The following is a 72,089-nucleotide window of genomic DNA, read 5'->3' as shown; positions in this document are numbered from 1 at the left end:
CCGCACCCAGCCCGGGCGCAGCAAGGGGACAAGGGACAGCCACGCTGCAGAGTGGATGGTGTCTGGACCCCCCAGGCCTGCCGACCACCAGCCCCAGAGCCTGCTTGTGGCAAGGGATTCCCCGCCTCCAGCCAGGTGGATGCCCCCTGGCCCACCACCACGGGGGACCCTCATTGGGACCTAACCTGGGCTGGACTACCTAGGGCCTCCCAGTCCTGTCCAGACAGGGTACATCCAGGCCAACCGGGCCCCCCCGACCCCGTGCTCCGAGCCCAGTACGCAGGCCCGCCCCAGACAAGTCCTTCCCTGTTGTGAGTGGTTGTTCCGGAGCTCAGCAAGTGGACAGGGCAGCTCAGGGCACCCAGGACGGGGCACGCGGAGGATTCCTTGTTGACAAGGACCAGGGAGCAAGACCTGACTAGGGTGTCGTCAGGTAACCTCGCCACGCACTCGTTTGTTCAGTCACTCCCCCGTCTCACCAACTCCTACCCACGGAGGGCCCCCTCTGTCACGAGGCCTGTGTAGACGGGATGCCCCGGGGGGCTCAGCCGTTGGGCTCCCAGTGCCTTGGATGACCCTCGCCCGTCGGCCGTTCCCTGCAGACTCAGTCTACCCTGGAGGGTAAAGTCCCCCGCCCCCCGTTTACAACTGCATGTTGCTGCTTCCGGGGGTGACATCCCATGGAGTGAGTGGGAAGGAAAGTTTGGGGCCTTGGCCAGCTGGCGCCGCACCCGGGAATCTGCTCGGGAAGGGTCCCCGGCTTTCGCTGGCTTCCCGGGCTAGTGGCGCGGGGTGGGGGTGGGGGGCCATGGGGGCAGCCGCCTCAGCCCCCCTTGGCCTCCCCGCTTTAGCCTGGGCTGCTCCGAGGGGCCGGCGACCCTGGAAGGGCCCCTGGGTCACCCCCCATCCTACCCGAGGCTGGTGTCCTGACTGCCGGGGCTCGGAGCTGCGGAGCTGCAGGCCCCTGCAGGGCCCCACAGGGGAGCTTCCTCCTCCTCCCACCCGTGGGCTCTTCCTCTCTGCGGGTGTTCTGGGACCCACACGGCACCCACACGGCACCCACAGGGCACCCAGACTTCCCTACCGACACAGGGGCGGCAGCTGAGGCTCCCGGGGCTGTGCTCGCCTGAGCAGAGGGCTACACCTAGTTCAGGGACCTGAGTCGTGTCCCTTGGTCGGCGGGCAAGCACACGCGTTCAGCTGTGCGTGTGTGTTTCCCTCGCCTTCTCTGGGCGTCCTGACGGCCCCCAGCTGCTGCCGTCTCCGCGGTGACCTCAGGTGTCTGTCCCGCCTTTCCTGCTCCCTTCTTCACCCCAACACACAGAGTACATGCACACATGCACATGCACACACGTGTACATGCATGCACACACATGCACATACAATTCACATGCACGCACACATGTACACACATACACCTGGGGACACATACATGCACACATATACATGCACACACATAAATGCACACATGCACACACACGCATATGCACACATACACCTGGGGACGCACATGCACATGCATACACATAAATGCACATGTGCACACACATGCACACATACATGCACACGTGCACACACGTACATACACATGCTTGCACCTGCACACACGTATCCCTTCTGCAGCTTCCTCCCCTCGTCCAGCTCAAGTGTCAGCTCAGTTTTCCCTTCCCTCTCGGGTGCCCGGTCCTCTGTGGGTGCCCTGCGCTTACACCCTGGTGCCTCTCAGTCCCCAAGGACTGCATTTGCTCACGTCTGAGCCTTGGGGCTGAGTGTGACCCGTGCTGAGTGTCACCCAGGGCTGCCGTGTGACCAGTGCTTACCCTGGGAACGAGTGAGCGAGTGGTGAGCCAGCCCGTGAGTGCAGACTCTGACTGGAAGTGACTGGCTTGGCCTAGGACCAGGTAAGGGCTGTGGCTTGCCCTGGGAGCCCTGAGCCTTGCACCCTGCTGTGGGGGCGGTGGGGAGGGGCTTCTCACCCTGGGGTGCCAGTGCTGGGGACTCAGCTGACAGGGAAGCTCTGCAGACAGATAAGCCTCTTAGACCTGGGCCATCTGTCGCCTCCAGCCTCAGCCCTGGCTCACGCGGGCAGCCCCGGGGGAGGGTGGGGAAGGCAGGGACACACCAGCCAAGCCAGGCCCTTTGTGGGGACGTCACATCCACTTGTGAGCTGGGTCCTGGGCTCTGCATTTTGCAGGAAAGGGAACCGCCTTGCCCAGGTCACAGGGAAGATCCTGGGCGGGACTGGAATGGGAGCCCTGGCTGTGGGACCAGGCCCCTTGCTATTGTTAGTGGCCCTTCCCAAGGTTAGACTTGGCTGGGATGAAGGGGTGGCCTGCAGGACGCACTCCAGGGCCCGGCTCTCCTAGGGGAAAGCCGCGGCTCACACCCAGTCCTGACTTTCTCAAACGAGGACGTGCCTCGCATTTTGGTTGTTTACTCATTCGCTGTCTGTGAGCTTGAATGTTCTTTCTGGCGCACTGACACGGGGGAAGTTCGGAAGGGGTTCCCTCCGGGGCCCTCGGGTATGGGACGCCTAGAGGCTTTGTGCATCTTGGGACAACGGAGCCTCTGCAGACTCGGTTGCTGCTCTTGGGGGCCCATCACCTTGCACCCCAGCAGCCCCAGAAGTGTCTGGATTTGTAGCTGCCCCAAGTCACAGGGGAATCTTGACCGTGAGCCCTGTCAGGGCCGGGTGGGGACTGAAGCCGGGTGGGCTGAACCTGAACAACCCTGAAGGTGGGTGGCGAGATTGGGGCCTGGCATCTGGAATTGCAGACCTTTCTCAGGGCCCTTCCTGTCCAAGGTGAACCACCCCCCCAACATTCCAGCTCACCACCATGAAGGCAGAAAAGGGCAGTGAAACCCATTGGTGCCAGTGACAGAAGGGTCTTTCCTCTCTGACCTTTACATCTCTGAGGCCAGCACGAACCCGGGGAGGCGAACTTACTGGTTCAAGACCACACGGCAAGACAGGCATTCCAGAGTTTGGACCTTTGTATTCATGTCATGGTTTCCAGAAAATTCTGGTTCAGGCTTTTCTAAAAGGCAGTAAGGGCACAGTCCGGGATGGCGGGCAAGACACGGTGCATCTTTAAGAGAAGAGGCTCGTGGTTCACCGGCAGAAGCTTCCACGGGCCAACGCTCTTGACGTCGTTGCTATCGGGCCCAGGTTCGAGAGGTGCATCCTGGAAGACGCGAGGCCTCTGGGCGCCTCGGCCACTGGGCGTGAGCGGCTGGGCTGTGTGCGTGCAGCCGTGTGGGGGGGGGGCCTTAGACTTGCGGGAGAGCCCCCGGCACCACCCACTTGTGGGGCTCCGGCTTGAACTTACACGGTCTGCAGATCCTGATGGGGCGCCCTAGGAAGGAGAGAAGGTGCAGGCCAGGCAAGAGCCAGGGACACGGGCAGACGGCGGGCCCGGAGACGAGAGAACGCAGCTGAAGGTTCTAGGCGCGAAGGGCTTTTAAACGTCAAGGTGAGAATCCGAGCATATCGGCTTCCCGGAGGCCCAGAAGGGGCCTTTCATGGCAAACGGGACTGGCTCGGGGTATAGTCCCGTCAGGGAGAGATGGAGAGATGGGTCTTATCGGCAGAAGATGGAGAGAAGGGGCTAAGGTTCTTTTTTTTGGGGGGGGGGTGACTAAGGTTCTAAAGTGGCTCTGCCAAGAACGGAGTCCCCTGCAGCTGCTCCTCTGGCAGCACCTCGCAGGCATGGCGCATCTCAAAGCTATGCTTGCATCCTGACCCACCAGCCCGTTTATGGGAGGAACAGTCCACAAGAAAAACAAAAATAAAACAAAGAACCCTGCATGCATCAAACGGTTCTTCATAGTTTAGTTTTGAATACCGGAAAGAAATTTCTGGAAACTAGATGAATATTCCACGTTGGAGAAATAGCAGGTTAGTAATGGTACCTCACAGTGGGACGCGGCTAGCGGTGAGGAAACCCGGTGAGTATGAGGACAGGGTGCCCATAGGAAGAGAAGTGCGCGGGATGTAAGTGTTCATTTTAAACGTGAAAAAGTAAGATATAGGGGCGCCTGAGTGGCTCAGTGGTTTAGCGCCACCTTCAGCTCAGGGCGTGATCCTGGAGACCTGGGATCCAGTCCCACGTCGGGCTCCCTGCATGGAGCCTGTTTCTCCCTCTGCCCGTGTCTCTGCCTCTCTCTCTCTCTCTCTCTCTCTCTGTCTCTCATGAATAAATAAATAAAATATTTTTAAAAAAAGAAAAAGTAAGATACAATAGAAATAAAGCTGGGTACACCTGGTTGCATTAAAAAAAAACAAAAAACCAAAAGAGACACAAATGAGTGAAGAGTTGCTGAGTTGCTGTGATGAGATTATTCTTTTTTTTTTTTCTCCTTCTGTTTCCAGATTATTACTATATGCAAGGTGGTGTGAAGGTTGAGAATGCAAATCTGGAGCCTGAGTGTTTGGATTCAGAGCTCAGGCCCTACCCTTTACGTACTAGTTGGGTGGCCCTCGACAAGTGCCACAACCTCTCTGTGCCTGGGCTCTTCACCTGTGCAAGTGGGTAGAGTAATAGTATCTAACTCTCAAAATTGTTGTGAGTTAGTCAGAGTAAGTACCATAACTGCTGTATATATAACCACTGGCTACAAAAAAATAAATGTCCTTATCATAATGTATTCATAGCCCCACACCTTAATCTTAAATCAGTGCTAATATTGGTGTGGCTTTGGGCTTTTTTTTTTTTTAAGATTTTATTTATTTATTCATGAGAGACACAGAGAGAGAGGCAGAGACACAGGCAGAAGGAGAAGCAGGCTCCATGCAGGGAGCCCAATGTGGGATTTGATCCCGGGGCTCCAGGATCACACCCTGGGCTGAAGGCGCCAAACTGCTGAGCCACCCGGGCTGCCCCTGGCTTTGTGTTTTTTTCTCCCTATTTGCAAGTGCTTTCGTTTTCCAAATGTCATTGTCACAGTAATTTACAGTGTAAAGTAGTCTTTCATATTGATATCGTCCTGTGAGGATTTTGCACAGAGTCTGATGGAGGATGACGATTTCCTGAATACTGCTCCCCCGCCCCCCTCCGGTCCCCAGGGCTCCCTTCTCTGGCTCTCACCATAAATATGGTGTTTGACTTATTGCAAATAAGGTGGCAATTCTCCACCCTCTTTTGTAGCGTGACCTTGTGGCTTCTCCCACCAAGGTATGGGGTCTGTTCCTCTGCTCCTTCCATCTGGGCTGCCCTGGTGGCTTGCTTTGGCCAACTGAAGGCAGCAGAGATAACAGTGGGCCAGTTCGGAGGACTCGAGGGGCCTTGGGTGCTTCCACTCCTAGGAGGAACCCTGCAGCTCCTGCCAACAAGCATGGGCTCGCGTGTTGGAGGATGAGAGACCACGTGGAAGAGGGTCCAGGCGCCCGACTGAGACCGCCCCAGACCTTCGGGCCGCTAACCCCCAAACATGTGAGGGAGCCCAGCCAAGGTGAGCACAATGGCGCAGCCTACCCTTGGAAGAATGAAGGAGTGCGGATAATAGTCGAGGAACTGCTCAGCTGACCCTCAGATTCATGGCAAATAAGAAATACATGTTATTTTGAGCCACTAGAGTTGGGAGTGTTTTTGTTTCTTTTTAAGATTTTATTTGAGGGCAGCCCAGGGAGCTCAGCGGTTTAGCGCCTGCCTCTGGCCCAGGGCGTGATCCTGGGTCCTGGGATCGAGTCCCACGTCAGACTCCCTGCATGGAGCCTGCTTCTCCCTCTGCCTGTGTCTCTGCCTCTCTGTGTGTGTGTGTCTCTCATGAATTAATAAATAAAATCTTAAAAAAAAAAGATTTTATTTGAGAGAGAGAGGGCGACAGAGGGAGCATGAGCAAGGGGCAGAGGGAGAAGCAGAGTCCCCACCAAGTGTGCCCGCGTCCCTGCCTCTCTCTGTGTCTCTCATGAATAAATAAAATCTTTAAAAAATGTTTTTAAAATACCGCCGTGAGGTGCTGCTGTTCAGATCGATATAAACTTTTTACAACCTTTGGAAAAGTTTGTTTGTTTTAGTAAATTGGTAAATTCAGCCTATTGGCCCTTCATTCAGCCTGTTGCTCTCTGGTGCTGGTTCGGGTTGCCCCGCGGGCCTAGCCCTGCGCTTATGGGTAAAGCGAGGCCCAGGGAGGCCACTCTCCACGCGGGCACATGCGTGTGGCAGCAGCTGGCAGCTTGGGGATGTCCTCTGGGCACCCTTGGCCATTGTCTCTTTGGACAGGCAGGTGCACAGACACGCGCCAATGTTGGGGAACCTGAGTCCGGAGGCTGAGGTGCCCCCGCCGGGCGCACCGGGCCCCGCAGCGGCTGACACACGGCCCTGGGTGAGCCCTGGGTGAGCCCCAGGTGAGGCTGCCGGGTGCTGCTAGAAGGAGGCCTGGGCAAGAAGGCAGGGGCTCCGGCTCCCCCGGGGGACACCTCTGGCCTCCTGCTCCAAGCGCCCCGGGCGGGGTTCCCGCCGGCTCGGTGGGTGGCAAGAGCGGGGTGACTTATAGGGCACCCGGCTGAGAGCTGACCTTACAGGCACAGCCTCACCGGCCCCTTCCATAGCCCGCCAATGGGACTCCAGGGTCACAGCCCTGCACAGGTGAGGGGACAGCTCAGCGGGGCTGGGGACCTGCTTAGGGTGCAGCTAGCAGGGGTGCGGCAGGGACTGCAAGCCAGGGGACAAGTGTAAGGTCCTGGACGTGTGCGTGTCTTTGTGAGCCCCCACGGAGAACCTGCCCTCTGTGGAGGGGGCAGCGTGTGGTGGTGGAGAGAGAGGCGGGCACACCTGGGCTCCTGGCTCGGCCTCAGAGTCTTTCTGAGCCTCAGTTTCCCAATCTGTAAAAATGGTGACAATGCGTCCCTGGGTGCTTCCAAGGATCTACATGAGATCACGTAAGAAGGACCCAATAAAAAGGTTTGTTTTGCCCTTTTTGTTCAGAGTCATTGGCAAGTTTCTGCAATGGAGTCACAGTCTGTGCGAACAGGAGACCCAGAGGCAACACAGAAGCCATGCGCCCAGAGGAGGCTGAAGTGTTGAGTGACTAACAGAACAGCTGTTAGCTGGTGGTGTTTCCTGGGAACTGTGTGTGTGCGCACGTGCATGCGTGTGCATGAATGTGCACGTGTGTGTATGTGCAATGTGTGTGCGTGTGAATGTGAATGTGCAGGCGTGCGTGTGCGTGTGTGTGCGTGCAGCCCTCACCTCTTCTTACTGCCCGTGGGTGAGTCCATGCAGGGGTGGGTCTGGAGCCGGAAGCCTCTCTCTTCCCGGGTTTGGCCTCACTGGTCCGTCCTCCAGGCTCCTTGGGGAGCAGAGCTGCCCCCGGTCCTGCTCCCTCCTCTCCAGACTGGGGTGTGGGGTGTGTGAGCGCTGCTGGGGTTGGCAAGGAGGGACTGTCAGCTTCTCCAAGGAAGCGGCCTGAGGCTCCTCTGCTGTCCCTGCCCAGCCAGGCTCCCTCTGGGTCACGACCCCTGGGGTCAGCTCCCTGGGGCTGGTCGTGGGCTGCAGGGTCTGTGTCCTTAGCAGCAGGCCTGCGGCTCCAGGCTGTGCAGCTTCCCTGCCCCCCCACACACACCCCAGGTCCTGCCCCAGCGCCACCCCCCCCAGGCCCGTGGACCTCTGCGCTAACTCAGCAGGCAGCAGTGGCCCCCGGGCTGGGCCGGTGCCGGGGACTGGGTGCCTGCCCCAGGGCCTGTGTCCCTCACACCGGGGCCCAGCCTGTGGGTGGGTGTGCTCGCTCCTCCAGGCCTCCCCCAGGCACGGAGTCCAGCTGAGCACCTGCGGCCTGGCCCCCGGGACCACCACCACCCCAGGCTGTGCCCCGCCCCCCCAGGCTGCCCTGCCTGGGCAGCAGCTCCCGTGAGCACCGCCTTCCGTGGCTCCCCTTCCCCTTCTGCCTGCCGCTCCCCCTGCCCTACCCCTCCTCTCCGCATCCCTCCCTCCTGCTCCCTGCCTCTGTCCGATGCCTCCCACGGGACAGTGGGGGGTGGGGGTGGGGGGGTGTCCTGGTACCATTTTCAAACTGCATTCTGTTCTTTCTCTTTACAGGACGCATTTAGTCCAAAATGATTACTTCTTTGACTCTTTTTGGGGGTGGGTTCTGTTTCCCCCATTAAACCAGAAGTTCCACGAGCCCCAGACCACACTGCTGCGGCCCCTGCACGCGGGGCACCCACAGTGGGGTGGGGCCTGACCCACCTGTCCCACCTGTCCCATCCCCCGGAGCCTCCTCCCACCACGGGGTGCGGGGCTTACCTGTCTGGGTCGTCAGGACCGGCCTGGGAGCTCGGGTGCAGCAGAACCTGCCACTCCAGGGCTTGCCAACATGCTGGGACGGCCTCCTCCCTGAGGGTGGGCACAGAGGGCCGAGACCCCCCTCAGCGTGCGGGCGGCCCCCATGGGCCGGGTCTGCGAAGGAGCCACTTGAGGCTCAAGATGCAGGGGTCCTGGGGCTATTTATTCGAGGAAACTCAGGACGGGCCGGGGGATCGGAGGGCCTGGGGAAAGGGTGGGCTCGGGGGTGATTTTTTTTTTTTTTTTTTTTTTTTTGGCAGAAATGACAAAAGTCAGTGCGGACAGATGCTGTCTTCCTCACATTCCCGTCTCCAAAAATCAGCACTGTCAGAGTGTCTACGCCTGCAGAGCCCATACCCTCCCTCTGGCAATCCAGCCTCAGAAAATAATCTTAAACACAAAGACAGGCCTCATACACACATAGGCTTTCACCACACACTTCACATGGTGCCAAGCTGTGAGCCCCCTACATGTCCAAGCATGAGATGCATCATAGCACATTTCCCTGATGGCAAGTCATACCTAAAAATATGACTTAAATGACACAACTTTGGGGCCTGTGCCAGGGACACTCCTAGGTGGATGGGAGACTCTACAGGGGGAGTTATTTATCCTCAATGAGTTGTCATAAGGTAGCAGTGGCCGCCTCTCCCCTACCCTCAAGTTAGAGGTCTAAGGAATTGCATTGCCTCGCGCTGCGGGGACAAGGAATCCGAATCACTGTTTTCCATAGGACACGTAGCGATGCTCACGGCAGTAACTGCAGAAAACAAATACTCCCTGTAGCCCTAGTGCTCGGAGAGGATCGCTGCTGACCTTGTGCTCTCAGGACAATCGTGATCATAAGTATTTTTGGTGATTATAATAATATGATGATAAAAAAAAAAGGCAGCCCGGGTGGCTCAGCGGTTTAGCGCCATCTTCAGCCCAGGGCATGATGCTGGAGTCCCGGGATCGAGTCCCACGTCGGGCTCCCCGCATGGAGCCTGCTTCTCCCTCTGCCTGTGTCTCTATCTCTCTCTCTATATCTCTCACGAATAAATAAATAAAATCTTTTTTAAAAAAGAGAAAGTGTGTGATTATCTTGATCACATTCATTAAAATTTTTTTTAAAAATTCAAACATTAAAAAAGAGATAATGACCATGACCATATAGAGATCTATCAATCTCAAAAAAAAGAAAAGCTTGCCTGCAACATTAAAACGACATAAAGCGTTGGACATGGTTATCCTCGAGTCAGGAGGGTCAGGGGTATTTTTTGCACCGTCTATGTCTGTGCCCCCAACTCCAGCACATGTCAAAATCACCGTCAGAAAGATGATACAGGTGAGCAGTGTCTAGAGGGTTCGGCAAGAGAAGCAGCTCAAAATGCAACTTGGACCAAGAAGGGCAGGAGAGCGGAGCGGTGCCCGGCACAGAGGCGCGAGGCCTCGCCGTTGCCAAGCATGACCCGGCCCTCACATGCACCCGTCTGCAGCACACGCCTGCCAGGCACGAGCCTCGGGGGTGTTCAGGCTCACACGGTTCACTCACTCGCTCGCCCATTCATTCATTCAGTGCAGATTTACTGTCCTGCAAGCACTGAGGGAAGAGGGCAGCTCCCACGCCTGCAGCGGGGCAGGATTGAGGGGTATGGACCCCCCCTTGCCAGGAGGCCATGGGCTCGCATCGCCCCTACATCACTCGTGCACGTCGGGGGGCAGGGGAGCTGGGGCTGTGGATGCCCCTGTGCGGCGCTGCCCCTGTGCACGGAGGTGCCTGCGACCTGTCTCCCCAGGCCCGGGCCCACCCGCCCGCGGGGTTCGGGGGGGTCGGGGTGCGGCCGGGCCTCTGACATTTCCTGCTCCCAGCCTGCCCAGGCCCCGCTCAGGAGCCAGCGCCCTGGGGAGCAGCCCTACCTTCCACGGCGAAGGTGGAGAAGCAGAGGATGATGATGCAGAGCAGCCTGGAGACGACCAGCAGCCTCATGGTGGGGCGACCCGGGGACCCCGCTGTGTGAGTGCAACCTGGGCCACCGCCCGCATTTATGGGGCGCCGCGGTGAGGTGTTTCCCAGTGGGCAGGGCACAGCATGGCATTCTCATAAAGGGTAGGGTCAGCCGCTCCCAGGAGGAAGCAGCAGAGCCGCTGTTGGAGGTGAGGGTACTCGGGGAGCCCGGCCCCGGCAGCTGGAAAACTCCAGGGAAGAGCCACTCCCGCTGTTGAACGTTAACTTTTAGTGTCAGTAATAGTCCCCCAAGCGCAGGTGGCTCCCAAGGTGCAGCAGGGAGGCCCCCCTGCCCCCGGCCGGGGCCACGCTGGGGGTGTGGGGACTGGAGCCGCATGGCTTGGCCTGCGGTCCCGCCTGGGCACCCCACAGCCCGGACCCCAAGCCCGCCGTCGGGAGGGCTTCCCGGGGATGTGGGCTTCCCGGAAAGGAGGATGCCTGTGCCAGGCCATGTGCGCCCTGCCCGGCGTTAGGGATGCAGCTGTTAGGGCCGCGGCTGGGCCTGTAGGGACATTTAGGCTGAAACAGAAAGGCACAGCCCGAGCGCAGGTGTGGAGGAAGGGGACACCTTAGGGGGCGGGCACAGGGGTGAGTCTGTTTGTCCTCCTGGTAGCATGTCTGTGCGTCCTTCTAACGACCTAATGGCCATCTGGTCTCTGGCCTAGAAGGACGCCTGGAAAGACGTCGGCATCTGGTTCGGTGCCCGGGATCTTGCGGGTTTCTGGCAGCCAGGTCACACGCTGCCTGCTGAGGGGGCCTGCCCCGGGGGCACCTCCCTGGCGCTCCTCTCTTGCCAGAGATCGGAGTTGCTCTTTAAAGATTTTATGTATTCTTGAAAAAATTAACAGAAAGATTAACACTAGTTGATAGCGTGAGATAAAAATTGAAGCGCTGATGTAGCATGAATAGAATTGTATAACGTTCATAAATTTATTTTTTCTATTTCCTTTTCCCCTTCTTCTGGCCCTTTGTAAATTTTAAAAAATTATTTATTCACGAGAGACACAGAGAGAGGCAGAGACCCAAGCAGAGGGAGAAGCAGGCTCCCTGCAGGGAGCCCAATGCGGGACTCGATCCCAGGACCCTGGGGTCACGGCCTGAGCCGAAGGCGGATGCTCAGCCACTGAGCCCTCCAGGTGCCCCCCGAGATACAGTTTAAACCACATGCTCGGAGAGCTTGGTGAGCAAATCAGTGGTAGGGGATGCTCCTTGAAAGTCACCTTCTGTACATTTACAGAAACTACAAAGAGTCCACTAGGAAACTGGTTGGGCCACTGGGCTTAAGGGCGAGTCATGGGTTGGTCACCTGGCCAGCTGCCACCTGGTTCCCTCCCAGCCACGCTGCGAAGCCTGCCAGCTGTGCTGAGCCGCGGCACCGGGCGGGGGAGGCGTGGGAAGCCCTGGGGCCCACTGGGTGCCCAGGAGGGATCGGGCAGCCACCTGCCGGCAGGAGGCCTGGGACCCGTGGGCCTGCGTTGCCTTCGCCAGGCCCCGCTGTTCCCCTTAGCTTGCAGGGCACGGATCTACAAACTGCCCCATTTCCTGAAGACGGTCCTTGAGATGAGCGTCGCCCCCTAGGGCCGCAGCAAGCACCATCGCCACCACTTTATTTCTCTGCGGGGTCCCTCGGGTGCTGCTGACCTGTCGTAGCAGGTCCTTTGCAGCGGCTGGTTCATGGTTTGCTTTGGGCGAAGGATCACCCAGGGAGACGGGAGTCACTGGCCTGCGGGTTAGGGCACCTTGCTTGCAGGTTAGGGCGGCTTGCTTGCAGGTTAGGGCACCTTGCCCCTGGCCTGGGGCTCACGGGTGCAGAAGCCCACTGTCGGGGAGCGGAGGGAGCGGCCTGGGCCCACCGGCTTGGGAAGGGTCCCCAGGACCCCGCTGCTCAACTGTGGAGCCACAAACGACACCATGTCGTCAGCGGCTTTCTTCTCGGCACATCTGCTCCTTGTCGGCTCCCACAGCTACGGGCCGGCGGGTGTTCCCGGGACCATGTTTCATTAAACGGGGAGAAGGGAGCCGGGTGTCGGGATTGCACCCCACTTTTTAAGCGCTTAGGAGAACTTGCTGAATTTAACACAGGGTGTGAAGTACCAGTTCCACCCCAAACTCCTGTTCCCTGGAGACAATCACTGTTCACAAAATTTCACCTTTTTTCTCTTTTTTCAACATTTCAAAGATAGCTATCCACTTCCTACTTTAAAAAAGGAAGAAACACCTTTGGCTCTTTGACATGTCACAAAGTCGGGAGAGGTGAAAATGAGAAGCATTTTTAACAGGAACACCTGTTAGTTTTCAGCGACTGCACTTTGGGTATAAAAATAAGAGGACTTGAGGCTCCGAATCATTTCTGAAGACGCGTCTTGAACGCTGGTGAGCCTTCCGGGGGAACTCCGGGCGCCCATGTGACACGCGGAGGGACTTACGAGGAAGGGAACAATTTTTGGGGGTCCAGCTTCCGACCGCTGGAGTCCCCACCTGCACGGGTGGGCCGCTTCGCGGTGTCCGCCTCCCTCTCGGCCTGGGTCGCGCTTTCCCCCAGAAGATGGCTTATGGACCTGCAGCGCATCACAGGACGCACCTTCCTTTATTTGCATTGTGGATTGTGATCCGTTTACAACTGGAGCCCGGACGCTGGGCGCCCCCCGCCCCCTGGCAGGTGCTGAAGGGTGACCTCACCACAAGGGAAGCGGGGGCTCCCTCTCCTCCTGGGGGGAAGCTCGTGCCTGGCCCCTGGGCCGCTCCTCTCCTGGCCTTGCCTCCCCGAGCCTCTCCCCTTAGGGTCCCCCACGAGGTCCCCCGACCTTCCTCGTGGCCGCCGGCTCCCTGGGTCTTGCCCGGCCGTCCCTTCCACCCCTGCCCTGGGTCACCGGTGGGGGGGTCCTGCTGGGCCCTCAGCTCCTCACGCTAGAGGCCTGAGCGACTAGGCCTGTGGCCACCCCGATGCCATCTGGTGGGAGCGCCCCCTTGGCTGCTTCCCGGCCGTTTGCCACCCGCGCTCACACCCCCCCCCCCCACCGGTCGCTTCAGCCTGGAGCTGGGGGTCTGGGGTCTGGGGGGGCCCAGGGCCCGGTCTGTAGGTTCCAGGTTCCGTCTCCTAGCTCCCTCACCCTCCGGCCACAGGATCCAGGGCTCTAACCGAGCGTTTTAGCCTGTGCTCGACTCCTCGTGTCTGCAGCCTGGCCTCTGGGAACGAGGAGCTGGAGCTGGAGGGGCCTTCCGACAGCGGGAAGGCCCTGCCCCCTGCACCGGAGCAGCCCGGGCTCCTGGGATCCAGGCCTGCCTGTGTGTGTCCGGGCCCCTCATGAATAAATAAAATCTTAAAAAAAAAAAAAAAACAGTAAATGATCAGGCGCCATTGCCAGGAGAGGGTGCACAGCTTTCCTCGCCTTTGTTCACAGCACCCTGTCTCCAAAACCTACCTCCCACTCGTGTTCACGGGTGTATGACGCTTCTTTAAGGCGGACAATGGTTGTCTTTCGCTGCCACAATTCAGGGCAAAAAAACCCTCCAAAACCCAGCACCCTGAAATGCAGGCCTCGGCGAGGAACAGCGGGCGCAGGAGGGTGCGGGCGGGGAGAGCTCGGAGCTGGGCGCCCCGCGGGGTGGCAGCAGGCTTCCTGGAGGACAGTGTGCCCTCCGTGCTGTCCCCGGGGAACTCCAGTCCTGACGTTGCGGCCACCGCGCGTCTGGGCTCCGGGGACTTTGAGGCCCTGCGGAGAGACGTGCCCGGGCTCTCAAGGGGAGAGACGTCCTGCTTTCTGGGTCTTTCCGCTACCTTCCTAAAACCTGAAAAGCTTGTTTTAGCGTTCCCATGTTCCCTCTCTCTGTATGTACTTTCCTTTAAAAAAAAAAAAATTGCTTGGGGGCAAAGATACAGAACAGCCCGTTTTCCTCCCAAACACCCATTTTTCCTGTTCCCCAGAATTCACGGCAAAGACCTTGCCATAGCTCCCGCTTCTCTGTACCTGGACTCTTGCACTTTGGATGCTGTCGCCTGCGAAACCCTGGAGGGTAAGGGAGGCGAAACCCTGGAGGGTAAGGGAGGCGGCTGGGGGGCTGCCCAAGTGGCCTCCCCGGGGACACCTGCTGCTTCCCCCCAACTCCTAGGGCAAAGCGTCCGCGTCCGGAGCGTTTTTGTAGTTCCCAGATCACACCTTCACGACTGCCTGGGGTCACAGCTGCTGGTTCTCACATTTTAACAACGGGGTGCCTAAGAGACGGCTCGACAGACACCTGTTGACCGGATCTCTTCAGCAGGACTTGTGTCTGGGCCCCTCCACCCCCCCAAGGGCTCCTGGCTTCAGCATTCACTGCGGCGACGGCAGCAGGGTCAGGGCCTTGGCTCGCCGTGGGATCCCCCTGGCGGCTGCACTCCATTCACCAGAAGCTACTTCACAGCTTTGGGGCCCCTTACTCCTGTCACATCAAACCACTGATCCTCCTGCTGGGAACCATTGTGCGCTGCCGGGAAGTCAGGGAAGTCAGGTTTGGCCTGCGAGATGCACACAGCTGGGTGCGGCTAGGTTTGCATGGTCTTCTGGGAAGAGTCCCTGTGAATCATCAGTAAAAGTTGCTACAATTATGGAAAGTTAATCCCTCAGGTACCTGTTCCTACAAATCAACTATTAGAAATGCAAAAACCAACCACTGGAAAATAACATTTTAAAAATTCTAAAATGTCACTGATTTTTAAGATAATTTAGTTTTGCAAAAAAAAAAAAAAAAAGCACCTCGTTTTAGTTATCTGGATAAATGGTAATCATGAAATTAAACACATTAAAATGAAAGACCAGTGAAATTAAACACACTTCAGAGATGAAATGTGAAAAATACAGCATCTTGGAACGGAGGTAACATGATAAGCAAATAAAATTAAGAAATCTAACACCTTTCCTATGAAATCGTGCCTCGAATCTCGTTTCACCAGGCTCTGTGCTGCTGTGTAAAACCAGGGCATCAGACCACCTCATGGATCGTTCGACGCGCCCTCGCCTGTGAGCAGGAGTCCGTTGTTTCCAGCCCCAGGTTGCTAGCCACGCTGGGCACATTTGGGGAGGACTCCACCTTGGTGAGTGCACGGACCGGAAAAAAATCCTTTGATCTGTAGCTCTAAGTGACCTCAGAAATGGAGAAAAGGAGTTTCTGGCACTATATATAAGCCAGCATATGCCGGAACGTTCCAGCATAACCAGCTGAGACATTCAATTGCACCACTTCCTCAGCCACGTGACCTTGTGCGAATACTGAACCTGTGGGCTTCAGCTCAGTCCTCGGCAGGACGGGGACTGCAAGCACCCAGCTCCAGGGGACATTACGACTCAAAGGACTCCATGCACAACATGCAAATAATCGAATCCTTAGCAATGACCAGGGCCTCTGGACCCCCCGCCGTACTGGGAAGACACAAACCTCAAGGCTTGTCCAGTTTCAAGAACCTCAACACGGACACACGCCCTCCGTCCAGATGAACAACTTCAGGCAACATGGTGCCTGCTACACTCATGTTTCCTGAGTGCTCACGACACTATTGTAAGCAAACCAAAAGGGACTTCATTTTTCGTGTGATTATTTTTTAAGTACATTTTCTGTTATTCTATAAAACTTCAGGTGATGTTTCAGAAAACCACAAGTAGGTATTTCTCTTTTTTGCCTGAAGTCTTATCAATGTGCCGGTCCTCACTCTTTCCCCGTGAGTGATGTGAAGAAAAAACCTCGGTGAGCTTAGGGACCAGTGATTTTCTCGTTTATCACTTTACATCTGGTTAAAATATTTTATTTTGTAAGCATTCACATTTTATATAACTCACTTTTTATACCAAAGTCTTCATTGTCTTTAGCAAAGTTAGGAAAAGTGATGTAATAAAATACCCAGTCATTTAAAAAAAAAAAAACCTATCTGGTTTTTCTAAATAAGCTGTTGCCTGATACCCATTGTTGAAACCCTGTTTTGTGTGATACCATCCAAACACAGGGATACAAAATGTGACTGAAGACAAGAGGACCTTTACAATCACATTAACACTGCAGAGAGACTAAAGTAGACGAGGGGATAAATGCAAGTTTGGCCCTTGGACTTTTCTTAGGACACCCCCCTCAGGCCCAGCAACAGCTGCTTAAACTTAGTGCTAAATGTCCACATTTCACCCCAATCCTGAGGTAGGTTCTCGTACCATCTTCATTTTATAGATAAGAAAATGGGCACAGAGAGGTTAAGTAGTTTGCCTGCCCAAGGACACACAGGCAATCAGTGGCAGAGGCAGGGCTCAAATAAAGGGCAGTCTGGCGACAAGCACCACGGCCATAATCACACGGTATTCTACACCCTAGGTGAGGAAGAGAATAAAGGAAACAAATCCTCTATTCATATAGTATACATGTGTTCAGCTGGAAAAATTACAGACCAATCACAGCAGGCTGGAACCTTTATTATTTCAGAAATGAGCATCCTATGTAACATGAGGTGGTTGGAATAGTGACTTCTGGATTACTGTAATAAATATTTGTCAAAAATACCAATCATTTCAATAATCATACACTTCATTCATTAAGAACTTCCAAAAATAACTCCTCTGTATCAAAAAACTTAACTTCACGAGAGTCAAGTAATAGTCTGTGCAAGAGAGAGAAGGGTGAGTCTAAAGGGGGGAACTCTTAACGAAGCACTTTGCCTATTACAGTTTTAACTGACATAATCATGAAGAAAGACTAGCTATGCCCCCCTTTTAAGTGCTTATTAGTCTGAGAGCAACACAAGAAACCAAGTCTTAGGGAGAAAAACTGTTTTCATAATCGTAAGTGTGAACCACTAACAGGCTTTACTGATAAAAGCCTCAAACCCTGTAGAGATGAGAAAGGTAAGCATGTATTAAACATTTCAATAAATATGCAAAAAAAAAAAAAAATTCAACAATTAGGAACACTGTGTTTTTGTATTTGAAAATCCAACAGTTTTCATGCTTTGAATGTCTTATCCTGAAAAGAGTTTTAAGGATATTTTGTTCTGTGTGGTTCAAAAATAAAACTTAAACACATTTAACACTTATCAGGAATTCTCCATACGATTAACATTCTGGACTGTCCTAGCAACGTCTCACAATGAGAAGTCCAAAAACAAACAAAACAAAACAAAACAAACAAAAAAAGTCACACCTGCGTTGTACAGATAGCACTGAAAAGGAAAGGAACATCGGGAAAATGAATCACTTATATCTGTTTAATGCTCAATGCTTTTGTTAAGTTCAAAAGACGAACATAAAAACATCAATGATTTGTTTGCTTCCAAATAGCCAGACCTCTCACACTGGCTCACCACCAATTACACAAGTGCTAAGTATTCAACGAAGGACTGCAGGTGACCCTTTGCTTTTCTCTGGTCCCTTTACCAAACCTCTACATCACTTGTGACATTACTTGTTAATATTTCTGCATTTCAAAAGATATGCAGCAAAACAAAGTTTGCTAATTTTCACTTAATCAAATAAATTTTAAAATAGAATAAATTTCTCACAACAAAAACCTTAGTTTTCACATTCATTGAAATATTTTAGAATTACTCAAACATGAGAACTAGAAATGTGTGTGCTTATTTGGAAGAGAACTAAATTTATTCTTCAGAAGAAAAAGCAGACCTGAAGCATCACATCTCCAGAACATCTGAAACATGTCGACAAGTCTTATCTTCTAAACTTCAATGAAAGCTGCTTGAACAATTATTTAATGAATACCTGTCCCTATTAAACAAGCAAGATATCTGATGTATTAATGAAGTCAGAAGCTGAGGCACTTCATTTCTTTCTGTTGCTTCCAGTCGCTAGAATACTGGCAACTCGCATAAATATATTTAATGTATCCATGTAGATTCTCAGCATCCTGGAAAAGAAAATTATGGCCTGTTATAGATAATGTAATTCTAATAACAATGAAAAAACTATTTCTTAATGTAGAAAAGAAAAAGCAACACTGATTATCTGTCAAAGGTATATGAAATGGAAATTAAAGAAACAAAAGATGCCAACTAAGGAAGGAAGCCCTAGACTAGAGTCAAGATTTCCTTCTGGCAGATTAATTTTTGAAATGTTAAAGGGCAATTTAAAAAATCATTATCCTATCCTTGCAAAAAAAAACCCTGGGTGATAGACAATGAAATAATAGAGAGAAACCAAAGAAACACCTTCATAAAAATGTGTCAGACACAAGTCTGGCATTTTAAAATATGATGTATCTCCTCTAAGCAACCCCCCCCCAACTGCCAACCAAAGAAAACTGTTACAAATCTGTGTTGGAGCAGCTTTTTTAAAAAAACATTACATTGAATTTCAGTTTCAAGGGGAAAAAAATTACTTAAAAAAAATGTGATAGACACCACGAAACTCAAGAAAGTTGCTTAAATAAAACAACCTACTTTGGTGTAGAGTCCAAGAAAAGGGAAAAGCATTGTTATAGAACAGCTGCACCATAAAGCTCATCAACAAAAACAGGTAAATACTGACTTAATTGAACACCTAAATATAACACTTAGTTGTTACAACCCAGTCAAATGTTCCGTGGATACATAGCTTACTGAAGAGATGAAACAGCAAGCAACTGAAATAAAATAGAACTCCACCCACTCATTCTTGTGGGTGGACATCCTAATCCTTGTACCTATAAAAGTGACCTTATTTGGAAATAAGACAAATGTAATCAAGATGGGAGTTAAGATGAGGTTAACACTGGAGCAGGGTGAGTCTTCATCCAACCTAACTGGAGACAGACATACAGGAAGACTGCCGTGAAGACGGACGTACAGATTGGAGTAATGTGTCTACGAGCCAAGGAATGTCAAGGACTGCTGGCCAAAGGAGAAGCCAGGAGAGAGGCATGGAACACACTCTCTCTTAGAACCCTCAGAAAATATCAACCTTGAGGACACCTTGATGTCAGACTTCTGGCCAGACTTCTACAGAACTACAGAGAGTATACATTTTCATTGTTTTAACCAGTTTGTAGTCTGTTACAGTAGCCCTCGGAAACTAACACAGCCATAAAATAAAATAAACCATAATAACACGAATGTTCTATGTAACAAAGGGAGGACATTAAAGACTACTTACGAATTGATGGGATCGTATTTTTGAACTCCATACGCTGGTATTACTTCTGCACGCTTGATTACTTTCTGCGTATCATAGAGAAGAAACATGCTGAAGAGAACTAATCCACCATAAACTGCCACTGAGTACAAAGTGGCACCAGCCACAGTGGTAGGTGGGAGAAACATTGATCCTGGAAGGGAAAAAAACAAACAAACAAATGGACTCTTTTATAATTGGATTTATGATTAACTTTACTTAAAAACAAAACAAAAACAAAAAAAAAAAACCAAAAACCTTTTGGTGTATTGCACAAATAACAACAGGACTATACGCACTGTGTAATTTTGTTCCAGACCCATTATACTCATTCCTATAGTGGGTCACTTGCCCACATTACAGAAAGGCTCTTGCATTAAGAGCGATCTTGATTGTTTCCCAAATCGGCTTTACCACTTTAGATGTATTTTGGTAAAACCAAAAATAATAGTTTACCATGATGCCAAGTAAGAAAATACACTTTAATTAGTGTTTCCCTTTTAAACTTTTGTAAATGACTCTTAATAAATTCCCTCCATCAGGATAACTGAGTACATCAATGATTGTAGGATACTAAGAACCAAGTATCCGAGCACAGCGGCTTACCTAGTGAGGATACAAAGACGAGGCCCAGGCCCACTCCCAGGGGTGCTCCCATGTTCAGAAATTTCTCACTGGGTGCGCACATGGCCACAGTGGAGAGGCCTCCCACAATGCCTGCGGTGTACCACGCAGCTCTGATGAGAAGAGGCCCCCCTAATATTGTCAGTGGAGCCACCACTGCACCCATCACACCTGGAGAAAGAGCAAGTAATTAAGTATGTACTAAATAACAACCAAAAATAAAAATGCCACTTCTAACAACATGCCATCGGAACATCACATACCTCGTTGTTAGACAAGAGGAAAGTCTCTCCCTTATTTCATACTCTACTCCCCAACCCTCCCAATTCCACAACCCAAACCTGTACCTGTGGCTATCCAAATTCAAAATCACAAGAATAACATATTCTTAAATTGTCTCGACTCAAAGAATAAACACTAATTTAGACTTTAACAAATTCTATGTAGTTCTTTATCTGGATGTGAGCGTCTGGTATTCTTTGCAACAATGATCACATATATAAGGATTGAGATAAAAAGGCTTGAAATGGGTAACTGATAGGTCAAACCTGCCGATGCCCAAAGGGAATAAGGTAAAGAGAGAATGTGTACATGGTGCTAATTCTAAAATGTAGGAACTTCAAGGACACTTTATTTCTTTGTGTAATAGGGAATGCCATCTCAGCTTGCAAATGATAATTTTGGTTGTAAGATATTTATAAACAAGTTCTGAAAAATTATACTGAAAGGCATCAATAATTTAATCAGCAACGCAAATAGAATTCCTTAATTAAAAAAAAAAATCTTAGACAAGGCAGTATTTCAGAGGTGAGTAGAACAAGTTATCCTCTTCCTAAACATTAAGGGTCTATGTTGAACTCCTACAACAGGCATAGCTGTTGCCATACTGTAATTTCAACAGTGTGTCCCTTTTGTGAGAGTAACATTTCTGGATCAAGTAGTTAAGATATATCTCATGATAGTGAGCAATAAAAAATGTCCTTTGCTGTAAGAAAGATACTGGATAAAAATTCTTCTAGGACATTTCTACCAAGATTCCCATCAGTTTTGCAACTAACAGCAACATTTTTAGCAAAAAAAAAAAGGGGGGGGGGGCAGAATCCAAGAAAAACCTTTATTCTCCACCAGGCTCCCCACTTCACTTGCCCCAGGTAATTCCCTGTCCTGAAATTTGGATTAAGCCAAAGGCAGAGGATGAAAGTGTCCTTCCTCCTCCATTCCCTGTACTAATGTGCCGGCTCATTGCTTCAGCTTCTCTTGACCCCATTAGCCACCAATGGCCAGGGACAGGAGGGAGAGCTGGTTCCATGGAGCAAGGATGAGGCCTTGCCTCCTTCATGGCCCTTTCACAGCATCCAGGGCCTAGCCTGGTGGTCCTGTTTTCCATGGCCTGCCCCTCAAGTGATCCTCTTCTACCCTGTCGAAGACAGTTTCTCAGGTGGCTTTGACGGCCATGGTACAGTCCTCTGGTTTTTCCACTCTTCATGGCTAGGTTCACTGGAGGTCTTCTCTGGAGCTTTCATCACTGGAGTCTGGCCCTTGGCTGGCTTAGTCACCACGCTCTGCTAAGGTGTCATCCCAGATGCCACTGTACTGAGAGGTTCACCTTCTGTGGCCTAGCTCTCTGGCAGTCAGGCTGTGTGTGTTCTGAGAGACTTGCCCTCCCTCACAGAGTGTGGGCACCTGAGTCCTGGCCTTCTTGTAACAGTTGCACCTAAGTTTGAGGCCTTTGAGGGTCTGGTCTGGTCCTCCAGGACTTTGTCATCAGCTATGGGCAGGTCCCCCCAAAGGTCTGTTCCTCACCATCTGGCTCTAGTTTTCTGATGGTGTGTGCAGCTGTGGTCTAGCCTTCCCAAAGCTTTAAGACACAATTAGAATAGTTTTCCAATGATCATTTTAGTAATTCCTGCACAGTACCACTTAATCCTGATTAAGACCACAGCTAGGTCTACATAGTGCTTATATATTTGAATGAAAAAAGAAAATGGAATGCACTGGGATATTAATACTGGTCAAAAGCCAACTCTGGTGTCCCTTTAATAATGTGAGGGATGACCCCTGGGTCATCCAAACCCCCTTCAGGTATCATCTCAATCATGCCAGTGAAAGCAAGAGTAAACAGGGGGCTGGACTTGAAGAAATAAAGGTGTCGGTTTTGACCTGGCACCTGCTGGTGTGACCTCACATAGCCTCCACTTCCCTATCATGAAATGGAGATGCTAATGCCAGCCTACAAAGCTGCTTAAGAGATGTATGAAATATAGAGCAAAAACTGGCATTCATGCTGTGCAGGGAAGGGTTACTGTAGCAGGCCTAAGATCATCTTTACAAAGACTTGCTTGCAGGGCTGGTCCTTGGCTATTTAAGAACTTGGCACATGAAGCATTCCGTAAGTGGGAAGGTTAAACAACTTGTGCAAACAATGTTATGCTGAAAACCTGCTTTCCTTCTGGAAATTCATATTTTGGTAGTTGCTAGGAGGATGCTTACAAGATCAGCCAGAAAATTCCTGGGCACCAAGTCTCTAATAGGCTTCCCATCTCACTGCACTTTTCACTGCCCTAAGTCCCCTTAAAGAAAGGAGGGAGTGCTGAAAGCCTCTGGATGAATTTCTCCAGACTCTGCCTCTATTTTTTCCCCTTGCAGATGCTATCATGTGTCCTTTTATCGTAATAAATTCTTAGCTCTGAATAACAAACATCTGCTGAGTCCTAGGATTCCTTCTTAAAAAACACTAAATGAATGAAGGAGGGGGGGGGGTGTCTTGCAAGCCCCCTTCAACACACAAAATACTTTGACTCAAGTAAGCAACCCAGAAAGAAAGCCCTATTCTAAATTCAAACTATATAGCTGGGATCCCTGGGTGGCGCAGCGGTTTGGCGCCTGCCTTTGGCCCAGGGCGCGATCCTGGAGACCCGGGATCGAATCCCACATCGGGCTCCCGGTGCATGGAGCCTGCTTCTCCCTCTGCCTGTGTCTCTGCCTCTCTGTCTCTCTCTGTGTGACTATCATGAATAAATAAATAAAATCTTAAAAAAAAAATTTAAAAAACAAACTATATAGCTATTTTAATTTAATTCAGTAAGTCATTAAGTATCTACTACTTATCAGAGATAAAAAAGCACAACCTGTTTTTTCACCAAACTCAGTGTCTAAAATGGGAATGAGGAACAGAACTCCATCCACTGGGCAAGATACTGATGCTAAACAGATGGTGAGCTGAATAATTCTTATTTACACAAGTTCACATATCTCTACTCTAATAACTAAAAAAAATTTTTTAAATAATTTTTTAAATTAAAAGTAGGTTATTGGTACTAGAAGATAAAGGACCACCTCCCTCCATCACAGGGTTTTATTCTGTAAAGCTCCATGGAAAATAGCTATGGTTGAATGACCTCAAGCATAACGAAAGAGACTTGAAAGCCGAGGTTGTGAAGTCATGCCTTCTCTTACTGATCGAACAAAGCACATGAAGAAAATAAATGACACAGTTCACACCAGAAATTTGGATGCCAAATACCTAATTTCCATTTGTTAATGTTAATAACACTTCAGAGTCTGTTCCCCTGAAATTTTCAGGGAAATGCTTATTAAATTTGTCTTGTTTAAGTGAATAGGCTATTAAAAAGCAGACACAGATAAAGACAAAGAACAAATGGTTGCCAGGGGGAGGTGGCAGGGTGTGCAAAGTGGGTGAGAAGGGGTGGGACATACAGGCTTCCAGTCAGAATGAAGTCACAGGCGTAAACGGCACAGCATGGGGGACCTGGCCAGTGATACTGCAGTAGCGCTGCATGGTGAGACGGCAGCCCCTACAGCTGCGGGGAGTGGAGCACAACGTACAGAGAAGCTCAATCACACTGTTGTACACTGCCAAGCACTGTAACACTGCGTGTCAACTATATTCAAACTAAAAAAACCAGAAAAAATAAAATTTGTTTTGTGGTAGAGATCATGTATCTAAGAAGAACTTTTGTTTCTGGATCTAGCTGGCTCTTAATTCAACCCACAGACAAGCTATCCTGGGATACCTGAGATGGAAAACACTTTGTCTAAAATATCTGTGTCTCTACAACTAAGGGAGGGATCACAACATATACCTATAAAAGGATATTAGAACTGTCCCAAAGGACAGCCTTTGCCCTGTCCACGGTGTATTTGTGCTAAACCTACCTAAACAATGACTCAGCTAACAGTATCAGACACAGATACACATTTCCAAAGACGTTTTTTACTGTGTTCTCCCTTCCAAAGCCTCGCTGCAAGATCCTCTACACTCCTATTCTTTCATGTGTTGTCTTACCTCTTCTTCTCCACCCTCATTTTTACATTTTTCTAAAGATACACAAGAACAAGTATGAAGTAATGTGTATCACGTTTGACACCCTCCCAGGAGTAGACAAAATACGTAACGGAAATCTCTGCATATACTGGAGTGTCACAGGAGGCCAAATGTAATATTGGGGTTGTCCATGATCTTAGTATCAGAGCCTTTAACTTTTCAGAGTAGAGGTCTGGCAATAAGCAACCACTAATAGTATAAAAAACTGTTTTTTTCTAAACACGAGGCTTTATTACATTATGCACAATTGTGAAGTCACCAAAAAAAGACAGTAAGAAGGTTGTTAAATGAGAATTTAAAATTAGAACATACCAGAATGTAGTAACCAAGCAAGATGCTTTGGGCCTGGGCTCTGGTCATATGATATTGATTGTACCAGTATTCCAGCTCCAATCATGGCTGCAAAGGTTGCACCAATTGTCTGGAAGACACATATTACTGAGGAGAATCAATCCTATACAACGACAAAGTAGAAACCCACACGTTCCAAGTTCAGCTGGTCTCTCCCAAAAACCTTGTTTAAAAAGATTAAGGATGAGCGCCCCCTACCGGCACACAAAGTTTTGCAGACCCCTTCAAAAGAGTTCCTTTGAGCTTTGACTGGTAACGACCATCTTTTAATTTTATTCTTGCTACAGAGATTGATTGATTTATAAAGATTTTATTTATTTATTCATGAGACACACACACACAGAGACAGAGACACAGGCAGGAGAAGCAGGCTCGCTGCAGGGAGCCTGATGTGGGGCTCAATCCCAGGTCTCCAGAATCACACTCTGGGCCGAAGGCAAGGGCTTAACCGCTGAGCCACCCAGGCGTCCCTACACAGAGATTTAAAAAAAAACCTCTTTAAGAATCCCACAATAGGGGTGCTTGTGTAGCTCAGTTGATTAAGTGTTCAATTCTTGGTCTTGGCTCAGGTCATGATCTCAGGGTTGTGAAATCGAGCCTTGCATGGAGTCGCTTGGGATTCTCTCTCCCCCTATGCCTCTGTTCCCTCACCCATGCTCATTCACACACTTTCCATCGCTCTTGCTCTCTCTCAAATAAATAAATCTTGGGAGTGCCTGGGTGGCTCAGTCAGTTAAGCGCCTGGCTTTGGCTCAGATCATGATATTAGGTCCGGGGATCAAGTCCCATGTCGGCTCCCCCACTCACTGGGGAGGTTTTTGCTTGTCCCTCTGCACCTCCCTGCTCATTCTCTTAAATAAATACAATTTTTAAATAAATAAATCTTAAAAAAAAAAAAAAAAAAGCCTTCACTCATATTAATATAAATAAGTACACTAGAGTCTATCATCTTCGAGTGGAGAAATAATTACTAAAAACCATTTCATACAATTCTTCATACAAATGCAAGGCATTTTCAGGGTATTTATTACAATTGTTACTTTTTTCTTTTAAGATCCTTCATGTTCATGACCCAGCTGTATTTTTTGCCTTTCCATACTCTACACAGTCCAGCTACACTGAAATGGTGGGGATGCAAACATGCCCCCATTTCATGTCTCTTTAATTCTGTTTATTTTGCCTAAGAATACTTTTTTTTTTTTAAATTTTAGATTTTATTTATTTATTCATGAGAGACAGAGAGAAGCAGAGACATAGGCAGAGGGAGAAGCAGGATCCATGCGGGAGCCCGATGTGGGACTCGATTCCAGGAGCCTGGGATCACGCCCTGAGCCGAAGGCAGACAGACGCTCAATTGCTGAGCCACCCAGGTGCCCCAGAATACCTCTTTTCTATCTGGTTGACTTATTTAAGGATTACATCCTCACCCGAAAGTTATTCTGGGAGGGACACCAACTGCCACAGCAGGGTCAGAAGCCTCTCCTCTGTTCCAAAATCAATTGGTACCAACTCTGACATTATTTATGTGATGTCTGTCCTCCCCAAAAAGTTTCATCTTCATCTCTGGAGCACTTGCCTGACTTTCCAAACAATTTTATTTAAGTAGCCCTAACAGCAGGTAAGAGTGAACTTACACCCAGAGGAAGTCGAGAATATGATCTAAGCACAAAACTTGTTTGAAATCTTATTTCAGGAGCTAAATTCTTTTGTATATTTTAATTTTTCTTATAGCCATGGTGCTTTGTTAAAAAGCATTGTTTTATATTATCTAATCAAAGCTTCTGCTCCTGGTGAGAATAAACCATGCGTATTCTGTGTCCTCATGAACTTCTAGGCTAGGAGACTTATAACATCCATCTGAGAAGCAATCCTAAGAATACTGAAGTGTCCAAATGGCCATGCTATCCTAAATGGTTCTCTTTTGGAAAGTACAGTGGAAATATGGCTTTGGATAGAAGTTAGATCTGGTTACTGATGGGAAATCTGTATGATAAACTTTCCCATCCTCCTTCCCTCCCAGTCTCACACTCATAGTTCACGTTCCTACAATCCCTCAATTCAGAGCTGGCAAAGCCACAGCTGGTATACTTGCTGCTCGTCTCTTCCACTGGAGCACTTAGAACTCAAATACAAATCATATTTTTGCAGTTTCAGTATCTGCAATGGCCTTGGACAGGTCAGCCACTCTCCTCTGTGTGGCAATCAAACATTCCCTTTCTAACTGTGTCTTCTTTACTCTAGACTTCATACTCTAAACTCCACTCTTGACACTACTGTGAAGCCAGTTTTAGTGACTACTTCTTCTCTGCTCAAGCTGTTCTGCAAACCTAGACCACTTTTGTCCTCTCCTATAATAAAAAATGCTGGCCTTCAACAGTTCTGATGAAACAAATGCCTCTTTCGTGGAACTTCCCTATTAGTTCAAGACAAAAAGTCTTTCAACTCATTTTACACTTTCTACTTTTTACTGCACAACCTTTACCACTTACTCAAGTTCATTTCTTCAACCAGATAGTAGAAAAATAGCTACCGTTTTTGAAATATTTTTTTTCTATCTAGCAAAATAACAAACGCTTAAAAAAAACCTCATGGAATGTAAAGCTTTACAAAGGATCAAGAAAGTTGTGTTAGCAACAACTATTTTCCACTGACTCCTAAGATGGCTTTGCATTTGCCATTGTACCCCCTCCCTTTTAACTAAATTGCTACAAAATACGAGCTGTTTGATCTCTGTTGCTAGGTAAGTAGGATATTCCTCTAAGTTTGGTTTTCAACCCCTTTGCCACTATTTCAATACATACTCTACGAAGAATAATTCCTGATTTACTTCAGAATGTAATTCCTACTGTCTCAGTTGCACTGTTAATTCATAGATTTGAACTTGTTCAATTTAGTAAGGGATTCCTTTCATTTAATACTCCTCTCCCAATATTTTTGTTTAATCTTCTGATAGTGGAAAAGGAAAACAAAGACAAGCTGACTTACCACCCAAGAGCCTCTCATCATAAAGTTCAGGAGAACAGGAGTTCTGTTCACTGCCAGGGCGGACAAAGCTGTTAAACCAATACTTCCTGCTAAGTACATGTAGGTAGAATGAATTCTATCCTTCACATACTGAGGCCAAATTCTGTAAGAAACACGACAAGGTTTATTTATAGAAGTACGGATATAAATTTTGGTTAAATCATTCATAGCCGGGAAACTTTGGGAAATAGCAGTTTATTGCTCCCATCTTATTCCCATTTATTATGGAAATGATGTACATACACATTGGAGTTATCATAAATTGACATAAACCTAAGCACTTGGCACATATATAAAGCAAAATGTTTTCTCCTTGCTTAAACACATATAACCTTAGAAGATTTAAGTTTGAACAGATGCTAAGAAATTTTATTTTATTATTTCTGGTTAGACGATTAGATGTAAGTTATTCCAAAAGTGACAAAAGAGAAGGATGAAAACAAAATTGGAATCTTGAAGATTGGAAACGTCTGGGAATGATTTACTTACACAGCCTTTTCAATAGCTCCAATCTCGTTGGACATTCCCAAGCCATAGTAGCACAGTGCTCCAAGACCAACAGCAGCTCCTCCAGCAATAAACCATCTTCCCATCTGGTCAACTGCAGAACAAAGGGAGTGCACTTTAATACCGTCAAATCTTGACTAAATTAAAATGCTAAAATAAATAAATGAATAAATGAATGAATAAATGAATGAATGAATAAATAAATAAATAAATAAATAAAATGCTGACAGCAAGCCCTTTCTAATACTTTTTAAGGGGAAAATCAAACAATATACCATATTCCTTTGTAACAACCATAATTAGAACATATGGGAATATAAGTGGCTTCAAAATTAGGGGACCTGTAAAAAAGGACACAGCTAAAACATAGGTGTAATAGTACAAAAAGGATCAGACTTGATTAGCCTCTAATTTCTCTCCAAAGAAATTTAAGGAGGCGATATATCTGTTGATGTGGGGACACTTCTGTAATACATACTATTTTATTCATAAGAATCTGGGTATGGGGGCACCTGGCTGGTTCAGCTGGTTAAGCGTCTGCCTTTGGCTCAGGTCATGATCTCAGGGTCCTGGGACTAAGCCCTGCAATGGGCTCCCTGCTCTGTGGGGAGCCCACTTCTCCTTCTGCCTGCCACTTCCCCTGCTTGTGCTCGCTCTCTTTCTCAAGCTGCCAAATAAATAAATAAAATCATAAAAAAAGAAAAAGGAACCGGAGTTATGTTTTCATTATATTTTTAGAAAAAAAGATGAAAAAAAAAAAATGTTAATAGACCGGTGTCTAAATTGCCATTAACAAAGATGTTTGTCACAAAGAGAAAAAGGAACTAAAAATGTAATGTGCTTATACAGCAGAATCAAGGAGAGCGTGCTCTAATGTAAGAGAAAGAGAAAGAAAAAAAAAGAGAAAGAATTTAACAACTCTTAGTTGTATATATCTTACTCCTTTGAGTTTTAATTTGTGCAGTATGAATATTACTATGCTTTAGCTATATGATTCACATTATTTTTTTTTTTTTTTTGATTCACATTATTTTTTATGGTAAAGTTACTAATCAAAAATGCCTGAAGGCATACAGATTACAGCTCTTTCCTATTATAATACATTGGCATTTTGTAAGGTCGTTGACCAGGAATAGCATTCGAGGACTAGATTTGGGTAGACTAGCAATCTAGTAAAATTTGCAAAACTGAAATTCAAACTGACTTCATTAAAGTATTGTTTCAAGGGAGGCCATATATAAACAACCAGTTAAGAGGACTCTTAGCTAGGCTTTCATTAATATCTGTTTTAGTGATTTTTCTCTTGACCTAAAACACACATAATTATTATATGCTTAAATGAAGATTCTATGCAACTTCAAATGGACTTCCTTAAGGATTTTGTCTTTTATATCATGGCATATTAACTATTAGTCCTTTTTTTTTTTTTTTTAAAGGTAAAAGTAAGATTTTCTCTGGAAGAAATATGATTGGGAACCAATGAACCCAGTATAAATCTTTTCTAGGTCATAAGATCCCAAAGAATGATTGTTTTTCTTCCCAGAAAATGCTCACATATGTAAGTTTGCACAAATTTTTAGAAGGCCATTCATGGACTTCTTTCAACATATTCACATACTCCAGTTCAAAAACTAAAGACTGCTGCCTACTTTTAAATATTTTTTCCACTGATGGTTCCATTGCTCTCTCCTTAAGTTCTTGGCCAATTTTCCCACGCCGGATCCCGACTCTTGTCTTGGTGGCATAGTCCTGAAATACACAAAAACAAAGACACGTAATACACACAGCACAACAGAATGTTATTAGTAAAATAAAATCTCATCACACTAGAAAACTCTATATGAAGTAACCTGGTACTTTCTTTGTATGTAGTTTCACTATAGATTTGATAGTCGACCTAAGAAACTAAACGTAGACCCTACCTGGGGTCGATCTTTGAAGTGGATTCGCTGAAGTTTGCAGTTTACAACTTCTTAACATTTCAGAATAATTACTTCATAAACTACAGATTTATATCTCTAGAATTATAGTTTAAACACTAACTTTTAAAAAATATGTATTCAATATTAGCTACTTTTTTTCCCCCATCTGGAAAGGGGCTCAAGAAAGTTACCTTTCCTTAACAGAAAAGTCAAAGGAGGGATGACTACTACCTCTATTTTAGCTCTTTTTCAACAGAACAGTTCATTTAAGAGGAAAACAGCTTGTCTACCTCACATATCAAAACTCGTACTTCTAATCTGAATGTTGGAAGAGTAATCGATTATAAAAGAAAATGCGTGTTTCTCTAACCTGATGGATTTTACCACTCTCTAACCAAGAGCTGCAATGGCATTTTTGGTAACTTATTAATAAGCTACTGACTAAATGTTAACATTCCTGGCTTCTTAAGCTTTTGACTATAGGCTCACAGTCTCTGCCGCACCATCTAGCTCTCAGACAAATCACTGTAAACTCTGAATGAAAACTCCAAAAGCTTTAAGTAAAGAGAAAGTTACAGGAGCTCTTTCTTTCATATGCAATGAGGAGGAACAGACTGACACAGAACTAATGAGAAAGAGCTGATCTGGGACATTATCAGGGCTGTTTCAGTAAATCACAAATGGTAAACAGGGAGCTTTGTACGCTCAAAAACAGAAAAAAAAAAAAAAATTTCCCGTGAACAAGATACCGGATGATCCTTACCCGGCTGGGTGTGAAGAGCCACTGATTCTTCGTGATGGAATTCTTCACAACAGGGGAGGTCTTGGTGAAAGCTGGTTGGAAAACCCTGGAAGGTAGTGTCCGGAGACACACAAGTCTTGCGGCCAGCATGGTGGTGCAGCAGGTCTACCAAGCAGATCTGAAATGCTAATGTGAGAGGCAGACAAGACATAACCCATTAACCCGTGGAGGAAGTAAACACAGAAAGATCCAGAGACACGGAAGCGCCTGCCAACCAGATTTCAGTAGAGAAACAGAAACAGTGAGCTTTTTAATTTTTTATTTTATTTTATTTTATGATAGTCACAGAGAGAGAGAGAGGCAGAGACACAGGCAGAGGGAGAAGCAGGCTCCATGCACCGGGAGCCCGATGTGGGATTCGATCCCCGGTCTCCAGGATCGCGCCCTGGGCCAAAGGCAGGCGCCAAACCGCTGTGCCACCCAGGGATCCCCAACAGTGAGTTTTTTAAACGTTAATGATGAGTCGCCTGCTTATTCCTTATTAGCTTCCAGAAACCCACCTACAGAACCCGATATGGGATGATCACCAAAACAGAATCAAATCCCAGTGTCAAAAACAGTAGGGCGTAGGCCGCCCACGGAAGTCCTCTAATACAAAGTAGAGGTTGATGTCTTAAGACCATTACCGGGTGTGTGATGGCTTTGTGTGGTTTGAAGATTCATACTAGCATTCAAACGGAAAATTTATGTATTTATTATCATTCTTAAAGATTTTACTTATTCATGAGACACACACAGAGAAACAGAGAGAGGCAGAAACCCGGGCAGAGGGAGAAGCAGGCTCCATGCAGGGAGCCCGACGCGGGACTCGATCCTGGCACCCCAGGATGATGACCTGGGCTGGAGGCGGATGCTCCACCGCTGAGCCCCCCGGATGCCCTCGTGCGGAAATTTAAAACAAGTTTAAATTTAAATTAAATCACATTTAAACAAGTTACGCTCCGCATTACGTTTGAGCGTCATCCAAGGAGGAGATGAACGACTCTCCAAGGCCATGCTGAACAATACACATTACGAATTTCCGCTGAACGTGCCAGATAGTACTTTCCCTTGAAAACACGCCGAGAGAGAAGGGCAGCGGGGGGTGGGGGTGGGGCTCGGCGGCAGAGCGACTGCCTGCGGCCCAGGCCGTGACCTCGGGGTCCCCGGTTCGAGTCCCGCGTCCGGCTCCCTGCGGGGAGCCTGCTGCTCCCTCCGCCGGGGTCTCTGCCTCTATGTCTCGTGAATAAATGAAATCTTTAAAAAAAAAAAAATACGATGAAAGTATGCAAGGTAGTGAAACCCCCCGGAAGGCATCTTAAACCGCAGACGCTGCGGCCTTAAAGGAGGGGCCCGTGACCCCGCACCCCCGAGGCTGGATCACGCATGCGCACTGTCCCCACTTCCGCAGGCACAGGCCGCCGCTCGGGGCCGGGGGGAACTCGCAGCAAGCCGCGGGGCCCCGGCGTCAGCGCCCCCGCCCGCAGCTCTCCCCCGGGGCGCCCAGCGGCTCCGCGAGCAGCCGCACCTCGGGTCCCGGTCACCTCGACCGCGCAGTCACCCTCCCGGGCAGCCGACACCCAGACGCGTCCACCTCCGCGGCGCTCGGCCGGCTCCCTGCTGTCTGCGCGCGCAGCCTCCCCGACGCACTGCGTGACGCAACATCCGGAGACGCGCCCAAACACTAGGCTCGCCCAATCACCAGCGGAGCTCAGGCGGAAGGGCGGGCACAGCAGAGAGGAGGGGTTCCGGGCTGGAGGGGCGGGGCCGGTAGCGGATTGTCGGGGGCGTCATAGAGAGCGTCCATTATGGGTGTGGGCGGTGAAGGCGTTGCAGCCATGTTGGTTATGGGTAGCGGAGCTAGTCTTCGTTTTTGTCTCCACAGTTTCATTAGCGGCGGTTACGAAGAAAAAAATAACGTAAAAATTGAAAAAGAATGTTAACGCTGTGACAACCAAAAATTATTCTGTCGCCCCGTTCTTTGCTTCATGTCGCTTGTTTCTTCCTTCTCAGGAATGTATTGCGAGACGAATAGTGTGCCAAAGTGGTCTTTTTAGAGGGGACCCAAGGGGGTCTTGGGTCTGACACCTAAGGTTGGCTGATGAAATATAGGACAATGCAAGGTCAGCGACCAGATTTTAGCAGGTGCAACCTCCCCCTCCCCCAGGTTGCTCTGTGACCTCCCCAAGGCCCATTTTCAGGCTTCAGTGTAGACATGTGTAACAGGCATGATACAACAGCCTCTGCCTCTTGCCCTGAGATGGTTAAGGTGAGTCTTCAATACTCAGAATTTGTCAACTGAGAAGCCATTTCTTGGCTACACGATGGAGGTTTTGTTTTTTTCTTTCACCCTCTTTCATCCATTACACAAATATTTGCTGAGTCTCCCTTTGTACCAAGCACTGACCTGGGGATGTATGCAGATGGATAAAACACAACCAGTTCTGTTTGGGCAAAACAAAGTCCTTGCCCTGATGGTGTTTACTTTCTGGCAGAAACAACAAATACACAAAATGTTTGGTGGTGATAAGTACCATGGAGAAAACTAAAGCTGCATAAAGCCTTGGAGGGATGCTATTTTAGATAAGATGATTAACAACATGTAAAATTCATGAGCCTTATCTGCTCAGCTATTGTTAATTGTGATTTATGATAATCCTCTCACCGTGTAAATCTTGACAAACATAAAGGTTTACATTTTATGTGGGTAATAAAACAGTTTGGCAGCACACAATTTTTATTTCTTTACTCTGAAAGTTGCAGGAAAACACTGCAGAGAAATCTGTCACTTAAGATAGTGAACAGGTCAAGCAAGATCAATTCAATCTTTGGATCTTCACCCAATTTGATTAGCTGGCAAATGGATTCTTTGTTTAGCTCCCTTAGTTTTTTTTTTTTTTTTTTCTCTCTTCTCCCTACAGCTTCTGTTATCACCAAAAGAAGGGATTCACAACACAGTACCTGAATAAACAATATGCGCTTTTGAGTGATTTATAAGATTCTTATTAATTAAAGCTTATTGTCTTCTTAAAGGAAAATAAATTTCTGATTGCATATTTTCTTTTCTCAAGGATGTGGTTTGTATTGTTTCCACAGATGTCAAATACTTTGAAAAAGGAGTTACCTGGTCACATCATTGGGAAGATATGCTCAAGTGTGGGGTGGGGGAGAGATTTCATTGACTGGAAACTAATTAGGAATTTATTGCAATTGTTCAAGCAAAAGCTGTGGAAGGCTGGAATTAAGATAGTAGAAGGACAGAGAGGGGTTTATGACAGAGATATATGACTAAGGAGGAATTTATAGGATTTAATGACTGATTGAATATAGCTGATAAGGATGAGGGAGGCACCCAGGATAATCCGTGTTCTGAATTGAGTGAAATTGGGTGGATAATTACACCATTAATTTAGAGATAGGATACAGAAAGAGATACAGATGTGGGGGAAGCAGGTAAGTAGAAGTATAAGACAGTGAAACTGAAGGACTCCGTGAATATCTGTTCTTGCTTCTTTTCCTGTTATTTTTGCTAGGACCTGCATCCCCACCCCACTTTATACAAGCCTCATAATATCCTCCTTGCAAGGGACAAATTGTTAATAATTTCTTTAGAGGAGATAACATCTAAGGAAGGACAGGTGCTTACCAGGAATAACACCTGGGCCCTCATCTTTGTTCTAACCAGTTTCTGGATGCCTGAGGGGACACATATGCCAGACCACCCTCTTCAATAAAACCCCCAGACCCTGAATAAAGACAAGACTCATGGTCCTTTCCTTTCTGAGTCTCCCAGACATTCCCTCTGTATCTTCCATAAACTCTACTTTCATTTCCTGCTGGCTTACATTTGATGTCCATCCTATGAGATGCCAAGGCCTCTCTTGGCTGGTCCTGCAGGACCCCCTCTAGTCCCTGGACCCGGCCTGCCAGCATCAGTATAAAGTGTTAAATTGTAGGTTACCTGCTTCTAAGGCCTTAGAGCATAGGATAGAAAACAGAAAAAGACATGAATCATGAATCCTAATGCTGTTATGAATCCACCACCATTTTTATTGAAGTCTGCTGACTGGTTCCTTATGCTCCACCTGCTGGCTAAGTGGAAAGTCCTGGATTATAGATGAGAAAAATCAGAATCGAGGACTGAAGAAAAAATATTTTATTTTCATTTTTAGTTAAAATAAATGCCCCTACTCTGCCCCCAGTGAACTTCTCCATCAGGAGACGTAGGGTGAGTGAGAGAGTTGAAATGGGAGTTTGTGAGGGTTTTACCACTGCCCTACCCAAGGTGCTCACTATGTCTCCCAAAAAGGGGAAGGTGCTTCTCCCTGAAAGGTTGGTAATGTTTGTGAACATGGGGGGCCAACTGGCAGCTGCTTTTCATATGGTGTTTGTTAAATGGCAGAAAACAAAGCAGGTGGGAAGGAGTCAAGATCTTCCCTTCTTGTTTTTCCTTGGATTTAAAATTTGCTGTGTCAGATTCCTAGAATCCCTGAGACCTGGATAAACCCAAGAATGTAGCTGTGAGTGTGGGCTAGCTTGTTAGTACTCTTTAAGACGTTGCTCAGTAATGAGGGGGTCACTTTCCAGAAGTTGGCACGGGCAAGATGCTCAAATGGGCACCAACAGACCATGGTGTGTGCTACACAACAGAGCTGGCATCTGACTGTCTCCGAGTAAGAGATCAAACTGTACCAACCTCAACTGAAGAAAAATGAAGCCATAGTTAAGAAGGAACTGCTCCCTCTGGGTTCAGTTCAGTAATGAAAGCATTACCTGGGAGCTGGTACACTGACCAGAACGTAGAGTGGAGGAAGAGAAAGCAGGCCACACCTGTTTCCTCTTGTTTAATGTAATGTTTCTAAGCCATATGGAGACCAGGAAAGGAGAAAGGGTTTTGAACTAGAAGGCGACTGATGGTGAGATGTCCTAAATCTGACTGATGAGTTGTCAGACTGTCCTGAGCTTGCCAGAATGGAATAGACTAAGCTATGTGCTTTAGGCTGATTGGAGGCTAAAAATCAAATTAACGGTGTAGTTCATTTTTGTACTCATTTTACTGGCAATTTTTCAATGTATACCCCTTACAGAGATGCAACCAAATGCTGTACGTGAATCCAAAGAGCAAGTTCATGAATGGGGTAGTATCTGTTAAGGGATGAACACTGGAGAGATCTTGAGAATAATCTCACACTTCCTGGTCAGGTTGCAAAGAGGATGCCAAAACTCATAAATGATAATAGCTTAAGAAAACATAGCAAAGTAATGGTGGATCTGGTCTAGAACAAGCATTCTCAATGTGGGTTAAAAGTTGGTTCTTGAGGGGGGGAATATATATATATATATATATATATATATATATAAAACAAATATATATAGTTTATAAAGAAATACATATACATAGTATATATTACACACGGTACATAGGTCAGTATATCTCTGGCATTAAAATTTCATGGGGGAGGGAAACTAGGAGGAAAATGCCTAAAAATGCTCTTTAGAGAAGCAATAATGAAATAATGGTTGAGAAATACTGGTCTAGAACCTAGGGTGTCTGGGACTATGGTGTTCTACTCTGATGGCAGGCCTGTGCAGTGGAAAAGTTTATGGTATTTCCTTCTATGATTTTATCAGAGATGTTATTTTATGTAATTTTGTGATTTCCTGATCAAAATTCTATCATTTATCCTTTTTTAAATTTTATTTATTCATGAGAGACACACACACACACACACAGAGGCAGAGACACAGGCAGAGAGAGAAGTAGGCTCCCTGTGGGGAGCCCGATGTGGGACTCGATTCCAGGACCCCAGGATCATGAACTGAGCTGAAGGCAGGTGCTTAACCACTGAGCCACCCAGGTGTCCTTTGTTTCTAACTGCTTTAGGACATCTCCATCTAACATGTCTCAAATCGGGGGCACCTGGGTGATTCATTCAGTTAAGTGGCTGCCCTCGGCTAGTGTCATGATCCCAGAATCCTGGGGATGAGCCCTGAGTCGTGCTCCCTGCTCAGCGAGGAGCCTGCTACTTCCTCTCCTTCTGCCACTCCTCTCCCTTGTGCACTCTCTCTCATTCTCTTTCTCTCTTTGAAATAAGTAAATAAAATCTTAAAAAGTCTCAAAGCAACGGATAGCCAGAATTATGAAATGGATTAGAAATGTTTCATTCCTGGGGAATCCCACAAAATCCAAGGCTAGAAAGTATAGCTGTGTGTCACAATGACTCAAGTGAAACACTGAAGAGTCACAAAACATAAACTGGAGCATCCTATAACCCCTTCTGCAGGTTCAATTATTTTGCTAGAGTGGCCTATAGAACTCAGGAAAACTGTGTCCTTACTATATTACTGACTTATAAAAGGATACAACTAGGAACAGCAAGACAGAAGAGATGCATAGGGCAAGGTATGTGAGTAGGGGCGTGGAACATCCATGTCTTCTCTGGGTGTTACTGCCTTTTTAGCCCCTCCACCTGTTCACCAACTGGGAGGCTCCCTAAACTCTGTCCTTTTGGCTTTTATGGAGGTTTCCTTATCTCCATAAAAGCACAGTTGGTTAAATCATTGGTCATTAATGATAGACTCAACCTCCAGTCCCTCTATCTCCCTGGAGGATAGGGGTGGGAGGGTTAGGCTGAAAATTTCAATCCTTTAATCACATGGTTGGTTCTCCTGGCAACTAGTCCTCATCGTGTGGTTATCTAGACGCTTTCCAAAAACCACCTTATTAACATGAAAACAAGTGTGGTTGGAAGGGGCTTGTTATGAATAACAAAAAACACCCCTTTCACCTTTAGTATCTTTTTTTTTAAGATTTTATTTATTTATGAGAGACACACATACACACACAAAGAGGGAGAGAGAGAGAGAGAGAGAGAGGCAGAGACATAGGCAGAGGGAGAAGCAGGCTCCATGCAGGGAACCCAACATGGGACTCCATCCTGGGACTCCAGGATCACACCCTGAGCTGAAGGCAAGCGCTAAACTGCTGAGCCATCCGGGCTGCCCTCACCTTTAGTATTCTTATCACTTAGGGTTTTAGGAACTGTGTGCCAGGAATCATGGCTACTAAAATATATATTTATTGTAAATCACAACTCAGAACAGTCCTAACATAAACATAGGGTATCAAGAAATCCACATAGCGGTACATCTTCTTAATTTTACTTTAAGTAGTAAATATTAAATTTGAGTCAATTGTGAAAGTTCGGTATGTATATATTGTAAACCCTAGAGCAACCACACCAAAACAAAAATGAAAACAAAACCAAAACAACAACAGCAAATCATACAAGGATATATAGCCAGAGAGTCAAGAAATAAATTAAAATGGAATGCTAAAATATAGTCAAATATTCCAAAAGAAGGCAGGGAAGGGAGAAGAAAGGAACAACAAAACAAAAACAAAAACAAAAACAAAACAGAGGGGGCAAACATATCAATATTAACATATCAGTACAACAAATACAACCATATCAATTTTAACCAGGATATAAATGATTTAAATACACTAATTAAAGATATAGATTTTCAGATTGGATTTTAAAGAAAGAAAATCCAACTACTTGCCATCTGGAAGGAACCTACTTTAAATAAAATAATGTAGATTAAACATAAAATGACGGGGAAAGAAATACCTTGCAAACACTAAGCAAAGAAAGCTGAAGTGACTATTTTAATTTCAGACAAAGTAGACTTCAGAGTAAATAAAGTTACCAGGGATAAATAGGGATGTTACACAGTGAAGAAAGGCTAAATTCATCAAAAAGGCATAACAGTCCTGAATGTGTGTGCCCCTACTACAAAACAGAGATTCAAAATACATAAAATGGCGTGACTGAAAGGTGAAACAGGCAATCCCTGATTGTACTTGGAAACATTAAGTCTTCCGTTTCAGTAAATGATAGAACACACAGAAAATCAGGGAAGTTATGGGAGACCTGGACAACACTAAAAACAATTTAATATAACTGATATTTATAGAAGATTCCATCCAAGAATAGCAGAATGCACCTTCTCCTTAAGTGCACATGCAAATTCACCAAGATATAGACCATGTTCTGGACCATAAAATAAATTGTAATGAAATTAAATGAGTTAAAAATCATATGAAATATATCCTACACCATAATGGAACTCAATGAGGAACCAATAACAGAAAGATATACGGAAAATATTCAAATATTTGAAAATTAAACAATACATCTCCAAGTAACCCATGAATCAAAGAAGAATTCTCAAAAGAATGAATATAGAAAATATTTTTTAACTGAATGAAAATAAAAATACAACATAGAAAATTTGTGTGGATGCAGCTAAAGCAATGCTTCAGAGAGATTGATGGCATGGAGTACTTAGAAGAGAAGAAAGATCTCAAATCCATAATCAAAGCTCTACTTTAAGAGATTGGTAAAAGGCAAGCAATTAAATTGCACCAAAAACAAAGAAGGAAAGTATAAAGAGAAGAAATTGGGGCACCTGGGTGACGCGCTCAGTTGAGTATCTGACCCTTGGTTTCTGCTCAGGTTGTAATCTCACGGTCATGAGATTGAGGCCCATCTTGGGCTCCTCACTCAGCAAGGAGTCTGCTTGAGATTCTCTCTCCCCCTGTCTCTCTGCCCCTCCTGCTTTTGCTCTCTTTCTAGAGTAAATAAAAAAGTCTTTAAAAAAGAGAAGAAATTGGTGAAATTGATGCCAGAAAACAATAGAGAAAATCAATAAATTCAAAAGCTGATTTTGAGAAAAGATCAGTAAAATTAATAAAGCATTATCCAGGTTGTCCAAGAAAATAGAGTAGACACAAATTATCAATATCAGAAGTAAAAAAGGGGATGTTGAAAATGTTAGAGAGATAATAAGGGAAAATTCCAAACAACATGAACCTAAAAATTTTCACGAGCAGCGTACTCATGGGATATGTTGTCTCCAAATTTCAGAGGCCCACCAAGTGTTGTGCTTCTTTGTGATGGGTGGTAGGAGGTGCAGTAACTTGTCTCTTATTCAAAGGAGATATCCAACATGTCTTAGTCGACCTCTGGGACTCCTAGAAACTACCAAATATGGTAGCCTCTGTACTTTTGGAGGTTTTATTTCTAATTTTCTGGCATCCATACATCTTACTAAGGCATCTTGGGTACCTGTTCCTCTCTGTTCACCAGGTTTGATGAACTAGTGCTGCCCAATAGAAATTACTCTGAACCACATATGTTATTTTAATTTTTCCATGTAGCCACATTAAAAAAAATAAAAAGGAACAGGTAAAATTAATTTTTATAATCTTATTTAACCAAACATCTCCAAAATATTATCATCTCAGCATATAGCATACACAATTATTAATGAGGTATTTTACATTTGTTGGTACCAAGTCTTTGAAAAGTAGTGTGTATTTTACACCTACAGCACATTTCCATTCAGAATAGCCACATTTCTAGTTGCTCAGTCACATATGGCCACTGGTTACCATCCTGGACAGTACAGCTCTGGAGTATATTAGGACTGAGCAGTCAGGATGAAGTGGTACTGAGTTAAGGCAGAGATAGACCAGTCACCCTAACGTGTAAAGGCAAATTTGTCTGACAATCTTTATTGATGGGGATAAAAAGGAACTATTTCCTACATTAACTGCTACATACCAGCTGCCAGGGTGTTTCGTGGTTGCTCCAGTAAAGATACTATATTTGGTGGAGCCAGTGTAATGCTAAAAGAATTAAGTCAGGCAGAGAAAGACAAATACCATGTGATTTCACTCATATGTGGGATTTAAGAAACAAATGAGCAAAAGAGAGAGAGAGAGAAAGAGAGGGAGAGAGAGAGAAACCAAGAAACAGACTCTTAACTATAGAGAAAAACGAATGTTACCAGAGAGGAGGTCGGTGGGGGGGATGGGTGAAACAGGAGATGGGGATCAAGAGGTGTACTTGTTTTTTTTTTTAATATATAAATTTATTTTTTATTGGTGCTCAATTTGCCAACATACAGAATAACACCCAATGCTCATCCCATCAAGTGCCCCCCTCAGTGCCCATCACCCAGTCAAGAGGTGTACTTGTGATGAGCATTGCTGAATCACTATATCATACACTTGAAACTACTATAGACTAGATGTTAATTACAAAGGGATTAAAAAAAGATATTATTTTTGGAACTTCAGGTGTACTTGATATCACCATCTGATTACATTTATGATAATTAAGAGTCATCTCCAAGACCTAGAAGACTTTGGCACCTTGGCAGGTTAAAAGGAGAGGTGAAGAAATGACTACACTTGCATCTTTCAAATCTTTGGGAGTAACGTTGATCTTTGCCTTTCTTTGGGAATGCATATGGCTTTTTGTTTACTATTTGGCAAGGAGTATTCCAGGGGCTTCCAATTGACCCTTCCTTCCATAATTTGCATAATTAGGAAAGTAATGCCGGGATAGTTCCATTTATAAGTAATGTCTTCATTGTGTGTTTCACTTCCTGGGAAATAAGCACAGGATGTGAGATTCCAGTGAACTCAGGTCATTTTTTTTTTTTTTTTTGTCAGGACCCTATCTAGATAATATTTTTAGATTCCTCCCGAATGGCCTGCTTTGGGGCCAAAAAAAAAATTGCAAAGACTTTTTTAAAGGGTCAGAATTTTAAAAAAGCATCTTCCCTAGAAGCTTTTTTTTTTTTTTTTTTGCTGTTGTAATCTTTTTTTTTTTTTTTATTAATTTTTATTGGTGTTTAATTTACCAACATACAGAAAAACACCCAGTGCTCATCCCGTCAAGTGTCCACCTCAGTGCCCGTCACCCATTCCCCTCCAACACCCGCCCTCCTCCCCTTCCACCACCCCTAGTTCGTTTCCCAGAGTTAGGAGTCTTTATGTTCTGTCTCCCTTCCTGATATTTCCCAACATTTCTTTTCCCTTCCTTTATATTCCCTTTCACTATTATTCATATTCCCCAAATGAATGAGAACATACACTGTTTGTCCTTCTCCGATTGACTTATTTCACTCAGCATAATACCCTCCAGTTCCATCCACGTTGAAGCAAATGGTGGGTATTTGTCGTTTCTAATTGCTGAGTAATATTCCATTGTATACATAAACCACATCTTCTTTATCCATTCATCTTTCGATGGACACCGAGGCTCCTTCAACAGTTTGGCTATTGTGGCCATTGCTGATAGAAACATCGGGGTGCAGGTGTCCCGACGTTTCATTGCATCTGAATCTTTGGGGTAAATCCCCAACAGTGCAATTGCTGGGTCGTAGGGCAGGTCTATTTTGTGTGTTTGTGTGTTTCACTTCCTGGGAAATAAGCACAGGATGTGTCTACAGAGCCATTGGACTCCCTGTAAGACAGACTCAGACTAAGATTCCACATATCACCTGACCTCCATAAGTCTTCACGCTTAACAGTGGATCACAAAAATGTTGTGATTCTTCAGGGATTAGTGACACTTCAGAGGCAGTATCCAATAACCTCCAGAAGGACTGGGTATTTTTGTTTCTCTAGTCAATGGTCATAGATCTTTCCAAGGAAGACTTGGAAGGAGAGTCATAGTCCATGCTTACGGCTGTATTTTAAGATGCTTCTTCAGAGAGACCCAGTCTCCCCCTCAAACAAAGATTTCTGAGTCGGTTTACTGGGTTTAGTCTGAGAACTAGGTAAGGAGCAAATCTCCACTATGACAACTTAAATCTGGTGTCTGCTTATCAGACTAAGACATTTTCTGTTTATATATTACGAAATAGCACTTCATTAGGCTACTTACTTATTTTATTTCCAGGGACTGAATGGTCCGTTAAGTCACTCACATTTGCCTTTGGGATAAAATACTGTGAGTACTACTCTGTCTTTGGGGTTTATGATGGTAATTATTCTCTTCTTTATCTAATAGCTAAGGACCAAAATCTGGCCTCTAGTGCACTGGGATCTTGTCATTCCCATTGAGACCAAGGAGCACAATCCCCTATTAACATCTCAAAATTGTCATCTCCAGCCTACAGAGGCTAGCCACCATGGGAATTTTAAGGATGTTGGCTATCCTCTTACCAAAGTACTCTCATGAGTATGGCTAAGAGGTGGTCCAGCAGTTGCACATGATGGATATACTCCAATGTTCTTTTTCCGCTGAGTCTTCAGATTCCTTTACAGCAGGGCTTCTCCAAGTGGAGTCCCAGGTCCCAGTGCTGGCCGAAGTGGCATCATCTCTGAGCTTGTTAGAAATGCAAATTCAAGGACAGCCTCAACCTACTGGATCAGAGTTTCTGGGTATGAGGTCTGGGAAACTATTTAAGCACATCTCCATGGGATATTGATGAGTGTAGAAATGTATAAATCACTTTCCTACAGTATGTCAGAGAGACTTTGGCATCTCACACTCATAGACTATTTAGGCTGTTGTTGAGTCAAAGCTATAGTCAGCCAACTAGAAAACTATACAGGCACATTTAAATCCAAATTATCCTGAATTTGGATATCAGAAGCTTATCCTGACACATTTAAATTCCAAATTCCAGGGGTAGCCGGCTATCTCAGTTTGTGGAGTATACAACTCTTGATCTCAAGGTTGTGAGTTCAAGCCCCATGTTGGGTGTAGAGATAACTTAAAAATAAAATCTTAAAAAAAAAACCCAAATTCCATATTGGTAAGTGCATCCATATTGAAAATTAAACCAAACATTTAATTTTCTTTAGTGTAATACCCTTAGTCTTCACTTCTGTACGTGCTAACTGGATTCCTGATGATACCAGTTGGTGAGATCCCAACACTCCCTTTGATATGTAATATGTCTCTCCAGGAGCAGGATTTATACTGCTCTGTCTGGACTATGCTGAAATCTAACCCTTATTTTAGATCCAGAGCCAATGAAGGGTGAGCATGGGTGATGAGATTCTGCAGCTCTCGTGACTGAAGCGCTTCAGGAGTAGTTGTTGACTCTTCTTATTTTTTAAATGATGCAAAGGCTGGTTTCCTTAGATGAGAGCCAGGTGTGTGTATGTGTGTGTGTGTGTGTGTGTGTGTGTGTGTGTGTGTGTGTGTGTGTCTACTGCTGACAGTAAAGAAGATTAAGGAGTAGTTGGGGGTTCAAGATTCTCAGGCTCAGGGTTATCTGCCCCTGTGTTCCCACACCATCCTCTCTGCACCAGTGCCCACACCTCAGTGTGGGGGACGTGGCCAATTTTCCTGGTTAAACTCATGCCACAGCTTCATGATCCAATCAGGCCCCAAGTTTGATCCTCAACTACATTTGTTCTGTGGTCACAGGAGATAAGGGATTCCTCTCATAGTGGTATTTTGCTTTTACAACCATTAGTTGGGTTTGGATTTCAAGGTTCAGTGTCCTCTTCTCTGTGTAGGATAGTCAGAAATAGCCAGCTGGCCCCACCATCTTTATAATGACCTCACTTACCTTGACAAATACATGCCACATTTTTGTCTTAGCAACTAAATGCCGCAGCTATCTTTCAACACCTGTCCCTGGACTCAGACTGCATCCCTAGCTACTATCAGTCATAGTTTGAGTAATTGTGATTCCACCTCGTGTCTGGAAAAGAGGTTATGTGTGCTTTCATCAAATACATGAGCCATTTCAGAATCACGTTTTGAGAGTCTGTCTCCTGGGTACCACTTACTGTATTAGTATCCAGTAGAAAACAGATGTCACATTAAAGAGACAACTGAAGAGAGTCTAATGAAGTCACTATTTGCCAATGTGTATACTGGGGCAACACCTACATGGGGGTAGGAAAGCACCCTGGGATTAGCAGCAGTGGGAAGCTGGTATCACCTTGGGCCTGGAAGGATAGGGGGAGGAAATGGTTACAGTGGGTCATGGCAAGAATTGCAGGTATAGGAGGGGGATCACCACATATGAGCTGTGATTATCATTAAATCCATGGCATGGCAGGGTGGGAGCCAGGAGGGTAAAGACTCCAACTTCCCATCCTCCGATCACATTGCCTCCCAATGGCTGCACCCAACTGTAAGCCAGAGGTACCTGGGATGATACAGTTCTCAGAGGTTAGTTTTCTAGGACCATAGGCAGGGTGAAGTGTGCAGAATGGGTCTTGACTTTCTCATGTATTATAGGCTGACTTGTGTCCCCCCAGAATTATAGGTTGAAGCTCTAATCCCTGAATATGATTTTATTTGGAGATGGGGCCTTTAAGTAGGTAAGTTAAATGGGGTTATACATGTGTGCCATTAATCTGATGGGACTAATGTCCTTATAAGAGGAGGAGTAGACATTCTTACTCATTCTTATCTGAGGACGCAGTTATAAGCCAAGAAGAAAGGTCTCACCTGATGCAAACCCTGCTGGCCCCTTGTTTAGGACTTCTCGCTCCAGAACTGTGGGAAAATAAATTTCTGTTGTTCATGCCACCCAGTCTGTGGTAGTTTGTAATGGCAGCCTGAGCAGACTAACACATCACCTACAAGATGAAAATTGTGACATGTGTCTCGTGGGACTCCCATGAGAATTAAGTGATGTAACATGCGTGAAGTTTCTGAGCTGAGTAGATGCACAGTAACTATTTATTATTTTCATTTTGGGTATTAAGAGTTAAACACTGAGAGTCTCATTTTATGATTTTCAGATACCACTCTGTATGGCTTTGAGCTTCAATTATCTTTCTTGAGGGGAACCAATAGGTCTTTATACATTATGCATAATATGTGGTTTAGGATACCTTTTTACATTCTATTTATAATCTACTTTTAAAAACGTCTTAGCACCCCCCCCCCATCTCTGTAGCACATTGGATTAGTGTCTCATTTTAGCAGTTTCTAATGTCTTCTATACTGGTTCATAACAGATGGTTCTGAGCTCATTACTCTATAAATACAGATTACATATATATATTTTTTTCTGAGTGAATTACTTTGTATTAGTCCCTGATGAAGCTCACCTGCCACGTTTCAAAATGTTCTTGTCAAATAGCAGACCCAACACTATTTTCATTTTTATCTTTTGTGTTTTACATTTTGCCTTGCTTGTCTTTTTAGTACATAAATGCTTATGGGCAGAAAGCATTCGTTTTATGTCATTTTATATGTCAGTTTCAGGCATCAAACACACTGATAGTTTTGAAAAATGTAATGAAAATCCTTTCAGGTAAAAAACCCCATATTTTAGGATTCATTTAGATTTACTGAAATGGTTGTGTGCTTATAGTAAAGCACTGTCATCCAAATAGTTCAGTACCGGTTACAAAATCAGAGACCTACAAGTGTGGTGCCCATATGGATTTTTTAAAGAACTTTTTTTTTTTTAAATTATTTATTTATCTTAGAGAGAGAGAAAGAGAGAAAATGGGTGGGAGGAGCCGAGGGAGAAGGAGAGAGAATCCCAAGCAGACTCCATGCTGGGCAAGGACCCCCAACGAGGGCTCTATTCCTGGAAACTGAGATCATGACCTGAGCTGATACCAAGAGTCAGACGCTTCACTGACTATGCCATCCAGGCACCCCAACCTTTTAAAGAAGGATAACAGTTGTGAAATAGTTATTAAGATTATACTGTTTTATCAATTATATAGAGAGTAGATCAAAAGAATAGTTTTATAATAGCTACAGCTTATTGAATTCTACTATGGGCAGACATTACTTTTATATTTATTATATTGTATACTCTTGTAAGATGGTCTCAGAGGCTTAACCCTGCCCTTTCTCCTGATATCCTACCACTAGAAGAATTAAATCACTTGACTGGATTTAACTAGGGGATGAGGCTTTTCCAGGTGAATGTGTAGCAGGGTGAAAAATGGCAAACAAATGAAAGGTTTTCGAGGGAGGGATTATGATGATGGGTCATAGGATCTAGTCTGGGTCAGGGTAGATGTGAGCAAGATGAAAGAAACTAAGAAACTGGGAGAAAGAAGTTTTTGAATACGAACAATTGTTAGAATTGGTGATTTCAATTAAATGAAATATGGTAAAAAAGATTGGATATTCTGAAATTCAGATTTTGGAGAGAGTGTGGTTATTGATAAGGTCAAGGTCATGAGTATGAGTGTGGGAGAGGTAGGTGACTGAGATATGGTGGAAGATGATTAATATGACAAAGAGCTGAGAGGTCTAAGTGTTGGATGGTTCTTCCAACAGATGCAGGTGCCCCAAGAATGGTGCTAGGACTAGGGGTAGAAGGGGAGGTGGTGTGGTAGGCACAATAAGGGCTCCCTAAAATGCCTGTGTTTTAATCTCTGGAACTGTGAACACATTGCTATACGAAGCAAAAGGGGTTTTGCATATATGAGTAAGTTAAAAATCTTCAGATATGGAGTTTATCCTGGATTACAGGAAGAGGGGCAATTTAATCACAAGTGTTCTTACAGGTGTGAGGCAAAAGGATTAGAGTCCTAGAAGGAGATGTGATGATGTAGGCAGGGGTTGCAATGATGTGGGGTCATTGGCAAGGTTGTGGGCAGCTTCTAGAAGCTAGAAAAAGGCATGGAAACAGATTTTCACCTCCAGAAGGTAGTGACTTTAGAAGGAACATAGCCCTGATGAAATTATTTTAAACTCCAGAGCTGTAAGATAAGGAATTTCTGATGTTTAAGCCAATGAGTTTGTGGTAATTTGTTGCAGATTGCTAAAACAGCAGCTATCAGAGTCATCAGTGAATTAGAGATGGTGATGGTAGTGGGTAGGAGTTAGGACAGCAAATGAGAACTAAGGAGGGTGATGCCTGGTGCAGATATTTAAATGTTGCTGGGGTTTCAGAAGGAGGAAGGAATTTTACAGGCTCTGCGTCATGAATTCCAGTGGTCGTGATGGGAGGTTCGGGTATGGTAGTAAATAGGATCAGATTGGGATGGGCCCAGACCACTACAGGGATATGTTAAAGGAGAACTTGGAGAGTTTGGGTTTCTGGATAAATAAGGAAGAGAAGTGAGAATCTTACTTATCTTACTTATCTTACCTCCAGATAGTTTCATTTATTTATTCAACACCCCTGAGGAGGCTCTGACATGGTCATGTGTGGTTTGGTGGACTACGGGCAAGTGAGTGCATTCTCCTGGGGAATCCTGTGGATTGTTTTCTCAAACACCAGGAATTTGAATTGCTCCAAAAGCTTTCTTTCTTTGTTCTTCAGGTAAAGTAGTACAATAGGCTGGAGGATTGAGGGGAGATGAAAATGAAAAGATGTTGATGGGACTATCTTCGAATAGGGAACTTGGGACTTCCACTTTCTCTGGTGGCTTGATGGGCAGGAGAAGAGATAAGCCACTGTAGAATGAAAGAAGAATCAGATAGGCATCAGATTTCTTATCCATAACATTGGATCCTGGGTGTCAGTGGAGTAATGCCTTCAAAGCTCTGAAGGAATAGAACTGAGGAACCAGAATTTTATACAAAGGAAGAAAACAGATCAAGTGTGAGTGAGGGCGGGAGTTTGCTTTGGGATGGATTCCTTGCCTTTCCTCTGCTCCTGCTATGAATTGCAGGGGGCTGGCTCTGTAGGCCGGATTTCTCAGGCTCCTATTTTATTGACTTCTGATTAGGTCCAAGCAGTGAAAGTGCAGAAGGAATGAGGAAACCAGGGTATAATTCCTCCTGCGCCTATGCTTCTAGTGGAATCTGACCTTCGTGTGTCTTCTCTCTGGTTCTGGTTTCTCCTGGGAACTGCTAATATCACTTGCTTTGTCCCTCCAGTCTAAGGATGGTTGTGAATGTCTACTGTCTGTTCCCTTGTTTGGTTTCTCAGTTCTTCCATTATTTATGTGACCGATTTTCTCCACTAAATTCCTTCTGTTTAAATGCTTATAGTGGTTTCACTTTTCCTGTTGGGAACCTGAGTGATATATAATAAGATAAAGACATTTTTGGAGTTCATGGAATCAGAAAGCTTATCACCCGCAGAGTCCTGATGTAGGCAGGTTGGGTCTCAGGACCCGGGGGAGGGGGTGTCCTACAGGGCCAGCTAAGAGGGTCCTTGGCTTTGCACAGGATGGAAACCAAATGTGAGCCAGGAGGGAGACCAGGGTTTATTGAAGGTATAGAGAGAATGTAGATATAGACAGAGCATCCAGGAGATTTGGAAAGGAGGGAAGAATCTTGTCTTTGCTTGAGGTCTTGGGTTTTTATTGAGGATTGTGGTCTAATGTATGTATCTTCTCAGGCATCCAGGAACTGGTCAGAACAAGGACATGGGTCCAGGTGTCTTCCATAGATCACTTATTCCTTGAAGACAGGGGGTCTTGGCATTGAGATGTCTAGCACTGGCAGTCTGGAATACACATAGGATGGCTTTGCCTGGTCATTTCTTAGATATTATCTATCATGCTGGAAGACTACAAAGAAATCATGAACTCCTTGGCCCTTACAAGGAGGACATACATTATTGTACGTATAAAGTGGGGGTGCATGTCCTAGCAAGAATAGGAGAAGGAAAAGAACAAAAAACCAGATTTTTATGGAGTTCTTCAGTTTCCCCATCTCACTCCTTAGGAAGTTTCATGATGATATATTTTAAAAAACAAGGCAGGAACTCAAGAGAGAGGCTGGATCCGCTCTGAGAGGGCAAGAGGGAGCAGTGGATCCAATCCAAGAAGGCAGGGAAGGCAAATCCAGGATAGGAGCTATGCCAGAGGGCTGGGGACACACATTCCAGCTTGAACCAGAAGTACAGAGGGCTCCAAAAAAGGCAATTTAAAACCCATCCCTCAAAACAAAATCACAGGAGGATCACAAGCTACTGCGATCCAAATTTGAAGAAAAATAAACTATGCAACAATTTTGAACACAATTGATAGAGCGTAAGAGAATCCATTTCACTTTGATGCAAGGATCATTCTCCTCTCCATGGCCCACATGTTGTGACATTGGACTTGTAGAAAAGAAAATATAATCCTAGCATTATACTTGGCCTTGCGCTGAAAAAATTATTTAGAGTATATTAATGTAAATGCTGTTTATTGGCTTTTTAGTGCTTAAAGCCAACCTAAATGCAAAGAGTAAAAGACTTGATTGTGGTTGCAGCAGAGAATATAAACGTTAACAGCCTTGTACTATAAAAGTAAAAGTGCAGTTACAGAAGGTCAAGGAGGCCAGTTGAAGGGATGAATGAGGCATTAATATTTTCATTTTGCAAAGGAAAGAATGAACCATCTCAAGCTGATAGAATAAGAAGAGGACCGCTATGTTATTTAAAATGATTAAGATAATTAATAGTAGTAGATGTAAAAGCAATATGTAATTTTCAAACATTAGAAGAAAAGGAATAGCACACCTGAATTCCGTAAATTTTGCCTCCAACTGTTAAATCTAGAAAAAGGCTGTCTGAGGGGGTGGGGGGATGAAGAGCAGGGATGGTGGGGTAGGCTGCTTCGTTCCAGCCTAACCTCTCTTGTATTTTTACAAATTTGCTATCATGAAGTTTTAAAAACACATTGGAATAAAACGGAATAAAATGTTAACAGTGTTTGTCTCTGGGAAGGAAAACTGTATCCCCCCTCCCCTTATTTTTGCTTCATCTTTTGAGTTCTGTATAATGAGCATTTATTTTTTTTTCATGAACATATTTATTCACTCAAAAACAAACAAAAAAAAGAGAGTACTATTCCACTTTTCTTCGTCTTGTTCGGAATTGAGTCCACGCTCTTTATTCGCAAGAGTAATAGTAATCAGCACTCCTTGTTGGTAGTGGTGGGGGTGGTTGTGAACATGGTTCAAACCTCCCTAGCTTTGTGATCTCTGTCAAGTTAGGGGGCTTCACTGTATTTCAGTTTCTTGTCTGTACAACCGAGGTACTCAGTGTGGTGCTGACCTGTTCAAGACCATCGTGAGCATGACGTGAGTCAATCTATAGAAAGCTTGTGGCCTGCCACGTGGCACGTTGCAGACACTCTGCAGGTCTTTGCTATTCAGGATTCTGGATTAGGGTCTGGCTCCAGGCTGCCCTTCCGAATGTCTCTGTCTGCTGTCTTTCATACACAAATTGTATGAAATTTCCCATTTTCCCTTCTGTCCCAATCAAACCCTTTCTTCAAAGCCCAGCTCGCCTACCACTTCCCATGTAGCTGGAAGCATCCCCTCCACATAGGAGGACAGCTTTGACCTGGGCCCTGAGAGCCCTAGGACGCCTGCTACTTCCTATGCTCTAGTCCATTATCTATGTACCTGTGCGTATATTATTCCAATTAGGTTGCATGCACCTTGAGCGTAGAGTATTTTACTTTCAAGTACCTGGCAGAAAGTAGCTGTCCCCAAAATATTTTCACATGAGTCCAAAAAGAAAAGGACAAGCAATGTGGTATCTTAATTACAATAAAAGGCTCAATACTCTTCCCTCTCCAGTAGAATTGTACCGCTGGTCTCACTCGTGTTTTTCTCTTACAATAGGGCCAGGATGCGACTTAGCAGCAGCCTTGATAGTCCACCACGTTTTCCATTTCCAATAAATCTTTAGTAGCTCAGTGCTGAGGCTCATTAGAGAAGTGCTCTTTGTTTACTGAACAAAGACCACAGTTTTTCACTAAAACGCTGACTCATTCCTTTGTGATGTTGGATCCAGTTCAATTGTTGCAGAAACAGCCTAGTGGCTGTCAGGACGGTTTTTTCATTGTTGTTTCTGTAGGTGGCACTAGCTGCGCGTGTTAAAGCCGCAAATTGGGCTACAAATTAACCTTGCTTAGACATCATTGAATGTCCATTTGTTTTTCATTCTTTCTCCCAGGCATTTTCCTTCTTTGTATTTACTCTTAGAGAATTTCCCTGAGCCAAGTTCTGGAGATACGCCTCATTAAAACCAGGTCCAGCAACGTGGGATCATGGGCAACCTCTTTGGATAATTTAGGCTTTAAAGAAAATATCAATAATTAAAAAAAAACTTACATTATTTATAGTTGCTGAATCTATTATGCTGCAGCATTAATTTAAACAATTCAGTTACTAATCATACCTGGTTAAATGCAGAATCGTAATTATTAATATTAATGAAAGTACTAGTAGCATTTCATATTTCATAATATTTCATGCCCAACCTTCCTGTATTTTTATTATACCTCTAAGTAAAAATGCTGACATTTCTCCTTTCAATATTCTTTTTTGTATTATGAATGTGAGCATTTGATATTATTATGCTTAAGGCAGTATTTTATGTTTGAAAAATAATCTACAGCAAGGAATTGAAGGTGAGCATCATGTGCTTTGGCTCAGGAGTCCAAGGCCTAAAGAAATCTGACAATGAGCTCAATAAGACTGAGTAAATGAGAGTCAGTGTTCTCTACTGGTTTTTGCAAAATGCATTTCCTGGGTTCGTGATACACATACACACACATGTGTGAACATACATGGTCTATATGTAAAAAGTTGAGAGGGGAGTAAAATCAGAGAAATCACAATAGATCCTTTTTTTTTTTTTTTTTTAAGATTGTATTTATTTACTCCTGAGAGACACAGAGAGGCAGAGACACAGGCAGAGGGAGCAGAAGTAGGCTCCTCGGAGGGAGCCCGACGTGGGACTCGATCCCAGGACCCCAAGATCACACCTTGGGCCCAAGGCAGACACTGAGTCACTAGCCACCCAGGCGTCCCTCTCATAATAGATTCTTGGAGAGAAGTGTAGCCAGTACATGGTCGTGACTGTAGGAGAAGGCGGAGATGTCTTCACGAGTGTGTGACCTACGCAGACACATAGGGCCCTCTACTGAGAAGAAGCCAGCTCTGCTTTTGCTGTTCTAAAAATGTTCAAGTTATTAAGAATTTCATTTCGCTTTGGACCTGGCAAATCATGTATGCCGCCCCGTCTGCAGGCTTAATCTCTTTAAAAACCGTTGCAGGGCTAGAAGGCAGAAATTTGTAATAAATGCCATACCCCATGTGACTATATTTCAAGATAGCTCTGAGATTGAATGGAATGGAGACTCGGTAAGAAATTCTCTGAAAATGGTCCCTGCACAGGGTCATTGTCAAGGGGCCACGGAGGGGACTTCTCTGTAGAGCCTCAGTAGGCACCAGCATTCACTCACCCAGATTTCAAAACACACACTCAGCATCCCCTTGCTGAGAATTTTCTTGGTTAAGGATTTTTGACACTTCTCCAGAAATTCTCATATCACTTTGCATTGCATCCATCTCCCGAATGGATGTATGAAACAGTTTTTTTTTTTTCCTGGTAGGCGGAGCACGTTTCCTTGCCATTCCTGCGAAGTAAGACAAAAACAGAACTAAGTCACTTATATATTTAGCCTGGTGGATGGCAACAGACCTACAATTGCATTGGCAAATAGGGTGGTTCTGAAATTTGGAGCTGAAACTCAAATAACTACATTGCTGGCACCCTTTTGTGGGGAGAGATGATTTGATCAGCTGTTAACAGGGCTGTGCTCATCAGCAGAAAATAAACGAGTCTGTGCTTAATACAATTGTTTCTTAGAGTGGGTTTGCACTGAAGTTTTAAAAGTTAGATCTGCGATAAAAACCAGAGCATGCCATGGCTTTGCTTCCTGCTCTGTGTTCTAGACCCCTCTCCCGGTGTGGTTTATGGGGTTTGGGGGCTTACCTATTACAGCTAATTATATTTACATTATTGTATTTATTTAATAAGAGCAACTTCTCTATTGCAGCATTTATAATAAATATCTTAACAGGAACATGTGGAGACAGCACCCATATCACCAAGGGCTTGTTTTTGTTTTTGTTTTTTTTAAAAATTATTTTATTTATTCATGAGAGACACAGAGAGAGAGGCAGAGACACAGGCAAAGAAAGAGAGAAGCAGGCTCCAGGCAGGGAGCCCAGTGCAGGACTCGATTCCAGGACCCCAGGGTCATGCATTGAGCCAAAGGCAGATACTCAACCACTGAGCCACCCAGGTGCCCCTCTCGAATATTCAGCATGTTGGGGTTCTGAGCCTTGTTTTTAAGAGAAACCAGAATAATATTTAGATCCAAATCCTTTTTATGCAGAGGCATTGTCGTTCATTATTCATTCATACATTTACCTCTATTTACTATTTTATTTTTGGTTCTTGCTTTAGAAACGAATAGAAATTTGCAGCTTGCAGGTTTACATTGGGCAAACGCTCTAATATTGAGGCCTTGACAGTTGGAGCTAAAGAGATCTTAACATTCTGTAATGTGACCTTTCCAGAAAAAGAAAGGAATTTGTTCAAAGCTACTGGTTTGTTAGTATCCAGTTGAAATACGGAACCTCCTTTGAGGCTCATTTCAGGGAACGAAGTCATTATATATTTCAGAACTGTCAAGTTCCCTAGAGCAGATGGGAGCCAAACAGTTTGCACATTTGCCACAAGATTTGAATTATGAAGATTGTGGGAATGTAGCATTTGCTTCCTATTGCCAGGCTGGGGGTACTCCTGACCTGTGCCTCTGAGTGGTAGAGATGGGCTTTCAGTTCAGAAGTCTGAATGACACACACCGTTTGTGAGGAATCAGATCTCTGAATAAATTGACCAGAAAGCAATGCTTTATCCTACCGTTTCGGCCAGAGATCATGGTACTCAATTATACATTTTTTAGAGCTTGAGGTTAGTAAAGGAAACTTGGAACAACAGTTGGTTTCATTTAATTTCAGTTGTAAGTTAACAAATATCTCTAAAATAAAACTAGGGTTAATACAGTCTTCCTTATTTAGAGTTCCATTAATGTAAAGTGTAATCCTGTTCTTACAGTAAAGCAATTCATTTGTAATTTTTATAGTCTCACTTAAAAGACTGATTAAAATAATAAAGGAAGTTCGTATGTAAATATTTGGAAGCTAATTGTCAAATAAATTCAGTATTTCCATAGAAATATATGCTAAAAGCTCACTCTTCTTTTCAATAAAAGCAAGGTACCCAGATCCCTGTTTGATTTTCTTTGTTTCCTCTTTAATGCCTTGCAACTAAATCCTAGATCCAGGAGAGGAACGTCTCATCATTTGGTTTGATCTTTTTCATAGAGAAGGTGCTGCCTAGAGCTGGAGCTTCCAATGACTGACCAATATGATCTGAGAGACATATAAAAAGTAGATGCTCAACAGAACAAAAAATCATTAAAACTAAGCAACCCATAATAATAAGTGGTCGGAGATGGGCACTGTTAATACAGTGGTTATAGAAATCTGGGACCTTTTCTATAAATGTAGATCCATCTATCTCTTTCTTTGACTCCTCTTTATGTTTCCCCAATATACATGTGTCCACAATATCATTTTACTATCTTTAGGACAGTTGCTGTTTTCATGCACTCTGCTGACCTCTCCATCAGAGAAGGGATTTGTTGGGGGGGGGGGGTTCCTGGATCTTCCCCTCACTCCTTTTCCATTATCTCTGATATTTTTGCCCATGAAAGAAAGTCTTCCCCGAGAACTGCCAGCCCCTTACTTCCAGATCTACAAATCCACTTCAAGACTTTGGGAGACAGAAAAGTAGCTCCTACTTTGAAAGGTTGGAATCCTCAGACCCGCACCCTCAAGGAAAACATTGCTTTCCTGATTGTGAGCAAATTCTAGAAAAGAGTCTATCACAAGTCCCGTGTATAGTTGCTGTGATTCTTTCTGGCCAGGCAATGTTGCATCTAAGACTAGCTTTTGACAGGATTGCAGTCCTTTCTGTCCAGCTATGATTGTCTGCCTGCTCCTGTGGCTTCTAGTAGCTCTTTTGCTCACTTGAGTAAGAAATTTCCCCTTCTGCAACATCAGGTTGCTATTCTTAAAAAAATTTTTAAAAACTAAATAAATAGAGATTGGTTGGTCACTCTTTATTTCCACAACCAAGAAAGAAAGGAAAAAGAGAGATTGGAAACCCAGAATTTCTTTCTTTCTTTCTTTTTTTTTCTTTTTTTTTTTTTTAAGATTTATTTATTTAGGGGCACCTCGGTGGCTCAGTCAGTTAAGGAACCAACACTTAGTTTTAGCTCCGGTCATGATCTCAGGGTCCTAGGATATAGCCCAGGGCAGGCTCCATGTTCAGCGGGGAGTCTACTTGGATACTCTCCTTCTCCCTCTGCCCCTCCCCTCGAGAGAGAGAGTGAGAGAGAGCGAGCGAGAGCATATGCATGAGTGTGAGGGATGGGCAGAGGGAGAGGATCTCAAGCAGACTCTCCGCTGAGTGTGGAGCCTGCCCAGGATTGATCACATGATCCTGAGACATGACCTGAGATGAAACCAAGAATCAGATGCTTAATCAACTGAGCCACTTGGGTGTCCTAAAGGTGTATTTACTTATTTATTTATTTATGTATTTATATTATTATTTTTAAGTAGGCTCCATGCCCAGCATGGAGCCAACGTAGGTCTTGAACTCATGACCCTGAGCCGAAATCAAGAGCCAGATGCATAACCAACTGAGCCACCCAGGTGCCCTTGGAAACCCAGAATTTCATTCAGCATTTTCATTTCTTTCATTTCAGAGCTCTTCAGTTTCCTCAAGCCCGCCTGCCTGTACTCTCTGCTCTTTCTACTAAGGCATCACCTTTGAAAGATTTTAAGAAAGGATTTTGGGACCCTAAAAGTGAATAGGACTCCAAAAGTGAATACACATTTGTGTAAAGAAGCTAGCCAATCTCAATCAACCTCAAATTAGCAGGGCTAACACTTGTCTATAAAGGAAGAGCTGTTTCAACTGTTTGCCAAAGCCTAGATCTATGAGCCATTTTATTTGCCATCTTTACAGACACTGTGTTATTAAAGTCATTCACCTACTGGGAATATTTTCCAAAAAATTTATTCCCCCATGGGAAATTATGAAAAATTTAGAACGGCACATTTTAACTACTGAATATTAATGCAACCTTTCCTAACTACTAATAAAAGAATGAAATCCCTGTTTGTGAATATATTAAAAAGTTAGGCCAGGCTGTTTTATATGCACCAGTAATTTTTTCCCTGTGACATTCATTTTCACTTTAGGATTTAGACAGGATTGTAATGGGACTGATAAGAGCAGAACTATGCACTTTGTAAATGTGCATAAATGTGCCCATTTTTGACTTCATGAGAATTGATTGCAGTGTTTGCTTTTGAGATGAATGAGTTCAAAGTTCTTAATTCCATATGTGATGTACACCATTATAGGGTATTACTCCCCATCAAAGAGTTCAATTAAGCTGATGGAAAAATTAAATTGACTATCTTGACTTAGCTATGACATGTCATATGTCATCACTTGGGTTTCCCAGTGAGCAGACTGGAATTATATTGATTCAGTAAAGATAGGGGTTTAGGAATCAGGGAACCCAAATTTTAGCCCTATGTCCATTAATGACCAAATCAGACAATTGTCTTTGGGCCTCATGTGTATTGAGTGAGTATATGATGACTATGTGTGTGTGTGCGTGTGTATGCTTATAAAAAGTGGTACAAGGTAAGATGTGCAGTATAGCTGAAACCTTAGGTGTGTTATGAACAGTGGTGGGAGACAGAGGTGACAAGTAGGTTCAACCATGAGGGACATTAAATGTCATGCTAAAGATATTAGAGTTTATTTTATTAGTACTTGGGAAACACTCCTTTTTTTCCCTAAACTTTCTAATTAGAAAGAATGTTAAGCTTATGTAAGAGTTGTGAAAATAGTATAAAATTCAACGTGCTATTCGCCAAACTTCCTCTAATGTCAACAATTTATGTATTTATTAAAACAAAGAAATTTACATTGATATAATATGAATAATTAGAGACTTAATTCAGATTTTTACCAGTTTTTCCACTACATTTAAAAAAAACAACAAACTCTTCCAAGATCCCATCCAAGACACCACACTGCATGCATTTTCTGGTGATGTCTCTAGTGTTCTCTAATTTGTGATTTAATTTTTTCAGCCATTCTTTGTCTCTCCTGACCTTCACATGTTTCACATACAGGTCAGTTATTTTGTAGAATATTGCTTGATTTGGGTTTGTCTGAAATTTCCTCAAGATCGGATTGACGTTAACAGTTTTTTGTCAAGAATACTACAGAAGTGATTTGCCCTTCTTGGTGTGTAATATGAGACAGAACTTGATGTTGATATGCTTATTATTGGTGATGCTAACCTCTTTCACATGGCTAAGGTGGTATATGTCAGATTTATCCACTGGGAAGTTATTATTTTCCATTTGTGATAATTAAATATTTTGGAGGGACATTCTTTGTCACCTTACAAATGTCTAGCTTCTCCTTCATTTTTTGCACACTAATTTCAGTGTTTACTCACAGGTCTTGCCTGGATCTATTACTACTGTGGTGTTCAAATGGTGATTTTCTATTTCTACCACTTCTTCTACATATATTAGTTGGAGTTCCCCTGTAAGGGAGAGTCACTTAATTGTTTTGAGTAATGATACGATTACCAAGCTTTTAATATATGGATGAGAGATGGAAAAAATCAAGGTTGGAGGCACAAAGACTCTAATTAGGGGACTGTTGAAATAATTTAGAAGAGATGACAAGGGCCTCAACTTAGGCCACGACAATGCAGGTAAGCAATTAGCATGAGGCTTATTTAAGAGGTAGAATCAAGAAGTCAACATGGCGACTTCTTAGCAAGGAAGGTATCAAGCATTGTATCAGGATTCTGTCTTGGAGATAAGGAATATTGGAGGAATAAATGGTTTTGGGAGAAGAGAGCCAAGACAAATTGAATGATGGACACGCAGAGTTGAGATACTCCCAGGGAACATCCATGGAGGATCGTCTAAGAAGTTCGTCATACAAAAGGCTGGAGCTTAGAAGAGAGGTCTGCCAGAGACGTATAGGCCTCTAAGTCATCAGTAGGTGGGTGAGTGTTGCAATCCTGGAAATGCTTGAAGCTGTCTAGGAAAAGGATGTTCAGACAGAGAAGTCATAGCAAGTCAAGGAACGCCAACATAAAGGCAGAAAGAGGAAAAGGAACTCACACAGAGAGAATGAAAATGTGCACCTGGAGCAGTAGGAGGAAAACCAACAGAGTAGGAAAATGCAGGTAGGGGAAAAATCCTATGCAGGAGGGAATGTTCACTGGCATGCAGGTTACCCAAAAGGCTCAAACAGTATGGCGACTATGAGTTAATGTGTAACCTTAACCAGGGTAACTTCAGCAGAGTGGTGAGGGCAGACCCTGCTGATTCCTACAGGAAGTGAAGAAAGCAAGACTGTGTAGATCCCTCTTTTAGGGTTTGAAGGAGCTGGGAAACTGATAGGATGGAGGGAGCGGAGGGGGAGCCAATTTAGGTTATTACTGGACACACTTCCCTTTTCACACTCATAGACTTTGGCTTTAAGTATAATATTTATTTTTTGTACATTAGCACGAGCAAGACCCTTATTTCTCCAGGTGCTTTATATTAAAATACACACACGTAGACACACACACAATATCGTCTAGTGGTATCCAAGATAATTCATCATTCCACTGTCAAAGAATGTGCTTCACCTGGCTGGCAAAGAATCACCTAAAAACGTTTGATTTTTGTATCTCGGTTCAGCTCGTTTGAATTGAGTATTTGGCCAAGGCCTCAATGTGTTCAATGGACAGGTCAATTTGCTTTGCTTGGCCAGGTTCCTGAGTGGCCCCCTGTCACCAGCCTTACAAATGCTTCATTATCAGCTGAATGGAGAGCAAGGTGAAAGGAGATAGAAGAGTTCAGCTCAAATCTACCCCCATGAGGGGAAAAACAATTCAAAACACATGCCCTGCTCACAGAGGAGCAAGAGCATTATCTTTGTATAACATTAATTCAACATAGAGGTCAAATTTTCCTCAGTAAACTAAATTACTTCCTTTATTCTATCTGGAAAGAAAGATATTTGCCTCCAGAACATCCTTTGAACATAAGAAATTAAGCCTGGAATATGAGTCATTTGAGCTAAAAGTACAAGATATTCTGGAAGCTGGGTGTGGGCTTGTAACTATTTATTTACATTTTATAAGGAACTTATTTTGATTTTAAAAACAATGTAATAATATTCCAGAAAGTTAAAAAACAGAAAAGAGAACCATTACTAATCTCATTAACATAGTTACTATCCTATTTGAGTATTTCCTTATTTCCTTCTATATGCACCCATATTTTTATATAATTGCAATCACACGGAATATATGGTTTTGTCCCTGGCTTTTTCACTTGACTCATAAGCATTACTCTGAGTTGCTATGTACTCTTTCTAATTATTCTTTTTAATGACCACATAATATTCCATGGAGTGTTTGTGCCATGTTAATTAAGCATTCCTCTACCATAGGACTTTTAGTTTGTTTCTAATTTATCACTTTAATAAATAAGGCTATATTGAAAAACGTGGTGTGCCACGGTTTTATCCCTATATTTTGTTATTTTCTTAGGATATATTTTCAAAAGTGAGACTGCTAAGCCAGAGGGATGAATATATAAGCTCTCCAGATGTACTTTTGTACTGGTTTTTTGAAAGAGCTTACTGATTATGATGTCACCTACTGAGGTTTGCCATGTGGGTGGGAGATCCAAAGGCCAGAGCAGGGTCAGGCAGGATGGGTCTCCCTCTGGGTAAAGAGGTGGAAGGGCTACACAAATTCTATCTAGGGTTTTGCTGATAATAAATGTTAGTGAAGCTGAAACTCTACTGTGAGGTTCAAACTGGAGGTGGACTTCTAAATAGGAGAAACAAAAGGAAATAGGAAGTCAAGAAAGGGGTCAAAAAGTCTGATGGATACTTAAAGGACTGAAGAAACAGTGGGGCGGGAAAAGCCACAGGGGCATGAGGCAATCTGAGACGCTACGTTTGAAGCCTGTACTGGTTACAGGCTGTATTTGTGCAGAACGGATACATTTTGGGGGTTTCAGACATTCACAAAATGACACTGGACTGGGCAGTAATGAAAACTTCTTTAGTTTTCACTGTCTGTTGGACACTGTCTTAAGTTTTTCATGGATTCCCTCATTCAGTCTTCATTACAACAGGTGAATCTTCATCAACAGGTGCTATTATTGTTTCCATTTTCAGGCAAGGATGCCAAAACTTTGAGAGGAGCCAATGAGGGCCTTTTCTAAGATGACACAGTGACAGCCATGTCAGGTGATCAGTCGCCTGTGCTTTGCTCCTCCGTGCTCTCCATTCCACTGGTTTCTAATTTTGTGAACATAGTGTGAGTACCAATATACCTCATTCTTCATTTAATTTATATTCCTAATTTCTAATCATGTTTAATATTTGAATAAGACACTAATGTAAGAACTGGGGATTGGGCAACAGGATCATTTACATATCTGAAAAATGTGTGCGACAAGGAGGTGAGCATGTTCCAGATTAGTAGTGAGTCAGCACGAAACTAACGTGTTAGTTCAATTTTTAAATTCAAGAATGTTTGCCTAATACTAAAGTTCTTTAGATGTGGCCATTATTTATTGGAAACATTCCATCTTTAGAAATAAGAGGGAACACAGTGATGGCTTATCATTCCAGGGTCCCAGCCACACTGAGCATGGAATCAAATCTCTTCAAACATAACTGTTACAGGTAAGAGAAAAAGTTATCTCTGGAGTGAATGCACCGGGGATCAAATCAGGCCCCTCTACAAGAGGGCTGTGGGTGTCTCGGGCAGAAACAGCAAACCTGAGCACCTGAATTTTTATGGTCTTAGTCCTGTTTTCCAGCAAAAGCTCTGAGGAAGGTGCTTCAGTGGTATGGATAGTTTTTGGTTTTGAAATGCCATATGGATGTATTTTCTTTCTATGGAGAACTTTCCTTTAGGGAACTAATGTGTTTAACATTGAAAGGACTTCCAGTTCACCATCTACACGTGAAGAGCTTGGAAGCTGTCACTCCTATCTTTACCAACGAAAGCCCTGCAAACTGATAGTCAATGACTTTTCTTGGATTTATTATGGAAATAAGAACACAGGGAAAACCACCCTGAAATCCGCAGAGATAGGCTCATCCAGAGAGACAACGCTAAGACCCATTTACCTGGCCTGGGAGTTTCTGGAGCTACAAACTGGTAAGCATACTTTGGTGGTAATTTTGGGAAATTGCTAGAGGTAGAGTGTGGACTAGCATGGGAGTGAGAAGTTTTTGGAGATTTCAGTCTTAGGGGGTGGGGCCCCCTCACAATTTCATGGGTTTAAGCTCCAAGAACCTTACAAGTTTTTTTTTTAAGTTTATTTATTTATTTAGTAATCTCTATACCTAATGTGGGGCTTGAACTCACAACCCTGAGATCAAGAATTGCATGCTTTTCTGACAGAGCCAGCCAGGCTTCCCCCTTTCCAGGTTCTGGTGATGGACATCTGAAGAAGATCCCCTGCAGCTCTGGCAGGAGAGAGGACCATTGTGAAACGTGCACACAGTCTTCTTCATAACAAATACCTACTCTCTAGAGGTGTAGACTTTGCCAGGGCCTTCTCACACCTGGAACAAACATATTCCTTCCACTCCATTCTCCTCTAGCCTTCCTGTCTCACCTAAGATGGCAAAACACAGTGCATAGAGGTCAGGGCATCAGCGAAATAGACTAGAAATGTCACAGCCAGGGGAGGCAGAGGGGGAAAGCTACACTTTGGAGAAACACTTGTGATGTTCACAGCACTGGATCCTAGGCCCACTAACGTGCCAAAATTTGATCATAAGATGATAGAACATTCCCCCTCCTCCACAATTTGCCACCACACGGAGGCCCCAGTGTAATAACTGCAGATTTCAGCAGAGAGACTGGAAAGTACAGACTTTCTCTGGGGAGGAGGAGTATTTAGGGAAGCCTAACATCAAAAGGAGAGACAGCAATAAGGATGTGAACGGAACTTGTAGCCTCTGGCACCTACAGCTAAGCAAACATCAAACAAACCGATTCCAGTCCAGAGACCATAAATCTTCACACTAAGGATCGGTTTACCTCAGTTTCTATGACCTGCTACTGCGTATCTAGCTCTCAACATAAAATTACAAGGCATACTGAAAGGCAAGACAAAACAAAACACACACTTTGAAGAGAAAATGCCGTCCTCAGAACCAGGCTCAAATATGATACACATTTTGGAATTATCAGACATAGAATTTAAGATAGCTGTGATTACCATGCTAAGGGCTCTAACATAAAGAGTGGACAACAGGGATCCCTGGGTGGCACAGCAGTTTGGCGCCTGCCTTTGGCCCAGGGCGCGATCCTGGAGACCCAGGATCGAATCCCACATCGGGCTCCCGGTGCATGGAAACTGCTTCTCCCTCTGCCTCTCTCTCTCTCTCTCTCTCTCTCTCTGTGACTATCATAAATAAATAAAAATTTAAAAAAATTATAAAAAAAAGAGTGGACAACGTGCAGGAACAGAGGACTAACATAAGCAGAGAGTTGGAAATTCTAAGAATGAATCAAAAGGAAATGCTAGAAAACAAAGAGCGCTGTAAGAGAGGAGGAATGCCTCTGGTAGGCTCATCAGCAGACTCAAAACAGCCAGAGGAAGAATCACGGGGCTTCAACACGAGACTTTCCAAACTGAAATGCACAGAGAAAAAAAAAAAACATGAAAAAAACCAACCAAATAAAAACCCAAGACAGAACTGAATATTGAAGAGCTAAGGGACAATTTCAAAAGGTCTATAGCAAAGGCAGTACTGTACCATCAGAAGGAGAAGAAAGAGAGAATGGAACAGAAGAAATATTTGTGATAATAACGGCTGATGGCATTCCATTTAATGTTCCAAAATAAACAACAGACTCCAAACTACAGATCCAGGAACATAGAACATCATGCAGTTTAAATGAGCACCTCCCTCTCGACTTCAAACAAAACAAAACTCCACCAGACAAAAAACAAAACAAAAACTTCTCACCTAGACATATCATATTTAAACTCTAGACAATAAAAGACAAAGAGAAAATCTTGAAAGCAGCTAGTGAGTGGGCAGTGGGTATGGGAAATCACATATCTACAGAGAACCAAGGATAAGAATTATGCTAGGGGCAACCCTGCCCGGGTGGCTCGGCGGTTTAGCGCCACCTTCGGCCCAGGGCCTGATCCTGGAGACCTCGTATTGAGTCCCACGTTGGGCTCCCTGCATGGAGCCTGCTTCTCCCTCTGCCTTGGTGTGTGTGTGTGTGTGTGTGTGTGTGTGTGTATCTCATAAATAAATAAGTAAAATCTTAAAAAAAAAAAGCTAGATTCCTAATCAGAAACCATGCAAATAAGAAGAGAATGGAATGAAATATATATATTTTAAAAGATTTATTTCTTATTTTAGAGATAGAGAGAGAGAGAGAGAGAATGCACATGCACAAGAGGGAGGGGCAGAGGGAGAGAGAATCCCAAGCAGACTCTGCACTGAGTGAGGAAACTCATGTGGGCTCAATCTCATGACCCTGAGATCATGACCTGAACTGAAACCAAGAGTTGAATGCTCAACCGACTGTGCCACCCAGGTGCCCCTGAAATAGTTAAAGTGTTAAATCAAAACAACCCCAACCTAGAATTCTATTGCCAGTAAAATGTTACTTCATAGTGGAGAAGTAAAGACTTTTTTCAGAATAGCAGAAATTGAGGAAATTCATCACCACCAGGCCTGTCCTGTGAAAAATGTTAAAAGACGTTCTTTAGGCAGAAGAAAAATGATATAAGTCAGAAATTTGGATCTCCATAAAGAAAGGAAGACCATTGGCAAAAGAATAAATAAAGTAAAATCATTTATTTTCATATTCTTTTTTTTAAAAGATGTATTTATTTATTTGAGAGAGAGAGAAAGAACGCATGCACATAAGTAAGGTGTGGGGTAGAGGGAAAGAATTTCAAGCTGACGCCCCTCTAAGTGCAGAGCTCCATGTGGGGCTGGATCCCATAACCTGAGCCCAAATCAAGAGTTGGACACTTAACCGACTGAGCCACTCAGGCACCCCTCATTTCTTATTCTTAATTGATCTAAAAGGTAACTGTTTGAGGCAATAATAGTAACAATTGGGTGATCATTAGCATATGGATAATTGAAACGAATGACAGCGATGTCATAAGGGACAGAAGAGAGGAATTGGGAAAACTCCGTTATCAGGAGCCAAGCCACATACACATGAAGAGGTATGGTGTTATTTCAGAGTAGATTTGGATTAAATATGTATATTGTATGCTCTAGGGTAACCACTATAAAAATTTTTTTTTATAAAAGAAGCATAAAAAAAAGAAGTATAGTTGATACACTGAGGAGATAAAATGGAATCACGTGAAATACCAATGAGAACCGGAGAAGGAAGGAAAAGAGGGACAAAGAAGAAACGAAGAGCAAGTGCAACAATAGATTAGCAGTTACAACCATGGTGGAGATTAATCCAAATATACTGTCAGTTACTTTAAATTGAGATGGCCTCAGTATGTGCCAATCAAAAGACAGAGATTGTCAGAGTGGAGAGTGTAGTAAAACTCAAAACATCTAGAAGTAATCCACACACACACACAAAATCCTTAAACACAAAGACTCAGCTCAAAGATAAAAGGACAGAGATTAGTATTGAAAGGCTCTTGTGACCGTGGTTGCCAGGGGAGCCTGTGTGAGGAGGTCTGGACTGGATTTAAAAGTCTGGTTGGGGCTGGGGGTGGGCAGGCATCCAGGGGTCATTTATCCTCACACCGATGACTAGAAGGCATCTGTCCCTTCAGCAGGAGGTGCTCCAGCCCTGGGGTTGCTGGGGGTCGAGGCTCTCACGGTGTGGGCCTTGAGCCAGCAGCATCAGCATCACCTGCAACTGTGTTAGAGATGCAGATTCTTGGGCTCCGATCCAGACCCACCAAACCAGAGCTCTGGGGTGGGCCTGTGACCCGTGTTCGTCAAGCCCTCCAGGAGTCCCTGCTGCTCACTCAAGTTGGAGGATGTCTGCTGTTGGGCATGTTTCTGTGAGTTTGGTCACGGACCACAATCTGGGGGTTAGGGAGGAAAGGTACTTGTTCTCAGATCTACGCTTTCTTGTCATACTGACTGCGTAGGGATGAATTTATTTTTCTAGTCATACTGTAACCTCCTGGAAGGCCAGCGTGTGTCACCTTTATCTGTAAATAGTTTGTGCCTCACTTCGCATGGGTTGGTCCAAGGTCGGAAGCATGAGTATCACTTGGGGGCTTGTTAAGAATGTAGACTCCTTTTTTAAAAAAATTAAATTAAATTAAATTAAATTTAGTTTTTTACATGTTTTTTTAATTGGAGTTCAATTTGCCAACATATAGTATAACACCCAGTGCTCATCCCATCAAGTGCCCGCCTCAGTGCCTTGTCACCCAGTCACCCCCACCCCCTGCCCACCTCGCTTTCCACCACCCCTTGTTCGTTTCCCAGAGTGAGGAGTCTCTCATGTTCTGTCGCCCTTTCTGATATTTTTTTCTCCTTTCCCCTTTATTCCTTGCACTATTTTTTATATTCCCCAAATGAATGAGACCATATAATGTTTGTCCTCTGATTGACTTATTTCACTCAGCATAATACCCTCCAGGTCCATCCACGTGGAAGCAAATGGTGGGAATTTGTCGTTTCTAATGGCTGAGGAATAAGAATGTAGACTCTTGAGCCCCATCCTAGATCCCCTGAATCTGCATTTTAACACGATCCCCTGAATAGGTTACATGACAATTCATTGAGCAACTGGGTAGAGAGAGTGCTTATTAGGGAAAAGATTCATTAAAAATTGAGAATAGAAAATAAAGAGGTGCCTGGGTGGCTCAGTTGGTTAAGTGTCTGCCTTTGGCTCAGGGCATGATCATGGGGTCCTGGGATCAGACCCCACATCGGGCTCCCTGCTCAGCGAGGACTCTGCTTCTGTCTCTCTCTCTGCCACTACCCTTGCTTGTGTGCTGTCTCTCTCTCAAATAAATATTTTTAAAAAAGAACATATGGAACAATGTTTTCCTTTATCAAAGGGGTCATAGACAGAGGTTCAGGATGACCTGGTTATATCTAGAGGGACTATGGTGCCTCCTGGAAAGAAAGCTCCCTGAAGGGAGAAGGAACTGCTAAGTCTTGAACCATGCAGAGCCCCGGAGGTGTGGCTGGGGGGGTTTGGAAGTGTTGGTCATTTCAGTTCTTGTCCAAGTCCTTGCTCCTTAAGTTTCACAGAAGATGGGGGTCTCTGGAGAACACGTGAGCTATACATCAAATCTGACAAGGCTGTTTCTCTAAGACATTGGGGCATGAGCCCCCCAGCTTTGACACTCCCACAACAGAGGGAAAGACAAAGGGTGAGGCTATCTAGGGGGTCCAGGAGTTCAGCTGTAAGGGGAGAGGGGACATCTGGCGGGAGGCAGAGGGACAACCACAGCACTCACACGGAGTGGACACGTCCATAATATGCCCGAACTCTAAGAAACATTTAAAGTGCCCTATAGGGAGGGGCATGCCCCACAGCAAAACGGGTCATTCCTGCTGATGTCACCTCATGAGTTCCCACAGGCTATGAAGGGCTGGCTAAAGTCCCACTAGCTTTCTAGAATTTTTATCTAGATATTTAGGTAAATATCTAGAATGTTTTCTTTTTTCTTTTTCTTTTTTTTTTTTTTTTTTCCTAGAATGTTTTCTGTTCATTCTCATTCTGCTCGTTCCCTCAACCAGCCTTTTGGTTAGCCTGCAGAAACATCCAGAACTCACAGAATAAAAAAGCCTAGGGAGCAATATGATGAGTGATGGTTTTCTTTGTCCTGCGATTTGATCCGTTTCTCTGCCTGATTTTCTTTATTTTTGAGAAATAAGAAATTTACGAAATACCTCCTTGAAATGGATAACGCGGGCATCTTAGTGAAGTCCTTTGTACCATCTAGGCTTTCTACTCTTCGAATAATAGACTTTGAAACAGGCCGAACTGCAAACTACCCACGTTTCTCAGCTTTTATCTCGTACTTTACGGGTTTCCCCCTAAGAACACTGTATTTGCTTTCTAGGACTTTGGTTGTGTGTTTTATTTCCTCTATGGAAGACCCAGGTAAAGTTTAAATTACAGTTAATTGATAGAGGCCAAGAAGGAAGATAGAAAAATTTAATTAGTTTCCCTGTAAAGTAATGTGTATTAATCTGACTTTCCACACTAGAGACTAACATATCTTAACTTGCGGGGCACATGAAGTGCTCTGTTTAAATATACAGGGTCTGAGTCATTCTCCCAGCTTATTTTCTGTCTAGACAGGGAAGAGAATCAAATCCCTTTTAAATTATAAAATTGTTCTGTGATTAGATAGCGTGGCTGTCTCCCGAGGCACTCGGGGAACATCATAAATAGTTAACACCTGTTAAAACTTGATTATTTAGGAGGCACGGAGCAGATGCTGAGGGTGTCCCGAGCTGCGTGCCCTCAGCCTGCCTCTGCCTTCAGCTGCAGCGGGTTGGGAGCTCCCGGGCAAACAGCCCCCCCTCGGGCCCTCCCGGTGTCAGCCTCCTGCAAGGGGCCAACTCCAGTGCTCAGGCCTGGGGGTGGAGGGGGTTGGTGTGCCTCCTGCCCTCCTCCCCTAACCAACAACCGCAGGTGGGGACAGGAGTCCCCCTGGACTGTTGGGTTGGAGAGATGCCCCTGTTGGGTTGGAGAGCTGCCCCAACCCAACAAGAGGAACAAGGGGTGTGGAGCTCCCAGGGGCAAGTGCTGGGGCGGGGGGCTGGGCTTCCTACTTGAACTTTAGAGGAAAAGGTGATTGTTGTTATATTTAAACAAATAAGACCAACTGGAAAAAAGAAATGAGACGTTTTCTGTTCACGGAAGCTTCTTTTTGAATTTCGCGGCCTGAGTGGATTAGCCTTGATCCCACTTACTCCTTTCTGCCTCTTATAGTAGGAACGTTCCAGAAGCCAGAATTTTGTAGTAGGCAATTATTTAGCACCTCCTCAGGTGCTGTGAGGTGCCCCATCACCCAGGTGGCCCTGGGTTCCGCAGAGGGCTTAAAAATCCCCACCCTGAAGCCTGCACGAGGTACATTGGCCCGGGGTTGTGGTTGCAGCAGAGAACTCAGACGACCTGCTGGGGCCGGGTGAGTCCTGGGTTGGTCCCACAGCCCTGCGTGGGGTGAGGGGGGGCCTGCGCCTCAGATGCCTGAGGGCCCCAGTGAGCAGTGGGGTGCCCTGGGGCCCCCGACCGGGTTGAGTGCCCGGGTCAAGTGGGGGCAGCAGAGGGAAGCAAGTGGGGTATCGCGGACTCCCGTGTCCTGGGGGCGGTCTGGCTGTCTGATGCCCATCTCGGGGCTGGAGCCGGGGTTAGGGTAGGAGGCCTGGGTGTGCGTGGAGTTGCAGGCCCGGGGTTGGGGGGCAGCAGGGGCAGCGGGCTCTAACCCGCCAAACCTGGTTCATGGTTGGCCAACCTCGGAGGCTGTGCGGGCTGAGGTCTGGGGCGCTTGTGACCGAGCTGGTGTCTTTGCTCCCATTGGGAGCCTGTTTCCGATCTCTCCGAGGAGCTCCTGGAGTTAGGAACCGACAGGTGCAGAGATGAGGCGGGACAAGAGGGATGCTAATGGAGGCCCTTCAGGCCTACAGCGTTCGCCTTACAGTTTGCTTCTGAACTTCATGCTTCTCCCGGAGGTTTGCCCTTTGCACCTCTGCACCTGGGAAGGGGGGTGGGGAAGAGAGGGCAGACGCGAAGAATAAAAACTCCCCTGTATTTAGTCTACTTATTTTTATAAACTTATTTTTTATTGGTGTTCAATTTGCCAACATATAGAATAACACCCCGTGCTCAACCCGGCCAGTGCCCCCCTCAGTGCCCGTCACCCAGTCACCCCCCACCCCCCTTCCACCTCCCCTTCCACCACCCCTAGTTCGTTTCCCAGAGTTAGGAGTCTCTCATGTTTAAACTTGTGATCTTTGTTTAGAGGGAAAGTGGCGGAGTTTCCTCTTCTCTTTGCTTGGGTTCCGCTTCGCCTAATTCCTGGTTTGGGTCAGGTGGTGAGGGGCCCAGGCTGCAGGCAGGATGTTAGCAGGCCGCTACGGATCACGGCCAGCTGTGGGGTCAGCAGCGGGGGGCAGCTGCTGTCTATAGATCCTCTGCCGTGTTGGTCCAACTTCATGGTTTTTAAGATTTATTTATTCATGAGAGACCCAGAGAGAGAGAGAGAGAGAGAGGCAGAGACACAGGAGAGGGAGAAACAGGCTCCCTGCAGGGACGTGGGACTCGATCCCGGGACCCGGGGTCACCACCTGAGCCCTGAGCTGAAGGCGGACGCGCTTAACTGCTGAGCCACCGGGCCTCCGGGTCCAACTTCATGTTAAGTAGCTGCTCCTCGGATGAGAGGACCTGAAAGTCTCCTGGAGTTTCAAATCTCTTGGCTCCTACCATTCAATTGAGCCCTTGGATGCAGCCTGTAGGAAGTGAAGCAGAAAACCAACGCGTTGCAGGGCCTTGGGGAGCTCACGGAGTATCTGGGAAGACTGGAGAATCCAGCTCTGAAGGCAGACAGCGACTGGGATTAGCTGGGCGTGTGGCCGTAGGCGGGTGACCCTGGGGTCACTAGGTGCTTGCTGCAGCCTCCGACACCTGCTGCTCCCGGACGCTGCCTGCGACCCTCTTGGACTTCTACTAAAAGATCTCTTTATGAAAAGCTTCAAGCTTACGTCATAAGAGAATAATGACTCTCCATGCATGAATCCGTTCCTAGATTCCCTATTACAATTTTACAATTCTGCCAACTTTATTTAATCCTCCATTTAAATTTTTTTTTTTTCTGGCTGGAATATTTTGAAGCCTTCCTAGACCTCCTGAGAAGTCCCTTGTAAATATTTTGTAGACTCTTTATCAGAGGACTCTTTAAAAAGAATTGACCCACGACACTATTATCCTAACTTGAGCTGCTGTCTTTCCTATAAACTTCTGTAGGACCCTCCTCCTTAGTAGATCCTTTCCGTCCCTTCAGGAGTCCTCCTTGCATGCCTGCACTCTTAGGGCCCTTCGCTCCCCCACCCGGTACCCGGCTCCGTCTTCCATTATGGATGCCACAGGGATGGACGTCCCCCCGACCCCCCATCTGTCTTGGGTGTTCCTTCCCAATAAGAAGGGTGTATGTATTCTGGGCAGACCATGGTAGATAAAGCCCAATAGATGTTGGGACGTGCTCGCACGACCATTACATGAGTAGCCACTTGTCAAAATTGCGATTTATATTTTCCAGTTGCCTTTGACTTCTAGCATTCTTCTGTTAATTCTATAAAAAATACTTTGTCATTAAGCTTTGATTTAAAGTGATATGGTTTCCACCTGGATGGAAGGCTATTTTCTTCTTGGGAGCTTTATTAGCAATAACATATGTAAATCTATGCACACTTTCTTTTGATACGTCCTCTTGGGAAAAATTACACCAAGAAATTATTAATGTACATGAAAACAACAGTTAAAATTCCCAGAGGATAATCGAGGCATTGAATATTTTTACATATTTTAAGGCCTTTGCCAATATCACTGGAGGGTGGCAGGGGTGAGGAAAGAATGTTAAAATAATTTTTCCTGTTGGCATTCCTAAAAAAAAAACTTGGTCGATGAACGGGTTTATGCCAGAAGAATTAAGGTTGTTTCCAGCAGTTAAGATGGAGATGCCAGTCGGCTCTTGGCTTGATCTGATAGTGTCCGTCCTTTATGCAAATTTATAATCTTGTATGAGAAGTGAGATGCTAATTTTTCTTGTTTTGCATCAAATCTTCACTTTTATTTGCAACTTCCTGGGTCTTTCATGGTTTTTAATCATCACCAGAGATCATGACTGATAATCACAATCTAATTTCTAGCGACAGCCATCACTGGGGACCAGAGTTATCAAAATAAATTCAACAAACCTCTATTGATGGGTATTGATATATTCATTATGGAGATGGAGGGCACAGCCAGGTACTCCATCCTCCGGGAGATCAGGGGAGGTGAGAAGCACACCTGCAGGATGAAGGTGTCAGAAAGGCGCTAAAGCGGGGATCCCTGGGTAGCTCAGCAGTTTGGACCCTGCCTTTGGCCTAGGGAGGGACCCTGGAGTCCCGGGATTGAGTCCTGCGTCGGGCTCCTGTCATAGAGCCTGCTTCTCCTTCCTGTGTCTGCCTCTCTATCATGAATAAATAAATCTTAAAAAAAAAAAAAAAACCCACAAATGCTAAAGCCAAGAGCTCTTAGAGTTTAGAGAGGGGGAAGGAATTTTGCCTGGAGAGATCTAGGAAGGCTTTCTGGCGTCAGTGGCATTTGAGCTGGAGCCTTAATAGTAGTTTAAGGGCATTTTATGTGAAGGAAGCACATTTGGGAAAGTACAGGCAAGCACTAGGAGACTAGGAGTCGCCTGGCTTACCTGGGGTGTGTGTGTGTGTGTGTGTGTGTGTGTGTAAGGATGTCCCTG

At 44.9% G+C, this 72,089-nt stretch overlaps 1 protein-coding gene across 1 annotated transcript; it reads right to left on the bottom strand.

The window, feature by feature from the left end:
• Nucleotides 1-16,681: 16,681 nt before the first annotated feature.
• On the bottom strand, nt 16,682-32,634 carry GHITM (growth hormone inducible transmembrane protein). The gene is made up of 9 exons (XM_026005693.2): nt 32,465-32,634; nt 30,919-31,083; nt 29,883-29,982; nt 28,216-28,327; nt 27,688-27,829; nt 24,664-24,772; nt 19,989-20,177; nt 19,365-19,536; nt 16,682-18,141 (listed from the first exon to the last, which is right to left on the bottom strand). The coding sequence occupies exons 2-9, from the start codon at nt 31,045-31,047 to the stop codon at nt 18,057-18,059; spliced, it is 1,038 nt and encodes a 345-aa protein (XP_025861478.1). The 5' UTR covers nt 31,048-31,083; nt 32,465-32,634; the 3' UTR covers nt 16,682-18,056.
• Nucleotides 32,635-72,089: the final 39,455 nt, after the last annotated feature.

This window comes from Vulpes vulpes, chromosome 4 (genome assembly GCF_048418805.1).
Source record: "Vulpes vulpes isolate BD-2025 chromosome 4, VulVul3, whole genome shotgun sequence".
Classification (NCBI taxonomy): Eukaryota; Metazoa; Chordata; class Mammalia; order Carnivora; family Canidae; genus Vulpes; species Vulpes vulpes.
Note: the sequence above shows the minus strand (reverse complement) of the source record. Positions and strands in the feature narration are given on the sequence as shown.

Excerpts from the sequence above, each read along its gene's own strand:
- GHITM (XM_026005693.2), bottom strand. The coding sequence starts at position 31,047 with ATGCTGGCCGCAAGACTTGTGTGTCTCCGGACACTACCTTCCAGGGTT. Across the intron at positions 24,773-27,687 it reads TGATGAGAGGCTCTTGGGTG|ACAATTGGTGCAACCTTTGC; the intron begins GTAAGTCAGCTT and ends TGTGTCTTCCAG. Across the intron at positions 20,178-24,663 it reads TGCTTGGTTACTACATTCTG|GTGTGATGGGTGCAGTGGTG; the intron begins GTATGTTCTAAT and ends CTCTTTCTCCAG.